General features: G+C 43.9%; 5 protein-coding genes and 1 non-coding gene across 6 annotated transcripts; 1 reads left to right on the plus strand and 5 right to left on the minus strand.

Annotated features, from left to right (window-relative positions):
• Positions 1 to 20,179: 20,179 nt before the first annotated feature.
• LOC127294148 (putative E3 ubiquitin-protein ligase SINA-like 6) lies at positions 20,180 to 21,723 on the plus strand. The gene is made up of 2 exons (XM_051323902.2): positions 20,180 to 20,420; positions 20,552 to 21,723. Exons 1-2 carry the CDS (start codon positions 20,271 to 20,273, stop codon positions 21,278 to 21,280), a joined length of 879 nt encoding a protein of 292 aa, XP_051179862.1. The 5' UTR covers positions 20,180 to 20,270; the 3' UTR covers positions 21,281 to 21,723.
• Positions 21,724 to 23,010: 1,287 nt separating this feature from the next.
• LOC127294149 (short-chain dehydrogenase TIC 32, chloroplastic) lies at positions 23,011 to 30,129 on the minus strand. The gene is made up of 8 exons (XM_051323903.2): positions 29,858 to 30,129; positions 24,617 to 24,848; positions 24,434 to 24,513; positions 24,055 to 24,208; positions 23,891 to 23,969; positions 23,598 to 23,679; positions 23,442 to 23,497; positions 23,011 to 23,310 (listed from the first exon to the last, which is right to left on the minus strand). Exons 1-8 carry the CDS (start codon positions 29,973 to 29,975, stop codon positions 23,140 to 23,142), a joined length of 972 nt encoding a protein of 323 aa, XP_051179863.1. The 5' UTR covers positions 29,976 to 30,129; the 3' UTR covers positions 23,011 to 23,139.
• On the minus strand, positions 25,971 to 26,808 carry LOC127294150 (SKP1-like protein 1). The gene has a single exon (XM_051323904.2). The coding sequence runs from the start codon at positions 26,709 to 26,711 to the stop codon at positions 26,184 to 26,186; it is 528 nt and encodes a 175-aa protein (XP_051179864.1). The 5' UTR covers positions 26,712 to 26,808; the 3' UTR covers positions 25,971 to 26,183.
• Positions 30,130 to 31,156: 1,027 nt separating the features above from the next.
• On the minus strand, positions 31,157 to 31,229 carry TRNAR-UCU (transfer RNA arginine (anticodon UCU)). Its single transcript has one exon. It is a non-coding gene; the product is annotated as a tRNA-Arg (tRNA).
• A 540-nt stretch (positions 31,230 to 31,769) lies between these two features.
• Positions 31,770 to 34,558, minus strand: LOC127294151 (nifU-like protein 2, chloroplastic). The gene is made up of 4 exons (XM_051323905.2): positions 34,341 to 34,558; positions 34,169 to 34,247; positions 33,138 to 33,448; positions 31,770 to 32,227 (listed from the first exon to the last, which is right to left on the minus strand). Exons 1-4 carry the CDS (start codon positions 34,422 to 34,424, stop codon positions 32,036 to 32,038), a joined length of 666 nt encoding a protein of 221 aa, XP_051179865.1. The 5' UTR covers positions 34,425 to 34,558; the 3' UTR covers positions 31,770 to 32,035.
• A 1,589-nt stretch (positions 34,559 to 36,147) lies between these two features.
• On the minus strand, positions 36,148 to 41,371 carry LOC127294152 (MLO-like protein 4). The gene is made up of 15 exons (XM_051323906.2): positions 40,789 to 41,371; positions 40,640 to 40,697; positions 40,208 to 40,422; positions 39,997 to 40,113; positions 39,854 to 39,914; positions 39,648 to 39,736; positions 39,174 to 39,248; positions 38,983 to 39,068; positions 38,102 to 38,151; positions 37,969 to 38,009; positions 37,697 to 37,867; positions 37,568 to 37,603; positions 37,178 to 37,245; positions 36,856 to 36,916; positions 36,148 to 36,664 (listed from the first exon to the last, which is right to left on the minus strand). Exons 1-15 carry the CDS (start codon positions 40,903 to 40,905, stop codon positions 36,362 to 36,364), a joined length of 1,548 nt encoding a protein of 515 aa, XP_051179866.1. The 5' UTR covers positions 40,906 to 41,371; the 3' UTR covers positions 36,148 to 36,361.
• Positions 41,372 to 71,192: the final 29,821 nt, after the last annotated feature.

Below are 71,192 nucleotides of genomic sequence, written 5' to 3' on the forward strand. Positions count from 1 at the left end.
AGTAACTTTTCTCGTATCGTGGCTCTCGATACTAGGGTTTTCGCGACGGAAGGATTATATAGGTGAAGGGGCAGAGTCGGGGGACGCCCGAGGGGCCCACCCCATATGGCGGCGTGGCCAGGGGTGGGGCCGCGCTCCCCTATGGTGTGGCCGCCTCGTGGCCCCTCTTCGTCTCCTCTTCGGTGTTCTGGAAGACTCCGTCGAAAATAAGACCGTGGGCTTTTGTTTCGTCCAATTCTGAGAATATTTCCTGTGTAGGATTTCTGAAACCAAAAACAGCAGAAAACAGGAACTGGCGCTTCGGCATCTTGTTAATAGGTTAGTGCCGGAAAATGCATAAAAGTGATATAAAGTGTATATAAAACATGTGAGTATTCTCATAAAACTAGCATGGAACATAAGAAATTATATATACGTTTGAGACGTATTAAGCATCCCCAAGCTTAGTTCCTACTCGCCCTCGAGTAGGTAAACGATAAAAAGGATAATTTCTGAAGTGACATGCTACCATCATAATCTTGATCAATATGAATGAAGTGATTCAAAGAAATGGTCTATAGTTTCTTAACAAATAGATAATGACTAAACAACTGAATCATATAGCAAAGACTTTTCATGAATAGTACTTTCAAGACGAGCATCAACAAGTCTTGCATAAGAGTTAACTCATAAAGCAATAGATTCTTAATAGAAGGTTTTGAAGCAACACAAAGGAAGATTTAAGTTTCAGCAGTTGCTTTCAACTTTCAACATGTATATCTCATGGATAATTGTCAACACAAAGTAATATGATGAGTGCAAATAAGCAAGTATGTAAGAATCAATGCACACAGTTGACACAAGTGTTTGCTTCTAAGATAGAAAGATGTAGGTAAACTGACTCAACATAAAGTAAAAGAAAGGCCCTTCGCAGAGGGAAGCAGGGATTACTCATGTGCTAAAGCTTTTTATTTTGAAAACATGGAAACAATTTTGTCAACGGTAGTAATAATTCATATGGGTTATGCATAAAACTTCCTATAAGTTGCTAGCCTCATGCATCGAATACTAATAGTGCCCGCTCCTTGTCCTAATTAGCTCGGATTTCCATGGATTATCATTGCATTACATATGTTTCAACCAAGTGTCACAAAGGGGTACCTCTATGCCACCTGTACAAAGGTTTGATAGATCTCAACTTGAGGACATCCATACCGGGACAACATAGAAAACAGATAATGGACTCCTCTTTTATGCTTTAAGCATTCAACAACATATAATATTCTCATAAGAGATTTGAGGATTAATGTCCAAGCTAAAACTTCCACCATGATACATGGCTTTGGTTGGCGGCCCAAAGTTCTTCTCTAACAATATGCATACTCAAACCATTTAACTCATGGAAAATCTCCCTTACTTCAGACAAGAAGAACATGCATAACAACTCACATGATATTCAACAAAGGTGTGACAGGTTGATGGCATCCCCAGATAACATGGTTACCACTCAACAAGCAACTTATAAGAACTAAGATACATAAGCGACATATTCATTACCACAATAGTTTTTTTTGGCTACTTTCCCATGAGCTATGTATTGCAAAGATAAGGAATGAATTTTTTTAAAGGTAGCACGCAAGCAATTTACTTTGGAATGGCATAAAAATACCACATAGTAGGTAGTTATGGTGGACACAAATGGCATAGGTTTTGGCTCAAGGTTTTGGATGCACGAGAAGCATTCCCTCTCAGTACAAGGCTTTGGCTAGCAAGGTTGTTTGAAGCAAACACAAGTATGAACCGGTACAGCAAAACTTACATAAGAACATATTGCAAGCATTATAAGACTCTACACTGTCTTCCTTGTTGTTCAAACACTTTACCGGAAAATATCTAGACTTTAGAGAGATCAATCATGCAAACCAAATTTCAACAAGCTCTATGGTAGTTCTTCACTAATAGGTGCGACCTACATGATGCAAGAGCTTAAACATGATCTATTTGAGAGCTCAAAACAATTGCCAAGTATCAAATTATTCAAGACAATATACCAATTACCACATGAAGCATTTTCTGTTTCCAACCAAATAGCAATGAACGGAGCAGTTTCAACCTTCGCCATGAACATTAAAAGTAAAGTTAAGAACACCAGTGTTCATATGAACGAGCGGAGCGTGTCTTTCTCCCACACAAAGAATGCTAGGATCCGATTTTATTCAAACACAAACAAAAATAAAAACATACAGACGCTCCAAGTAAAGCACATAAGATGTGACGGAATAAAAATATAGTTTCACTAGAGGTGACCTGATCAGTTGTCGATGAAGAATTGGATGCCTTGGGCATCCCCAAGCTTAGATGCTTGAGTCTTCTTGAAATATGTAGGGATGAACCACGGGGGCATCCCCAAGCTTAGACTTTTCACTCTTCTTGATCATATTGTATCATCCTCCTCTCTTGACCCTTGAAAACTTCCTCCACACCAAACTCAAAACAAACTCATTAGAGGGTTAGTGCATAATCAAAAATTCACATGTTCAGAGGTAACACAATCATTCTTAACACTTCTAGACATTGCCCAAAGCTACTGAAAGTTAATGGAACAAAGAAATCCATTCAACATAGCAAAAGAGGCAATGTGAAATAAAAGGCAGAACCTATCAAAACAGAACAGTCCGTAAATACGAATTTTTTAGAGGCACTTAACATGCTCAGATGAAGAAGCTCAAATTTAATTAAAGTTGCGTACATATCTGAGGATTACTCATGATTTTTCATATATTTTTCTGAGTTACTTACAGAGAGATCTACTCAAATTCGTGACAGCAAGAAATCTGTTTCTGCGCAGAAATCCAAATCTAGTATCAACCTTACTATCAAAGATTTTACTTGGCACAACAATGCAATAAAATAAAGATAAGGAGAGGTTGCTACAGTAGTAAAAACTTCCAAGACACAAATATAAAAAAAATTGCAGAAGTAAAATAATGGGTTGTCTCCCATAAGTGCGTTTCTTTAACGCCTTTCAGCTAGGCGCAGAAAGTGTATATCAAGTATTATCAAGAGATGAAGCATCAACATCATAATTTATTATAATAATAGAATCAAAAGGCAACTTCATTCTCTTTCTAGGGAAGTGTTCCATACCTTTCTTAAGAGGAAATTGATACTTAATATTCCCTTCCTTCATATCAATAATAGCACCAACAGTTCGAAGAAAGGGTCTTCCCAAAACAATAGGACAAGATGCATTGCATTCAATATCCAAGACAACAAAATCAACGGGGACAAGGTTATTGTTAACCGTAATGTGAACATTATCAATCCTCCCCAAAGGTTTCTTTATAGAATTATCAGCAAGATTAACATCCAAATAACAATTTTTCAATGGTGGCAAGTCAAGCATATCATAGAGTTTCTTAGGCATAAAAGAAATACTTGCACCAAGATCCCATAAAGCATTACAATCAAAATCATTGACCTTCATCTTAATGATGGGCTCCCAACCATCTTCCAACTTCCTAGGAATAGAAGTTTCAAGTTTTAATTTCTCTTCTCTAGCTTTAATGAGAGCATTTGTAATATGTTTTGTAAAGGCCAAATTTATAGCACTAGCATTAGGACTTCTAGCAAGTTTTTGCAAGAACTTAATAACTTCAGAGATATGACAATTATCAAAATCTAAACCATTATGATCTAAAGCAATGGGATCGTTGTCCCCAATATTCTGAAAAATTTCAGCACTTTTATCACAAACAGTTTCAGCAGTTTTAGCAGTTTCAGGTAGTTTTGCACGCTTTGCATTAGGAGTAGAAACATTGCTAACACCAATTATTTTACCATTGATAGTAGGAGGTTTAGCAACATGTGAATCATCAACATTACTAGTGGTGGTAATAGTCCAAACTTTAGCTACATTATTCTCTTTAGCAAGTTTTTCTTCTCTTTCCCACCTAGCATGCAATTCAGCCATCAATCTAATATTTTCATTAATTTGAACTTGGATAGCGTTTGCTGTAGTAAATGACTTAATATCTTTAGTTTCATTAGGCATAACTTTCAATTTTAAAAGATCAACATCAGCAGCAAGACTATCAACCTTAGAAGCAAGAACATCAATTTTACCAAGCTTTTCTTCAACAGATTTGTTTAAAGCAGTTTGTGTACTAATAAATTCTTTAAGCATGGTTTCAATACCAGAGGGTACACTCCTATTATTGTTGTAAGAATTACCATAAGAATTACCATAACCGTTACTATTATTAGAAGGATATGGCCTATAGTTGTTACCAAAATTATTCCTATAAGCATTGTTGTTGAAATTATTATTTTTAATGAAGTTCACATCAACATGCTCTTCTTGAGCAACCAATGAAGCTAAAGGAACATTATTAGGATCAACATTAGATCTACCATTAACAAGCATAGATATAATAACATCAATCTTATCACTCAAGGGGGAGGTTTCTTCAACAGAATTTACCTTCTTACCTTGTGGAGTCCTTTCAGTGTGCCATTCAGAGTAATTGATCATCATATTATCAAGAAGCTTTGTTGCGGCGCACAAGGTGATGGAAATAAAAGTACCTCCAGCAGCTGAATCCAATAGGTTCCGCGAAGAAAAAATCAATCCTGCATAAAAGGTTTGGATGATCATCCAAGTAGTCAGTCCATGGGTAGGGCAATTCTTTACCAAAGATTTCATTCTTTCCCATGCTTGGGCAACATGTTCATTATCCAATTGCTTAAAATTCATTATGCTACTTATCAAAGATATAATTTTAGCGGGAGGATAATATCTACCAATGAAAGCATCTTTACATTTAGTCCATGAATCAATACTATTCTTAGGCAAAGATAGCAACCAATCTTTAGCTCTTCCTCTTAAGTAGAAAGGAAACAATTTCAGTTTTATAATGTCACCATCTACATTCTTATACTTTTGCATTTCACAAAGTTCAACAAAATTATTAAGATGGGCGGCAGCATCATCAGAACTAACACCAGAAAATTGCTCTCTCATAACAAGATTTAGTAAAGCAGGTTTAATTTCATAAAATTCTGTTGTAGTAGCAGGTGGAGCAATAGGTGTGCATAGGAAATCATTATTATTTGTGCTAGTGAAGTCACACAACTTAGTGTTCTCAGGAGTACCCAGTTTAGCAGTAATAAAAATAAGTAAAGCAAACTAAATTAAGTAAAGTAAATGCAAGTAACTAGTTTTTTTTGTGTTTTTGTTATAAAGAAAGCAAACAAAACAGAAAATAAAATAAAATAAAGTAAAGCAAGACAATAAACAAAGTAAAGAGATTGGATGTGAGAGACTCCCCTTGCAGCGTGTCTTGATCTCCCCGGCAACGGCGCCAGAAAACAGTCTTGATGAAGCGTCAAGCACACGTCCGTTGGGAACCCCAAGAGGAAGGTGTGATGCGTACAGCAGCAAGTTTTCCCTCAGTAGAAACCAAGGTTATCGAACCAGTAGGAGATGAAGGCCACGTGAAGGTTGTTGGTGGAGGAGTGTAGTGCGGCGCAACACCAGGGATTCCGGCGCCAACGTGGAACCTGCACAACACAATCAAAATACTTTGCCCCAACTTAAAAGTGAGGTTGTCAATCTCACCGGCTTGCTGTAAAAAAAGGATTAAACGTATGGTGTGGAGAATAATGTTTGTTTGCAAAGAACAATAGAGAACAATGATTGCAGTAGATTGTATTCAGATGTAAAAGAATGGACCGGGGTCCACAGTTCACTAGTGGTGTCTCTCCAATAAGAAATAGCATGTTGGGTGAACAAATTACAGTTGGGCAATTAACAAATAGAGAGGGCATGACAATGCACATACATATCATGATGACTAATATGAGATTTACTTAGGGCATTACGACAAAGAACATAGGCCGCTATCGAGCATGCATCTATGCCTAAAAAGTGCACCTTCGGGTTAGCATCCGCACCCCTTCCAGTATTAAGTTGCAAACAACAGACAATTGCATTAAGTACTGTGCGTAATGTAAACAATGCAAATATCCTTAGACAAAGCATTGATGTTTTATCCCTAGTGGCAACAGCACATCCATAACCTTAGAACTTTCTGTCACTGTCCCAGATTCAATGGAGGCATGAACCCACTATCTTGCATAAATTCTCCCTCTTGGAGTCACAAGTATCAACTTGGCCAGAGCCTCTGATACGTCCAAAATGTATCTACTTTGCCGAAATCTTTTGCTATTGTTTTGCCTCTAATTTGTGTATTTTGGATGCAACTAACACGGACTAACGCTATTTTCAGCAGAATTGCCCTGGTGTCTCGTTTTTGTGCAGAAACTCAACTTTCAGGAAAATCCCCGGGGTTTATTCCAATGGGCCTATTTTCATAGAAGAGGGACAGAGCCAGATGACCAGAAGGAGGAGGGCCACGAGGCGGCCACCCCACTAGGCGGCGCGGTGGGCCCCTGGGCCGCGCCGCCCTATGGTGGCGGCGCCTCGGGAAGCCCCAGGTGCCTCCCCTTCGACTACTTAAGGTCTTCGACCTAAAAACGCACGGGGGTTAGACGAAATCGCCAGAAGACATCCAGAACAGCACCGCCATCGCGAAACTCCGTCTCGGGACCAGAAACTCCGTTCTGGCACTCCGTCGGGACGGGGAATTGGAGGAGATCATCGCCATCATCACCACCGACGCCTCTCCATCGACCAGCCATGTTTCCCCCATCCATGTGTGAGTAATTCCCCCGCTATAGGCTGAAGGGGATGGTAGGGATTGGATGAGATTGGTCATGTAATAGCATAAGATTGTTAGGGCATAGTGCCTAGTGTCCGTAATTGGTACTTTTATGATATTGTTGCAACTTGTTATGCTTAATGCTTGTCACTAGGGCCCGAGTGCCATGATCTCAGATCTGAACATGTTATTGTTTCATGACGATATTCATTGTTTTATGATCTTACCTGCAAGTTGTATACACATGTCGCTATCCGGAACCCGAGGCCCCAAAGTGACAGAAATTGGGACAACCGGAGGGGAAGGCGGTGATGTGAGGATCACATGTGTTCACGGAGTGTTAATGCTTTGCTCCGGTGCTCTATTAAAAGGAGTACCTTAATTTCCAGTAGATTCCCTAGAGGCCCGGCTGCCACCGGCTGGTAGGACAAAAGATGTTGTGCAAGTTTCTCATTGCGAGCACGTACGACTATATATGGAACACATGCCTATGGATTGATTAGTACTTGGATATTGTTTTATTACTATCTGCAAATGCCCTGCTTGATTATTACATGAGTTTCTCTCATCCATGCAACGCCCGTTCATCCATCCCTGTGCCTACAATATTTTAATTCTGCTGTTTACTATAATCACTACTGCTGTCTTTGTTACACTGCTGCTGATATTTCACTACTGTTACTGCTATAAAACTGTTACTACTGATAAACTCTTGCGAGCAAGTCTGTTTCCAGGTGCAGCTAAATTGATAACTCCGCTGTTAAGGCTTACAAATATTCTTTGGCTTCCCTTGTGTCGAATCAATAAATTGGGTTTTACTTCCCACGAAGACTGTTGCGATCCCCTATACTTGTGGGTCATCAAGACTATTTTCTGGTGCCGTTGCCGGGGAGCATAGCTTTATTTGCAAGTTCACTTGGATTGATATTGTTCGCTGCAAATTCTCCATCACGGGTAAATCTCGCGATCCTAAAGTCGCCATATTACCATCCACTACAAGAAAAGGTACAACTCTGAGTACCTCTGCTGCTCTTGATTCACCATCTGTGATAAGTCAACTTGTTTCACCACCACAAGCTTTACATGCTGGTACTTCTGCTGAATCTGAAAATTCTTATAATTTTGATGATGCTTCTACTGTGCTTGATGATAGTGGTTCATTGGGATCTTTTCAAGATGCTACAATTGCTAGGTCTACACAAATTGAAAATACTGAAACTCCTAATGAAAATGCTGCTACACCTGTTAATTCACCTGAGTCTGTCGAATACTCTAGTGATGATCCTGATGAGGATTATGTGGAACTTGATGATGATTTTATTGATAAATGCAATGCTACTACTGATGCAAGTAAAATTAAAAAGTTTCTTGCACAACATACTGTTAGATATAAGCTGTCTCCTGATCCTAAATTTGCCACATCTCCTATAAACATTAAGGATAAGGATTATGATTTTTCTCTTGATTTATCTCATATAGCTATTGTTGAGAAAACACCCTTTTGTGGTACTGAAAAAAAGTGTTGTAGAACACATGAATGAACTTTCAACCTTGAGTAGCTTGTTTTCTGATGATATCAAGAAGCGTACTTATTTTGTTGCTAAATTTTTTCCTTTCTCATTAAAGGATGATGCTAAAACTTGGTATAATAGTTTGCCTCCTGATTCTATTGATAGTCCAAGTGGTTTGCTTGATGTTTTCTTTCGGAAATACTTTCCTGCTAGTGCTCAACATGTTGCTTTGCAGAAAATTTATAGTTTTGACCAGGAAGATGGAGAGAAATTGCCTGAAGCTTGGGAAAGATTTTGCTCTCTTATCAGAGCTCGACCTGGACATGATCTGGAAAAGCATGATTTACTTGATATATTTTATAGTGGACTAACCATTGAGTATAGGGCATACCTGGATAGTTGTGCTGGTTGTGTTTTCAGGAAAAGAACTCCAGACGAAGCTGAAGAATTATTGGCTAAAATAGGCCGGCATCATGATGATTGGACCACACCTGAACCAGCCCCGACGCCAATATTGAAGAAGAGGGGTTTGATTAAATTAAATTATGAAGTTATGAGGGAAGCCAAGAAATCTCTTAAGGAGAAAGGTATTAAATCTGAAGATGTGAAGAATTTACCTCCCATAGAAGATTTATGCAAGATAACTCCCCCTTCATCCACGATTGAGGTAAACTCTCTTCAACGCTTTACTAGGGAAGATATTCCGTATTCAAAACCTCCTGCTCAATGCTTAGATGAGTTTGATAATTATATTGTTAAGCAAGAAAATTTTAATATGAGAGTAGAGAATCATCTAATGGAAAATTCTCAAGCTATTAGTAATTTGCATGATATTGTGGAGAGAACCTCCAATGATGTTAAGATGCTTGTTAAACATTTTCATATGGTTCAAACTCAAATTGATCAACTCACTAAAGTGCAAAATGACTTGTTAAAAAATAGTTCTAAAGAAAAACATGCTTATGAAGTAACAACTAGAGGCGGTGTTTCTACTCAGGATCCTCTATAACCTGAGGGGCTTCCCAAAAGAGTTGAACAAGATTCTCAACGCATTGAACCTAGTGATCCTTCTAAGAAAAATAAAAAGAAACATAAAAATGTTGTAGAATCCTCTGAGCCTATTAATGATCCTAATAGTATTTCTATTTCTGATGCTGAAACTGAAAGTGGTAATGAACATGATAAAGATAATGATAAGAATGATGCTTCTGATAAAGAAGAGGTTGAAGATGAACCTGAAAAGCATGCTAAAAATAAAAAGTATACTAAAGAAGATTTTATTGCTAAGAAACATGGTAATGAAAGGGAACCTTGGGTTCAAAAGCAAATGTCTTTTCCTGCTAAGAAACTAAAATCAAAGGAAGAAGAACACTATAATAAATTTTGTGATTGGATGAAACCTTTGTTCTTGCAAATCCCTTTGACTGATGCTATTAAATTGCCTCCTTATTCAAAGTATATGAAAGATATTGTCTCTAACAAAAGGAAAATTCCTAATGAGGAGATTTCCACTATGCTTGCTAATTACTCTTTCAATGGCAAAGTTCCAAAGAAGTTGGGCGACCTAGGTATACCGACTATTCCTTGTTCTATTAAGAATAATTATGTTAGAACTGCTCTATGTGATTTGGGAGCGGGTGTTAGTGTTATGCCCTTTTCTCTTTATAAGAGACTTCATTTAGATAAGTTGATACCGACTGATATATCTTTGCAAATTGCTGATAAATCTACTGCTATTCCTGTTGGTATATGTGAGGATGTTCCTGTTCAAGTTACTAATAACTGCTTGATATTAACTGATTTTGTTGTGTTGGAAATGCCTGAAGATGATAATATGTCTATTATTCTTGGGAGACCCTTTCTTAACACCGCAGGGGCTGTTATTGATTGCAATAAAGGAAAAGTTACTTTCCATGTCGATGACAAGGAACATACTGTTTATTTTCCCAAGAGGATTGATAAAGTATGTGGAGTTAATACAATTTCTAATGTGAGAACTATCAAAGTGGGAGTTATTGATTGTCCTATATATGAGCCTAAAGAAGGATATCAAAACATTATGATTGGATCCATATCAATACAATTCAAGGTAACATGATTGATTTGAGGTTTATTTCTTCTTATGCCATGTAAAATTTATTTGGTGGCAAGACTTGATCAACCTTGTTAACAAATACATTTTATATGCATAGAGGAACTAAACAACATTTCTTTCTTCCTCCACTTGTTCAACTTGCTGTAGCACTACTTGTTTTGCAAGGTTCTTTAGTTGTTTAGAGAATTCAAAATCTTTTTCTGCCCAGTAATAATAATTTTAACACCCAGAAATGTGCATTTTTCAAAGTTTTCAAAAATTCACAAAAATTATACCGTTGGTCTTATTTTTCGAAGAGGCATCTGGGAGCACCTGGGGATGACCAGTGGGGCACCCCAGGGCTGCACCCCACCAGCCGGCGCGGCCAAGGGGGGGCGCCACCCTGTGGTGTGGGCCCCTCCTTGCCCCACTTATTCATCTCTTCCTCCCATTCCACTCTCTCTCCCGAAAAAACTCGTACCAACTTTCTCTCACTCGCGTTTTTGCTCAAGAGCTCAGGATTTCTCGATCTCTTTGCTTAGCCCAGATTTCTGTCTGAAATTTGGCACATTTGCTCTCCGGTATGTAACTCCTTCGATTATCCAATTAGAATTTTGTTTGGTTGAGTATATCTTGAATATTTTGCTGCTGTAGGTAACATGTTTAGTGAGCTTGCATGCTTGTTCTAAGTTGTAAGAATTAGTTTTGATGCATGTTTACTACTCTAGCAAGTTCCTATAGTAGTTTCCCTCAATTATATGTCTCCAAATCAACTTTTATAATGTTTGTTGAAAAATTTCAGAAAATGGAGTGGAATAGGCACCAACTAAACCAACAAGAATTGGAGGTGCAAGAAGTTATGAGAGTTCACCGCGAAGAGGGAGTATACCTCTCTTACTACCCATGCGTTGATTTTATGAGGAGTGCAGGAATCTTGCGAGATGTTCAAAATCTGATTTCCAATGCAGGGTTGGAAAGTTTTGTTGTTGGTGAACCTTACCAATATGCAAAACTGACCATGTCAGTGGTGCAGGATTTTGAATTCAATTGGTCCCAAACTAACCCCATGGTTCGATACAAAATTTATAATACAACTATCAACTTGCCTTTTGATGATTTTTGTGCAGCAATTAGAGTGCCACAATGGGGATCATGCGAGAAGATAAGGGGACTACCGTAGGAGCTCTTAAACCTATACAAGATGATTTGTCAAGGGAGAAGCTTCTCAGATGATAGTGGTAAAATCAGTAGTATTCAACTCCCAGCCATTCGCTACTTTGCTTATTTCATCACCAAGTGCGTTCTTGCTAGAAAGAATGCAAGTAAGTTATCTATCCAGGATTTGGCTTTCCTAGCTGCTGCATTACAAGGTGATAGGACTTATAATTTGGGTGCTTTGATAGCCTATAGACTTGCTACTAACCGTGAGAAGGGAGGAATTTGTGGAGGTCTCATTGCCTCTCGTTTATTAGCTATGCACGGTGTAGAACCTCACCATCTTGATATTCAACTCTCCATAGAGAAACTTGACATAGTCTCCATGATTAAACATGAATTTGTTTCTGATTTGTCTAATTTGAGTAACCTGTCTTACAAGATAACATTTTACAAGAAAACTTGGAGAACAACTAAGTAAACTGAAAGACTAGTAGGATTGCCTGCACCTGTTTTGTTTAACCATGATTCTAGGAAGGATTGGTCAGTCACGAAAGGTGAACTGAATGCATACATAGAGGGGGATGGCCATCATGCAAGAGACGGCATGGAGGAGGCCGAGGAACACCTCGACTTGTCACGAACACATTTGTTCATATGATGCTTAGTTGGTTCATGTGAGGTATATGTCATTTAAGAAAGTCTAGTAGTTCATGATCTCTCATGTTTAGCTCCAGTTTATTAATATGAGTAGCATGTCATAGATATTTGCTTGCATTGTTTTATTCATAAATAGGTATGACATTGTGGTATCCTCCTTTGAATAATTCACTTGAATCGACTTGGCACATGCTCACGCATGCATATGACTGAACAAAAGTCAATTAAGCCTCGATGATTTACTTTGCCTCAGAGTTCTTGTATCACTTTTATGCCTCCGTTAATTTATTTTGCCGCAAGCATGATTATGACAGTTACTGCTCTCTTGATTGTCGCTCCCCAGTCTATTGCTAGCCTTCACTTGTATGGAGCGGGAATGCTGCTCGTGCTTCCAAATCCCCGAAAACCAAGTTATTCCAAAGTGTCCACCATAAATACCTATGCATGGCATTTCAAACCATTCCAAGTAAATTCTCATGCGCTACCTTTAAACCTTCAAAATGCTTCTCAATTTGTGTCGATGTTTTATAGCTCATGAGGAAGTATGTGGTGTTTATCTTTCAACCTTGTCATTTACTCTTGACAGACTTTCATAATGGACTAGTGGCACATCCGCTTATCCAATAATTTTGCAAAAAGAGCTGGCAACGGGGTTCCCAGCCCCAATTAATTAACTTTCATTAATAATTCTCTTCACATGTTTTGCCCTGATTCATCAGTAAGCAACTTAATTTTGCAAATAGACACTCCTCCATGGTATGAGATTGTTGGAAGGCACCCGAGGATTCGGTTAGCCATGGCTCGTGTAAGAAAAGGTTGGGGGGAGTGTCACCCATAATAAAACTAAAATACGTGTGTAAACAAAAGAGAAGAGGGATGATTTACCTTGCTGGTAAAGATAACGTCCTTCATGGGAGCCGCTCTTGAAAGTCTGGTTGACGAGGTAGTTGGAGTACCCATTACCATTCGTTGACAACAACAAACACCTCTCAAAATAATTTTACTCCTGTTTTAAAAATGAAAAGCTCTAGCGCATGTTAATCCCTGCTTCCCTCTGCGAAGGGTCAATCTTTTACTTTTACATTGAGTCGCCATCCTTTCTTTGAGCACTTTCTTGAGAGCACAACTGTCATTCTTAGTATAATATGCTTGTCCCAAAATGTGATTAATTGTGGTATAACTTTGATGCTTTTATCTTTGACAATATCTACTTCTAGTCTTTCCATGAACTTCAAAGGTGCCCGAGCATTTATGTTTTGCTGTACAAATACGGGCAAGCGAGATACCACTTTATCATATCCTTTTATGAACATTGCAATCCTGCTGATAGACATGATTCATGATGCTTATTATTAATTTGTTGGTACCTTTTCCATGATTGAGATAGCTACTAGATGACTTTATTTGCATGTATTTTATTATGAATTGCCCAAATACTTGTCCATATCATGAGAATATTTACATCATATGAACAAATGTGTTCGTGAAAGTTCTTTTATCGCACTCAGTTGTTAATTGAATTGCTTGAGGACAAGCAATAAGCTAAGTTTGGGGGAGTTGATACGTCCAAAACGTATCTACTTTCCCGAACACTTTTGCTATTGTTTTGCCTCTAATTTGTGTATTTTGGATGCAACTAACACGGACTAACGCTGTTTTCAGCAGAATTGCCCTGGTGTCTCGTTTTTGTGCAGAAACTCAACTTTCAGGAAAATCCCCGGGGTTTATTCCAATGGGCCTATTTTCATAGAAGAGGGACGGAGCCAGAAGACCAGAAGGAGGGGGGCCACGAGGCGGCCACCCCACCAGGCGGCGCGGTGGGCCCCTGGGCCGCGCCGCCCTATGGTGGCGGCGCCTCGGGCAGCCCCAGGTGCCTCCCCTTTGACTACTTAAGGTCTTCGACCTAAAAACGCACGGGGGTTAGACGAAATCGCCAGAAGACATCCAGAACAGCGCCGCCATCGCGAAACTCCGTCTCGGGACCAGAAACTCCGTTCTGGCACTCCACCGGGACGGGGAATTGGAGGAGATCATCGCCATCATCACCACCGACGCCTCTCCATCGACCAGCCATGTTTCCCCCATCCATGTGTGAGTAATTCCCCCGCTATAGGCTGAAGGGGATGGTAGGGATTGGATGAGATTGGTCATGTAATAGCATAAGATTGTTAGGGCATAGTGCCTAGTGTCCGTAATTGGTACTTTTATGATATTGTTGCAACTTGTTATGCTTAATGCTTGTCACTAGGGCCCGAGTGCCATGATCTCAGATCTGAACATGTTATTGTTTCATGATGATATTCATTGTTTTATGATCTTACCTGCAAGTTATATACACATGTCGCTGTCCGGAACCCGAGGCCCCAAAGTGATAGAAATTGGGACAACCGGAGGGGAAGGCGGTGATGTGAGGATCACTTGTGTTCACGGAGTGTTAATGCTTTGCTCCGGTGCTCCATTAAAAGGAGTACCTTAATTTCTAGTAGATTCCCTAGAGGCCCGGCTGCCACCGGCTGGTAGGACAAAAGATGTTGTGCAAGTTTCTCATTGCGAGCACGTACGACTATATATGGAACACATGCCTATGGATTGATTAGTACTTGGATACTGTTTTATTACTATCTGCAAATGCCCTGCTTGATTATTACATGAGTTTCTCTCATCCATGCAACGCCCGTTCATCCATCCCTGTGCCTACAGTATTTTAATTCTGTTGTTTACTATAATCACTACTGCTGTCTTTGTTACACTGCTGCTGATATTTCACTACTGCTACTGCTATAAAACTGTTACCACTGATAAACTCTTGCGAGCAAGTCTGTTTCCAGGTGCAGCTGAATTGACAACTCCGCTGTTAAGGCTTACAAATATTCTTTGGCTCCCCTTGTGTCGAATCAATAAATTGGGTTTTACTTCCCGCGAAGACTGTTGCGATCCCCTATACTTGTGGGTCATCAGCCTCTACTAGCAACGGAGAGCATGCAAGATCATAAACAACACATATATGATAGATCAATAATCAACTTGACATAGTATTCCATATTCATCGGATCCCAACAAACACAACATGTAGCATTACAAATAGATGATCTTGATCATGATAGGCAGCTCACAAGATCTAAACATGATAGCACAAGAGGAGAAGACAACCATCTAGCTACTGCTATGGACCCATCGTCCAAGGATGAACTACTCACACATCCGTCCGGAGGCGATCATGGTGATGTAGAGTCCTCCGGGTGTTGATTCCCCTCTCCGGCAAGGGTGCCGGAGGCGATCTCCTGAATCCCCCGAGATGGGATTGGCGGCGGCAGCGTCTCAGGAACTTTTCTCGTATCGTGGCTCCCGGTAATAGGGTTTTCGCGATGGAGAGTTTAAGTAGGCGGAGGGGCAGAGTCGGGAGGTGCACGAGGGGCCCACACCATAGGGCGGCGCGGGCCCCTTCCTGGCCGCGCCGCCTGGTGGTGTCGCCACCTCGTGGCCCCACTCCGTATCTCCTTCGGTCTTCTGGAAAGCTCCGTGGAAAATAAGACCATGGGCTTTTGTTTCGTCCAATTCCGAAAATATTTCCTGTGTAGGATTTCTAAAACCAAAAACAGCAGAAAACAGGAACTGGCGCTTCGGCATCTTGTTAATAGGTTAGTGCCGGAAAATGCATATAAATGATATAAAGTGTATATAAAAGATGTGAGTATTTTTATAAAACTAGCATGGAACATAAGAAATTATAGATACGTTTGAGACGTATCAGATGACAGCAACCCGCCAGACACGCACCCGTGCCCGCGCGAGAGCCATGGCCGTCGCCATCGTCGACACCTTCCACCACGGCCGCGCAGTACACCACTTGTCCCTGACGGAATTAGGCACCGTCCCGCCCCGCGGTTGCCGCCAGGAGGTCTGCCAGGAACCGCAGCACAGTGCCGCGCCATCGCCTACCTCCCTACGCCGCCGCAGCGCCCGCGCCATGGTCGACTTGCCGCAGTACCCTGCCCCCTCTTCCGCGCCTATAAAAGGAGACCACCCCTCGTCGATTTCTTCACAGCACCACACTCCCCTCTCCTCCCTCAACCTCCTCGACTACTTCCCCGCCTCGATTAGCCACTGGAGCCACCCAATTTCTTCACCACTGCCGTGAGCCGCCGCGGAAGCTCGCCGTCGATTGGAGCCCTCCCCGGAGACGCCGCCGGTACCTGGAGCTTCGCCGTCGACTACACCTTCAAAAAGCACACTGCCAGACCTCGTCGCACCGCCGGTGAGCCTCCCACCCCTACCTGCGCCACGCCAGTGAGCTCTGCTCGTCGGCGACGACGACGAATGGGATCCGTCGGATCTCGTTCTAATCCAACGTCCCAGAGTCACCCGTACCCCTTCGCGTTTAAACAGAGACTGACGGGTGGAGCCCACCCTATCAGCAGCCCACGCGTGCTGGACGCGTGGTGGGCTGGTTCGCCCGTTTAAACAGTTTCGGCCAAGTAGTTTTCCCGCGCAGCCCTTTTAATTCAAATTCAAATTTTGGTTTTAAATCCAGATTGCTTACAGATACTTTTTCAAATTTAAATAGAATTAGTTTGGCTCAACCAAATTTAATGAATTGCATATGGTTAGAAAGCTAGAGAAAAGATCTACACAACTACACTGGTCTCAGCATGAGATTCTATGTAGAATTAATGTGACAAAAATAATAAGGCAGGGACTTTTGCAACTTCAAACATTATTTAAAATTCAACCAAAAATGCTATTGAGTTGATTTCAACTCTCATAGATCACATTTCACAGACTCTAATTGATTATGTAAAAATATGGCATGGTTACTTTGTGTGATCATGGCCTAGTTGAAATAAAGGACTATATGGCTATTTCTAGTCAAGTGATATTGTCCAAAACTATATAATAAATCATATGAGGTGTTTTGCCCTCATTTAAATCTGGTCCCAAGTAACTTCATATGAGGTTGTGACCTTGGTCTACTTACTCTCACATTGAATTACTTGGAGATGTTAAATCATAAGTGTTATGGTTAAATGGTATGAGGTATTCTACCTCATTTAAATCATTTCCCAAATAAGGATTGTGAATGGTTGACCTTAGTCAACATGGGTTCATACATTACTCATTTAAGGAGATTAAATCTTAACAAGATTCAATGAGAGGAAATTATTCCCTCCAAGAACTAAATAGAAACTCTAATCTATATTGTAATGAGAGGAAATTATTTTTCTTAAAGAAAGAAAACCAATTCAACTAATATGTTAGGTGTGTAATGATGCTAGAATAGTTTGTGTGGATCCATTGTGTGCTTAGTCTATCTCTTGAACCTTGTTTGGTGATTGTTACCTCGTATCCGTTTTTAGACGCTAGTACTGAGGAGTACCAGGAGGAGGAGGTCTACTTCCAGGAAGAGGAAGACCACTTTAATCAGTACACCAACCAAGGCAAGCTAATATTCTTGCAAGTACAAAGCTCTATTGAGCAAGGCAACTCTACTTCTATTTTATGTGCAAGGATCCCATCCCAAGTTTTTACTTTACAAGCTTTTGCTTTGTTTATCAAAGATTACTTTTATAGTTAACTTTGGTCTAAGTATAGAATGCTACAAGAGTACTAAAGTTAGCCTCAAAGCTTGACAAGCTAGATAGCACCCCTCATGATTAGATGCTAGTGCTAACAAATAAAAGTTACTACTCTAGATGGGAACTTGTGATTTTGAAGTGAATTTGAAACCTTGGAATGATGATTCATTCTAGGGAGAGATCTTTGAAGGTGAATATGACTTGAATGATATGGTGAAGTTTTGGCAAAAACTGATGTTGGTTTGGATGCGATACCTTTCCAATTATTTAGTACCCCCACAATACCTGATTATGGGTAGGGCTTAACTGGAAGTTTATGCATCTTAGTATGGGTTCCCTCTGAACAAGCATCATAGGGGTTATGCCGAGGCTGCCTCCGTCGAAAGTGAAATGATGTGAAATGAGGTGAATTGTCCGGTCCAAGCCCTGTGCAGTTCCCAGGCTAACGGTTTGTCTTCACTGGGAGGCCAAGCTCATGGGGAGAGGTGCCTATACTAGGGTATGTAAGTGAAAGGTTATGGTTGATGATCCGCGTACTGAGTTACGATGATTCAGGGTTATCCCTGACGTATGTAATCAAATGTTGTGGCACAAGTGTGCAACCTCTGCAGAGTGTAAATCTATTCGAATAGCCGTGTCCACGGTTACGGACGGTTGGAAAGGTCATACTGTTTCTGGTGTCAGATGTTTTCTTGAAAAGAAAGGATTGATGAATTGAATGGTGACTTGATTGGAATCACAACTGAGTTGTGGGAATGACACTAATGTTTCTACTTGAGTTAGTTAGCACATGAAGAGTCTTTTATCAAATACTTGTGAACTAAAACTAGCTTTACGCAAAATGAACTAGAGCTTAGTACCCCCTTACTAAAATTAATAGTACTTACACTAGTATTAGTTTATGAGTACTTAAAGTACTCACGGCTGTGTCCCTGGCTATTCAAATGACCAGACTATGAAGAGGAGCAGCACTACCAAGGTGACGACCAGCAGGACGCCTACGACAACTAGGAGTTCTTCTAACGTCAAGTGTTGGCCTGTGGATTAGATAGTCCACTTCTATTACGCTTCCGCTATGTACTGTGTTCGTTGATCATTAGATCAACTATTTGTGTAATATTGGATCATGTGATCTGAAGTTGTAAGACAAGTATGGGTTGTAATAAATGATGACTTATGATATCGACTGTTATGTCTCGCAACAACAATCTTCCTGGGATTGCGATGTATGGCATAATAGGTATCTGGAATTAAAAATCCGGGTGTTGACAACGTGGCAGCCCCTTTGGACCCGGTGGACATTTGAACCGGGACTTTAGTCCCACATGGTTGGTCCCGGTTCGGAAACCGGGACTGAAGGTCCAAATGGACCAGGACTGAAGCCCCATTTTTCACTAGTGGTTATTTTCCCGAGAAAAAAAATGATGTCGATCACCAGCCCGAACGTAAAGTCGTACCACTCACCTAAGTCGAGCCAGGCCGAAATTTTGGTCATGAATGATGAGTTCATAATGTGGGACTTGGCATGTAGTACCTAGCGATCTTTTGTACTCTTTCCCTATCCTCCATGTAATGTGCACCCTGACATGCATGTAGTAGACCAACTTGTTGTACTCGCCATATCCTGCATATAATGTGCAACCTGGCAAGGAGTAGCTACTCGCAATCTCCGATGCGTATCCTCCGCATAATGTGCAACCATGCATGGAGTATATGACGAGATGGCGTGGTGTTGAGTAAAGTGAGAGTCCAGTCAGGGGCGGAACTACACCCCGGGCAACCAGGGCCGTGGCCCGGGGCGCAGCAAACATGTCGGCCTGCTATTTATAAGAATTTCTGACTTGGCCCAGGTTGCAACACAGTACTCAGTTGGCCCATCCTCTCATTTGGAAACGAAATAAGTGAGCAAACACAACGCCCGAACCAGGCTCCCATCGCTAGCTGCGACAGGAGGCGCGCCGCCACATGCCCACGACACTCCGCCTCGCCGGCAAGCCGGCTTTCCTCCCCAGCCCGCACCTTGGAGATGTTCCCTGGACGAGTTCCCGCCATCCCTAGCCTAGCTGGTGGCCTTTAGTGCTGCCAAGTGCTGCTGCTGGCCGGCGCGGGCCGAGTGCTGCTGTGTTGCAGCCCCACCACTCCTAGTCCACGGCTCAAGGCTCCACTGCTAGGTAAAATGTTTTTGTCTGTACAGCAAAGGAACATGTTCATTCATTTAACAACTTCCCTAATCGATTATATGATGTACTAGAATATGGTATGAAGAGGTTTTACCTCAGCACCCCACCAATGAGTGAATTAATTCCCAAACCGAAGAAAGTAGGCAAACTAGATGTAGTCTGTTGGATTGTTGACAATTGAGTTGAAATCCTCTAAAGAAACAAATGAGTAGAATTTATGTGTTCATCTTCACAATCGTACCCAAATTTCATGTGATATTCCATGAGATATTTTGATAGCTTTTGCGCTTAGTTTTTTTTTTTTTTTTTGGCCCGGGCCTTGTTCCAATCCTGGCTCCGCCACTGAGTCCAGTTGTGTGTTAGACATTGTTGTACTGAACCTAGCTTGCGCCTTACCAATAAGAGAAGGAGGAGAGATGAGCCAGGGTGGCGGCGGCAGTGGAGACGGAGCACTGTTGCCGGAGCCGCAGCCGCAGCAGGCGGTCCGCGCTAGGACGGAGCATATGGCGGCGGAGATGTTGGACTGCCATGCTTGCCACCTTCCCCTCAAACCCCCCATCTTCAAGGTGAGATCAACCAACCAACGCCCCAATCTTTCTTTCCTTGCAGAATAGTCATGTATAATTCCAAGTCTTGATCTTGCTTCGACATCTGCTTGGCTTGATCGATCCCTTTATCTTTGGGTCGCATGCTGCAGTGTGACGTGAATCATCTGATGTGCTCGTTCTGCCGCGGCGCCCACGGCGAGTCCTGCGGCCGCACCGTCGCCCACTCCACGCTCGCCGACGACTTCGCCGCCGCCGTCTTCGTGCCGTGCGACTACGAGAAGCACGGCTGCAAGGTCGGCGGGGTCGTCTACCACGAGGCCGCCTACCACCGCCGCGCGTGCCAGCACGCGCCCTGCGGCTGCCCGGAGCGCTGCGGCTTCTCTGGCTCCCTGCAGAACCTCCTCAAGCACGTCTCCGAGCACTCGCGCGCCATCTTCGTCATCCACTACGGCCAGCCCGGGGCCATCAGCCTGCCCCTTTCCTGGCGCTGGCAGGTCCTCGTTGGCGAGGATGACAACGACGCTGATCGGCGCCGGAGCGTGTTCCTGCTTTCCGCGAGCGAGCGCGGCGCGGAGGAGGTGGAGGTGTCGCTGGTTTGCATCCGGGCGGACGGCGGCGTGCCCCCGCAGTTCTCATGCAAAATCGCCGTGGAGCACTCGGACGACGGCACGAGGCAGACCCTGGAGTCGCCGGTGATGAAGAGCAGCTCACTGTCCAGCATTGCACCGGCGCCGGGGGAGATGAAGTGCTTGAGGGTGAAGAAAGATTACCTGACCGGCGACAACGTCCCCGTCACCGTCTACATCGACAGGCTCGCACATCCTCCTCCTTTTAGTCCCAAGTCTCCAGCTTTTAGCCCACAACCCTCCTCCATTTAGCCCTACAGATCCATTTAGTCCTAAGTCGCCCCCTTTTAGTCCTACCAATCCATTTAGTCCTAAGCTGAGTCCTAAGCGTCCTTTTAGTCCGATGTCTCCTGCGGCTGAAGGAAAAGGGTACAAGAAAAGCAGAAAATGAACTAGCTAGTAAGCGAAGGAAACCAGCTAAGTAATAGTAATACCTCCTATCCTTAGTTAAACAAAGGTGTGTTTGTGTGTGTGTCCTCACCTTCACTGTGCTGCTCCATCTTCATTTAGTCTGAATTATGTCTTGTGTTCCATATCATGGATCTCTCAGATGTGTAAACCGTATGACAATTTCGGTGTTGTTCCGTCTCCAGATGTGTTGAGCTATGACTTACATGTTGTTCTTTTTTTGTTGTTGTATATGTTGTGTGAGAGTACAATCTGAATTCAGTTTAAAAATAAAATAATTTGTAACATGACCCGGTTCAGCAGAAGGCTGTGGGTCGTTGGTTACTTTTTCTCCCGCAGAAAAAAAACACCATATTCTCCCGCCTTGCATAGTTGATATATCACTTTGTTCCATAATATAAGCTGTTTTGGCAAACTAGCGCTTCTGAAGTTTGCTATTCAAATACCTGTAATGGCTTTAAGAATCATGGTTGGAGGACCATCCATATGCCCCGGAGTACTGAAGTTTCCATGTTGTAAGGGACTTCTTCCACCTACGATGCATACTGTCAATGCAATCAAGCATGCCTGGGAACCCTCTTGCCTTGTTCATAGCCATCAGCATTATAGTGTCGTCAACGGTAGGACAGGCTTGGAGGAGATTGTGCGCACACGGACAGGGATAAGAATGGTGTGGATGTAGAACGAGTCATGTGTGATGTCCGGAGAAGAAACAAGGAGGCGACTGATTAAGATGGACCATTGTTCATTAGCCATGAAGCGTGTGTTACTCAAGTAATAGTAACCACACTACCAATGAACTGCCATCCAAGATTCTTTATCTGCCACTCGTTAGCATGTGCGGAGATTGGATTGACCGAATGGTAGTTATACATTCAGAAGAGAAAGAGTATCTTTTTTTTAGCTGAAAACAGTATCATATTCATGAAGAGGCATGATGATTTGACGAGCTGCTTCTTTTTATTGCTGGATATTTCTAAATAGATACCTCGCGGAGTTGAGCAAGAGAGACCATGTTATCATGTCGCTTGTACACACGTGTGTATGTCTTTTCAAGCCAATTAATTTAATTAAATGTAAAAGAATCAAAACTGAAGAGCACCTCAAGATAAGCTATATTTTTGTGTCAATGAAATACAAACATATAATTTGAAAAGCAGATGAGGATGGGGAGAAGAGAACTTTTCAAAGATAATAATAATAACAACAACAACAACAACAACAACAATAATAATAATAATAATAATAATAATAATAATAATAATAATAATAATAATAAGCTCTTATTCTGACCAAAATATAGTTTGGTAAATAAATTAGCTTACAACCTTGAATAATAGAAACGGATATATCTGTGAATATGGGATCTAACTACAAAATATGACATCTGCCGAAAACGTATGATACAACTCAACTTCCTGAATGCTAAAGAATAAAAGCTAGCCTACCAAGAGAAATAACTTGATAATAAGTCGGATGGAATTTCTTAATGTCTCACGTTTCAAAAAAAAAATTCGCTTGATATGAACAAATAGATGGGATTCATAAGTTTCTAGGAAAAATATAACTAACAATTGCAATCTAATCATATTTTCCTTGAAAAGATAGTAGATACATGAAACTAACGCATTTTACAATTAGAACACATACTCTGCTCAGTCGATATATTCATGTACAGACCACTCACAGCACACAAGATCACATCATTTTGATCTATTTTCCACGAGTTCTTCACTGAACGCCCAGAGTTTCTTGGCCAGCTCTGCATCTCTTGCGACGGGTGTTGGTGTTGCCTCGTTGCAACCAGCGAAGTATTTGCCGGATACACCCTTGGCATCAGGATGCAATGCCAGATAAACAGTAGTCGCAGCTCCCTGCATATCAATATCTTCTTACCATTTCGTTTTCGTGATACAGATCCTCTTGTGACGGATTGAGTGATTGAAACAGATTCTAGTGTAATATCAAGAGCAATACAGTTGAACAGCGCGAACGATTAGATTACCTGGGGCACATCCTTCAGGAAAGTCTTGGCCAGAGAGAAAATCGAGGTCAGCACACCTGCAGAACATTCGGTTTAAGGTTTGGTGTTACTGCTTAACTGAGCACTAAAGAACAGTTCTGTCCCAGAATCGATGCATTAAGTTCCTTGAAATATTACTGTTTGTCACTATGTAGCGAGCGATGTTAGTTCCGATGACTCCAGGGTGCAGAGAATTTGCAGTCAGATCACATCCTTGTTCCTGGGTTTCCACCAAACTACCATTAGTCAATTAGACCTTTAGAGCCTAAAATGATGTGTTACCTTATTGTGCAATATCTTATTTCAACAGCAGCATTTTGTTGCAGCATTGCTTAGACTACTTGAATGTATTGTGATGTTTCAGCTGACGTTTGCTCTAGGCTTAACTCATGATAAAATACCAGGGACGTAACATTTAAGGGATTGCAGACCTGAAAACGCCTGGACAGCTCATTCGCATGGAGAATATTGGCTAATTTGGAGTGCGAGTATGCACTGAATGCATTATACCTGTAATTTTTTTGATAGTTAGAAGGATTTCAGCTAGGTTTTATGCCGAGTTCATGCAACCAAAATCAGTAAATACATGACTCACTTGGACTTGTCTTTCAGCTTGTTCAGATCAAAGCCTGAGCCATTGCTTCTTCTATGAGCTGTTGAAGATACGTTCACGATCCTGCCCTGTACACCGGTCTCCTTGGCAGTCGATTTCATCTTGTCAAGTAGAAGATTTGTCAGCAAGAAATGGCCTGCTCGTAAGGTGAAAATTAAACAGGTGTTTATATAAGCCTGAATTACTGAACATCTCATCTAAACTCAGCATCAGCAACAGCATATCCCACAATGTTTGCATGATTTAGGATATATGGGTAAGAGCACTTAAACAAAAGACATCAAACCACAAAGACCTTTGCATTAGTGAGTAGAAAAATGACAGTCTTGTTTATGCCATAAATGTAAAGACACATACGTACCAAGATGATTGGTGGCAAATTGCAGCTCAATCCCATCTTTGGATAGCTGGAAAGGGCAGGCCATTATACCTGCATTGTTTCTTCAGAAGACAAGCACAAACAACACTTCAGTCAGTGTGTTCACCACAACTTGTGCTTTTTTCGAGTATTTGCAGTGTGTCAGATGATGCCAGATTTACATACATGAGGACATTAAGATGCTTGTGAGATGAGTTGAAGGAGCGCGCGAAGCTACGAACAGAATCAAGGGAGCTCAGATCCATCTCCATGACGTGGAGCTTCGAGCTCGGGACCTCCTCAGCAAGGCTCTCTTTCACCTTCATTCCACTTTCCAGCGTCCTTGCTGGTATGATCACATTTGCTCCCCTCAATGCGAGAACTCTGGCAGTCTCCTTCCCTATGCCATTTGTTGCTCCTGCATGTCAACAAGTAAAATCAACTGTTATGCCTCCTAGGTTCTGAACAGATTATACTACAGGTTGGCTTGTGAACCATGATAGCTCAATTATTTTATTCAGGAAGCTCTGCTCCAAAATGGAACAATTATGAAAACAGTACTGCTTTGCTCAGTTCATTGCATTAATAGAACCTGCTACTACATCCTCTTGGAAGATTGAACAATACAGTATGACATAGAAATATCTTATTGCAGTAATGGAACCTAGACTTGATACAGGTTTACGGTAAAACAACAAAATAGTAGTAATAATGCATCTTCTTAGAAGATTGAACAATAGTATTACAGTACATATTTCTTCTAATCTGCCAATGTAAAACTTTATTTTAGCTAGCAAAAGATCCACTTGATTGGGTTCACAAGTTATGACCGCTGACTAATGATAGATAGTTTTCGTTCCAGACATAACCAACCACTGAAGTAAAATGTTCAGAAACCAGGGTTTGCGGTAAAACAACAAAATAGTACTACTATTATTACATCTTCTTACAGATTGAACAATAGTGTTGTTACAGTACAGATTTCTTGTAATCTGCCAAAGCAAAATATCCACTTGACAATACCAATTTTGTTCACAAATTATGACCACTGATCAATGATAGATAGTTTTGTTCCAGACATGACCAACCACTGAAGATAGATGTTGACAAACTGGACCTAGACTTGATGCTTGTTTACGGTAAAACAACAAATAAATACTACAGTACTACTATTACATCTTGTTATAAGATTGAACAATAGTACTATTACAGTACATGTTTCTTGGAATCTGATAAATAAAATTTTATACTTACCAAGCAAAAGCTCCACTTGATTCAGTTCACAAGTTATGACCGCTGATCAATGATAGATAGTTTTCATTCCAGACATAACCAACCACTGAAGGTAGATGTAAACAAACCAGACAACAACAAAATAATACTACTACATCATCATTTAGAAGATTGAATAATAGTATTGCAGTACATATTTCTTCTAATCTGCCAAAGTTTTTAGCAAGCAAATAATCGATTTGATGATACCGATTCAGTTCACAAGTCATGACCGCTGACAAACGATAGATAGTTTTTGTTCCAGACATAACCAACTACTGAGGATAGATGTTCATAGATAAAACCGACTGAACATATAGTTTTTGTTCCAGACATAAACAACCACCGAAGATAGATAGATAGATGTTCATAAACCGGACCTCGACTCAAAGATAATTATTACATAAAAGGTAGTAGCAGCGTCGGAAATAGCGAGTTTCAGGATCCATCATCAACGCGGCCGCGGCAGGGTAGTGTGGCTCTACTCGAAAGCCCACTGGTTCTCCCTGCGGATCTCCTCCTCCTCCTCGGCGGTGAAGTCGTTCTTGATGTTGAAGGTCTTGCGGATCTCCTCGGGGGTCTTGCCCTTGATCATGTCGGCGACGGTCTGGCAGGTGAGGTCGAGCAGGCCCTTGATGTTGAGGTAGTTGGCGGCGAGGATGAGGTCGAAGAGGGTGGCCTGGTCGACCTTGACGAACTCGGCGTCCCAGTTCTTGAGGTCCTCGGCGGGCGCGGGCGGGGCGGCGGCGGAGGAGCTGTCGGCGGCGGCGGCGGCGGAGTCGGCGGAGGCGGGCTTGGCGGCCTGGACGTGCTTGTTGCAGTACTCGATGACCTTGGAGAGGATCTTGGAGTTGACGTTGGGGAGCGGGATCCCGTTGTCGGCGCAGTCGTCCTCGATCATGTGGCGGATGGTCTGCGACTCCATCGCCACCGCCTCCTCCACCTCGAACACCTCGCCGTCGGAGGACTTGAGGGTGATCATCTTCTTGGAGTCGTCGGCGGCCGCCATGGGGTTGGAGATCGGGAAATCGGGGACGAGAGGAAACCCTAGCTGCTAACGAGGGGAGGGGAGGGGCGGCTGAAGAGGGAGAGATAGATAGATTGGGCCTAGGTTGGGCACATAAATAAAGGGGAGCGCTAGCTGGGCGTACCCGGATCAAACCCTCCCATCCACACTCCGTGTTCGTTTAGCCTACAAAATCCAGACTCCGTGTTCGTTTAGCCTACATAATCCTGCTTTTGCTTTCCTTTCTTAAAATAAAACGTTTTATTCTATTTTTTACTCTATATCCATAAAATATATTTTTAATTTTTTTAAATTTAGATGTATCTATCCCAAAAGGGCATGTCTAGATCTCAGTCGACTTAAATTTAACTAAATCGCATTCACGTGACTCATCTAACTCTCAGTTACAATCTAAGTACAACTCATAGGCTAGCATGAATCTCGAGGTACATTCAACAGTCTAGATTACAACCGCAAACTTAAAATATATTAGCACGAAATCGTGAGGCAAATCGAATTGCTAAGAAGTCGACTGAGATTTATAAAATCCCAGGTGCGGAAATCCCGATAGCAAAATTAATCCTCAGATAAATCCCGCAAATGCTTCTATGTAGCAAACAACTTCCCGCTTTGGTTTTTTCTGTGAAAAAACGATTCGACAAAAAAAACGGCATGGACCTCGTCGGAGACCTCACTATAGACCTCTGGTGTGGAATCTCGGAGCTGCATTACGGCAATTAGGGTTGGCGACCTCACTGTTGTAGCATCATTGCAAAAAAAAAAGAGCCCGAGTGGGTTAAAACATGCAAAAACACATTGCAACATTTTAAAATGTAGGAAAAACAATATGACTATGTAGAAAATCCCAACTGGCTCGCAGCAAAACACCTCAATTGTCGCAGTAGATCTAAAAAACACACCTTGCAGCAACATTGCGCCAACACCGCCACCCCATTGTTGGTAGCATCACCGAAAATCGACAGTAGCATCATGGCCATCCCCTTGCAACAACATCAGCATTGTACTCTCAAAACAACATCAGCATTGACTGATGTAGCATTTCACTCTTCATTAGTATCACTGGTGAGTTTCCTTTGTAGATCCATGTAGCACTAGCGGTATCTAAGCACTTGGTGGAGCCAAGACGCGAGCGGGGTGTAGTGAGTGGCAGGGTTCACGGGGCAAGAAGGTACTCGGTGGCCTGTCGCCGGCGAACATGAAGTCTTGAGGAGGTTGTTGACGTCGAGTAAGAAGTTGGAAAGGCGTCCATGGAGCCGGAACACATGGGGCAACGACCTGGATGTGGGAGAATGCGGCACAGTTACCCCCGACATAGCTCGGGGGGAGGGGTGCGATGGTGGGCAGTAGGTAGGAATGACATGGTGAGAACAAAGAAGAAAGTCGAGGAAAAGATAAGGGATACGATATCAGGTGGGGAGATGCCCACGTCAGCATGATGGAGGCCATCCAACGACACCAGGTGCTAGGATAGGGGTGGATCTATAGGGTGACCAGGGTGGTGCATGGAGCACCCTGAAATTTCTACTTAGTTAATATACTATTGAATTTTAAAAAAAAAATATAATTAAATAAAAAATACATTGTTGGACCATGCTCGGAGGATGTGACGTGCGTGATCCCAAAGGGGCTCCTAAGAGCATCTCTACAAGACACCTTATATAGGACTGACGTGTAAAAAAAAATCAGACTGATAAAGGTATGAGTGCATTTTGCGACCCGAACAGACGTCGTAAACCTCTCAGCCCGCCCGTAAAGATTATATCGACCACATCAAACTGGACCCCATGGCTAGTATATCTACCGATCGGAGGTCGATTTGAGGGCTCAGACCCATCGCATTTCCCCACAGTCTCCAATGACATCCTTCGTCGTCGGCCAAATCTACCACCGCAACCCCCAAAGTTTGCACCCCCCGCGTCGCCATGAGTACCTGGCCTCTGCTCAATCGTGACGGGGTCGGGTTTGGCAGCTCCTGCATCGACGCGCGACCATGGAACTTCGACGAGAAGCACGCACAACTTCTCCGGTTGGAGGGCCCCGAGGAAGCGCGGTGCCAAACGCTGGACCAACATGGGTCCAGATCGTCGTCGGCCTTCCGCACAATGCCCATGATATGGAGGCAAGGAGCTCACACGGTGCCGCTCACTGGGCTCCCTCTCCTTCGTTGTTGTCTTCCTTTACCGAGTCGGAGATGGTCTTACCGACTCGATCGCTCGGTCCACCGACGAGGAGTCCGGGAGCAACACGTTCCCAAGGACTTCATCGTCTACTCATCGGACGAGGAGGAGGTCACCGCAAGGCTACTGCAGTGGTCTCACCGGACGGACGCCACAAGGACAAGAGCTCAACGAACTTCTCCTCATAAATGGTCTTGTTGCGGAGAAGGCGTGCCTCGCCCGCCGAGGGCCTTCAGCGGAAGGCTCAGGGGAAGAACTTTGTCAACCACGCCTCCGACGACTAGTAAACCCGTCGACCAAGTCAACGCCTCGTCATAGGCTCTGGTGAGGAATCTTAGAGCCGCATTACGGCAATTAGGGTTTACACGGTGATGAATTAGGGTTAAATTTTGTGTCCTCTAGTTGCAATCATCCATGTATGCATGTTTAAAATCATCAATGCATGAACTGTGGTCGTTGTGAATGTTCAGAATTCTGCCACGAGGCACATTTTAAAAAAAATCATACAGGTTCTAGTTAGGTTTCTATTCTAGCCAAGCTACTTTGAGACTAAACAATAATTTTTAGGCGGCCTTCATTAGAAAACCCGAAATGCAATTTTGATCTTTCATGCATATGCTCCTGCCACCACCGGAAAAATATTTTAAATATCAAAAAAATCCAAACAAAATTTCGAACGTATAATTCAATATTCTATGTATGTGCGTCATTAGCCCTCCCAAATGCGTAGTACAGATTACCAATTGCAAATAACCTCACTAATCATATTTTTTTAATCACTTAAATAATCAGCACACTGCCACTAGAAGCCAGACTCCGCATTCAGCAATGGCGCGATTAGATGAGGTGAGGATTGCTGCATAATTTCCTCGCTCTTTCTCGGCATCCATGGGATTCAGGTGTGACAGCAAGACACTACTAGCTCAGGCCACGGGGCAGACAGGCACGCACCTGTGACGATGGCCGTGAGATGGCTGGCGTCGACGCTGGCGGCAACATCCTCGGCGGTGGATGCCGAGCCGAAGCCCGACAGCCCTCGCCGCCCCCAGGGCCAGCCCCAGATCCCCATCGCCGCCGCCGTCACCAGCTTCGTTTCGCTGGTTAGTCGGTCTGCCTAGCCTCTCCTCGATCTAGAGCAGATAGAAGGATAGAGAAGCCAGGTGTTTGAAAGGGAAAAGAAGTGGCCACTGGGGAAGGATCGTCGACCGTGGCACATCGACATTGGCTCGTTGAGCAGGTGTCCTGTTCCCATCAAAGAAATACTGTAGAAGGATGCCTCGCTTGTTGCGAAAAATATCTTTGGCTCCCGAGCTATTTCCTTCGTTTTCAAATATTCAAAAATCAATGATTTAAATTTTTTAAAGGTTCTGAAAACAAATCTGGACAAAGTCAATGATATAACCTACAAGAAAAAAAATATCGCAATGCAAAAGTCTTTGTAGTGGGTTACACAAAAATAACAATATCTGATAAATTTGGAGATTTTAAAATATACATACTCAGATCCATCTTTTGTTATATTTTGTGTAGCTAAAAATACTCAGATTTTAAATCATTGCCTACATCCAAATTTTTCATATTTTTTGAAACTTGTATATGTATTTTCCAGTTTGGTTAAAACAACATGATCATTGGTGCTCAGAAGCCAAAAATCTCCACTCTGGTTGTATGATATATATACTCCCTCCTCGAAATGTGCGGGGATGTTTTTTCGGGGGGGTGTGTGTGGGTGGGAGGTACTCCCTACATTCTGAAATAAGTGACTCAACTTTTACGGAGGTATCTATACTAAAATGCATCTAGATATATCTGTATCAAGATAAAGTTGTGACACTTTTATCGTATAAGAGATAGTAAAATAGACATGAAACAAATTGTTTTTATTCATCCTTTCAGTCTATAATTTTGTGTTCCTTAATGTAATATAGGTGATTACGATTATAAAAACCTGCATAAAATCGAGAAAGACATGGCCACATATCAGAGCCTGCGTACACGTGTAGGTAGATATGTGTTCTATACAGACTCAAGCGTACTGCGTACTGCGTACATCCTGACAGCAAGCGCAAAAATAAAACAGGAGAAGTAGGTGCGTGATCTTGAAGATGTAAAATGTAGTGTGGTGAAAAACTAAGTAAAAGTATTGGATTTATATTCACAGATTCCTAATAAGAGCTCAAATGTAAATACTCCGTATAAAGGACTCATGAACAAATTGGTGCCATTTTCGCAAAAAGGAAAAAAAAGAAGCACGCCCGGTGGGACTCGAACCCACAATCGCTTGATTAGAAGTCAAACGCCTTATCCATTAGGCCACGGGCGCTGCTATGGTAACGTCTCCACTAGATATTATTTGTAGTCATTTCGCATTGCCTTCTGCACGTTGTGTCTGGTCAATAGACCCTCGAGATGAAGAAAAGAAAGCACCACGGACTGGTGATCGACAGCGTGGCTTGTTCGCTTGGTAGTTATTTTTTTCATGTTCTCCTTGCTAAGCAGCGGCAAAGAAATTGGGTTCGATCTGTCTCCCTCGTCTTCAGTATATGTTCTTCGCAGTCACACCCTCGGATTCTTTTTAATCGACGCGTACAGAACAGAATTTTCAAGGGAGCTAGCTATTGCATCGCGTTGATTAAATCGGATCTGAGTGAGTACATATTTGATCCCTCATGTAGCGACATGATCTTGGATAGAATACAACAGCCCAGCGCTGCTAATTTGAGTATTCACCGAGCAAAAATAAGTTCTGACCGAAGTAGATACTGTACAAGGCATGCCAAATCGCAACTGCGAAGCTAGATAGCAAACGATTTTGCAATATAAATTACTCTCCAAAATAACAGAAAACTTGCAAGGTATCACATCAGTAGTATCTAGTCCATTTTGCAAAATATTGCTACAGGCTGAAGTTGTATTCACAGATTGTACAGGTACAAACCAAAACTTTTGTGAATCCAGCAAGTGAACACCTTTTTGACATTCCGTATTGGCCATCCATCACTATTTGGAACTTATATTCGCACAGCTCTTTGGGTGGCTACATATACAAATGTTATTACAACTTCCTGACAATTATTGTAGCAACACATTCTCATTGTAAAGTATTGGCTTCTAAATGTGCTTTAGGGATTATGACAACAGCTGGACAGCTGCGATTTTAGGGATCTTCTCGCGTAGCTTCTGAGTGAGGGCCACCCGAACAGTCATCACACCAGCAGCTGGGCCTGTGAGCCTGACCTTAACAATAGGTTCCTCGATTGAAACAAACTCGAGTTCACCGCCACCTGTGCCTGAAAGGTACGGCCTGATCTCATCGAGCACCTGACATTCAGTAAAAAAAAAGAAACCAGTAGCTGGTCATTACAATACCTTGGCATATTATCCAAAACTAGTGAAAATACTCAAAGAATAATGTTATATATAAGGGGAGCCTGGATACTGTTGATGACAGAAAGAAGGTGGTACCAGTTAGCATGCCACTACTTCAGTCTACAAGGCACAACAACTATGGAATCAACAGAAGCTATTCATACAAGGTAAAATAAATACGGACAGGAGGAACTTATCTATGCTATACAGAGAAGTTTCACAACATGGCAAAGCATTAACAAGCAAATTAGTGCACCATGAACTGATACACCATTGTGGACCTCAAATGTGAATACTCCCTCTTCAATAAATCATCTTAGAACATGTACAGTCAAATATGAATCCATCCACTTAATAATATAAGACGTTCTAGAAAGCTAATTTAGAAATTGTCCTAGTTTTGATGATCAATGTGTAAAAATTGTAGTGACCATCCACAAGAATTTAATATTAGATTAAAGTAGAAAATAGTGGAGTCGTTAATGTAGTTACTGTGGAGGCCATGGCAAATTTCAAAAAGATCTACATTTATAAACTTGTAAGTAGATAAGAACAGCTCATAATCAAAAGTTCAAAACACAGCCCCTTAAACAGCTCCATCAATTTAAGTTTCCAGCTTAAAATATAATTAACTAAAACATATCATCAATTTCTGAATTTCAGTTGCTAAAGCATATTTTTTGCATGGCGCGAGAACACTTTTAGAAAAACTATAGGAGTACCTGAAATTGGGCAAAATTATCTAACTCAACTCAACCTACATCACAAACTTTTTCTCTTCCAAGTCTTCAAAATGTTATTGCCTATAGGTATCAATTCATCTACCCGCTAAAATTTACTTGAATACCATAAAAACCATTACCTTTTCTATGTTCTCTTGATTCAACTCAAGACCAGTCTCCTCATCAGCGATGGGTTCAACTGCGACAATCTCTGGTATTTTCTCCATCAAACGCCGCTCAATACCCATCTTCATTGTTGTCACTGAGGATGGGCATGATCCACAAGCTCCTTGCAGCTTCAGCCTCACCACATTTCCATCAATTTCGTGCAACACGACGTTGCCTCCATCAGCCATAAGGTAGGGACGCACTTCGTCCAACACCATCTCCACATTTTCAGCAGTCAATGGCAGCTCGACCGCTGGATCTGGGTTGGCAATAGCCTGCACCACTGCGAGAGAAGGATGCTCCATTTATGTCAACACTGACACACCATAGCTTCTTAAAGTTACAATAATACAAGCAAGTAGTACACTAATATGCCCAATATCTAAGCTCAAACAAAGCTAGGATATGTTCCTGCTTGGTTCAAACTCCCAACATGTTTATCGTTATAAGTTCGATCATCACATTTCAGAGATTAGAGAACATACAGTACAAAGCTCCCACTACGGACTATCTCAAAAGATAGTACTTGCGATAAACTGATATTTGCATGGTCCCGGTTGTACAACGTAAAAAAGAAACTATTCTGGATGGAGGGTCTACTCTAATGTGAAGTGCTGTTTCACTGATGTAACTACCATAGACAGCACATAATACCAAGCGTTTGCATCTCTAATTCATTGATCTATGACACCATCTGAAATCTGAACACCACCTAGGATAAAAGGGTCGGAGAAGGAGCTAATCCTAGCTAGAGAAACATAAGCAAACAATCTAATTTGGAGGAACAACAGGCAGAGTTGACAACGGAAAGATGGGGTTCACAGCAACACGATTTGGGGCCAAGAAATTGTTTATTTTAGCCGAAGTAATTGCCCGGATTTACAGCAACGAAATTCCATGGTACGTCTAAAAAGATTGCTCTGGTTTTATGCTCGGGACATCCACCAACCATTACCAAGCCGAAATGGTAAAGAAGGCAATAACCAAGGGGAAGAAGACGCACCTTGTCGCGGCCGCCGCCGGGGGCGAGCCACTTTGGCAAGCAGCCTCGGCGCGGAGGAGGTGCGGAGACCCGTCCCCACCTGCGAACGAAACCAAGAACACATCAGCTCGATGGAACCAACAAATCGCCTCCAGAGGGGAGGGGAGGGGCAAAGAGAGGCGCAAACCCTAACCTTGAAGGGGGTCGCAGAGGAGGAGGTGGACGGGGATGGGGTCGGCGTCCACGGCGCCGCCGCCGCGGCCGTTGCCGTCTGCATCTCTCCTCCGGAGCGAAGAAATTACGTGCGCGGGGGCGGGCCTTGGCTGGACTCTGGACGGGAGTTGGAATAGAGAAGCCAAAGCTGCGTTTGTGGTTCGGTGAAGACCTGTGCTTGTGCTCCGCCTTGTTCTACTCTCCTTTTTCTTCCCTCTCCAAATTTTAAGGAGACAAAATAAAAGGGCTGCTTGGAAGATTCGTTGTGCGTGCATAGTTTGCGTCATCGTTTACGTGTAAATTCCATCGTGTCATCGTGAGTTCTGAACAGTGTCTGTAAAAGTTCAAGCTTCTGTAGTTTTTGTTGTTCACATGATTATAAAACACACAAGTACGAAGAAAACATCCTCCAAAAATCCTAGGGCAATCCAGGACACAATATCATCATCAAGCACTAAGAAGTGAATGATATCCATGCGGCCCAACTCCCAAGTGGGGACATACCATCCCACTTTTACAAAAAAAAATTGTGAAAAAAATTCTTAAAAATATTTCGTCTTACATGTCCACATTCTATCTACTCACGCAAAGTTCTACAAAAAATAGACAATTTTTGTGCTATGTGTAAAAAAACAATATCTCTTGTAAACCCTTATTTTAGCATCAAATTGTGTCTTTTTTTTTTGCAAAGGCCACACAGAAAGGTCGGCTTTTTGTAAGACGACTTTGTGAGCACATAGTTTGTGAAGATGTCCTAGCATATATTATTTTGAATTTATTGACATTTCAATATGTGTTCAAAGAACATTTTAAAGGGAGAATTTACACCACAGAGCCAAAACGCAGGTCTCACATAAGTACCTAAGCCACTACAGCTTCTACAACAAAGTTCATCAATGTAAAATAAGGTGGCACATTAATCATGATTTTGTAACTAATTAATAGTTCAATCCCAATAAATCATTCTTTATTAATATGAACATAATAAATCTATCATTTGGTGGTTATGAGGGTTATTGAACCCCAAGCAACAATGATCAAATCTCAGGTTTAACGTATTATGTGTCTCGTTAAGTTAGAATATTCTTTCAGCGTGAGGTGGTGTTCCATAAATATTGTAGTTCTGCTACTCCAACCTTTAGTAGGCATGTGTAAGTGCATATTTGCGGTGGTGTTGTGTGTGCATGCCTCTATGTTTTTACCCGATGCTCTCAAAATTACTAGTACTAAAGAAATAGGGTAATTTGCAAGGTTCATAATAATGATTGCCAGGTCTCCAACAAAATCTTAAAACCTTGCTTCCTTCATCTATGCTTAGTGATGGTTGAACCAAAGAAAAATTAAAACCAAACAAGTCAAAACGATATATCTTGTGTTGGAATAATAGGCAATTTGCAGGACAATTTAACGCCATAAACCTCCTCCATTTGTCAATATGTTCTCAATTTGTCCAAAGCACCACCAAGGGGTTCCTTCCATTTATCCAATTATGTCAATAATTTCATTTTCAATTTTGTCCCTACATCTGCAACTTCAGGGTGATCTAGTCGAGCACATGTAGGCACAAAACTTGGTAATTTCATTTTCATGTGTTTGGTGCATATGTATTTGTAGGTTTTTTTTTTTTAATTTGAAGAGTTGTTGAATCTACATGTGTGACAATAGTTATGTTTGAAATCATACGTCTCATAAGAAAATGAGAAAATTAGGAAAATGGACAGATGAGGATGCCCTTGGTTTCCATGGCAGAAGTTTTCCACCCCATTTGTCTGAACATCTCCCCCATATGAACAAATGAAGCGTCCCACTGAGATTTTTTTCAATTTGCACAGAGTAATTCCATGGTTGCCATGAGGAGCAATCACTTGATACATATATATACCGTGTAATCGGCAGGTTATCGTGTGCAGTTACTACAGAGCATAGGCAGGAATGGGCACTCTCCGTTCTAGCCTAGCTGCTCATGCTTAGCTCGGCGGTGAACGGGGCTCACCGGAACAGCTAATGATGCAGACTAGTATCTTGCTCGATGTGAGCGATGTCATCGTCGTCGACAGTGACAACGGTCAGCTCCTCGTCCAGGGACGACGCCGAGACGGTCCTCGACAGCGTGCACACTGTGTTGGTCTCGTGGTCGGTCTCCTCGTAGATGGTCGTGTCGAGGGAGCAGACCGACCTCGACGTGAGCGTCCCGTTCCGAGAGAATAGCGGGTTGTGCCTCCTGTCTTTGATCCTCTTGCACCAGCTGTGCAGGGAGTCCCTGACGCCCTCGGAGACTAGTGACTTCTTGAACTTGGATCCCATCTGCAAGTTTCGTCGAAACAAGAAACGTGAACAAGGGAACAGCATATGACCTGCCTACCTAGTCTACTGCAACAGCTTAAGGAAACAGAATGCCCCCACGAGAAAACAATTCAATACTGCAATCCGTTGACAGTAATCTGATGTAATAGGTTGTTCAGAACTTCAAATTAGGTTTTGTCATTCTAGAATACCTGGGAAATAATCACGTTAAGGGGCAGCGTGCTGTAGCTGCACCAAACCTGAACTAGCAGCCTGCAATGCACAAAAGAAAAGCTGCATGAGTCCTGAGTCTGGACTAGTACACATATAAAAATGTTTCTACATACGAATTCCATTTGTCTATAGTTTATACCAAATTATGTAGACAGTACATTTGATTTTTAAAGTAGATTGTCATAAAAATTAATGCCAAACATGGATACGTGGCAGTTTCCTCATACAATATGTCAAATGAGTATATGGAGATGCTGACATTAGTCATGACTCACAACATATTCATTTTCTGGAACTTACCCAGAAACCAAGCGAACAACAACCATGTACTGGTTCTTCATGAAGCAAGAATTCGCACTCAGTTCCCACTGCACATGATGAATACAAATTAGTAAACAACCAACGATGCTGTAAGGATGCTATGTGAAATGCACCAAATAATCCATAGGAACTTCCATATATGAACTATGAAGTGATGACAGGTGATGATATTACTTTCTTTTCTCTTGGCCTATAGAGCTGTTTAGTTGGAAACTTTTGCAACCACTTATGTGCTTAGCACTAATAACCTAAGCTGTGATCCAGATTCAAAAAGATTCGGTGATCCAGCAGCTTCCTTACACCTCGTGCTAATGCATATTAATCCAAAACAGTATAACTGAGCACAGATTTTTTTTAAATGATTCTCACCAGAAACCATAAGAATGTTGCCATCTCAAATGCATTCTGAAAGCAAGAGTAAAAGTTAGGATGTGCAACATGTTCAAGCAGGACTTTGTTCAAGGCAGCACAACAATATCTACGATAGTAAGAGATCACCTGAAATGATATGAATTGTATAAGCCACCACAGGACCCGAGGTTTTCCAAACCAGAACAGATCATCGCGCAGTTTCAGTTGTGTCCCAACATTTGTGGCTGTTGCCTCAACTACCTCCAGCGCCAACTGAGCGACAACATGCTGCAGCTCAGTGCCCACAAGCAGGACGAGCTTTGAACATTTTGAAGTTGGGTAATTAGGCCAACACATAAAACGACAAAAACCATTAACTGGGTCTAGAACTTTGGTTAAGAAATTTGGGTAGTACTTACAATAACAGGGGCAAATGATAGCCAGAAATATATATTAAGACCTGCAATTAATGAAAAGTGGCAGACCTAAAATCAGGATTAAAGCTAACAAGAAGATATCTAGGTGTGTGATAAAGTGACAGGGAGGTAGTACCATGAACATTGACAAATATGCATATTATGGCATACGCCCAAAGTGGCCAACTGTACAACAAATAGAATGTTAGCTCATGTATAACATGTACCAAGTAAATCCTACACAACTGAAAGCAGGTATCATAGTTTAATCGAGATCCAAGAAGGATACATGTTCAGTAAATCCTGTGTTTTGCCTCCTAGGAGGATGTAATCCAAACTCTTCCTTTTCAATGAAATGAAACGCAAAGGTCCTTTGCGTTTTCTCGAAAAAAAAAAGAAGGATACATGTTCAGATTTCTTCATCTGATAATCTGTGTTGGCAATCACGATATTATTTTGTTATGTACGAACTATCACCTGGTACACACACATACACAAGTATTTGAAAGTTTAGGGAGAACAGAGAACGGATTTGAGGTTACAAGGGAGATGAGAGAGGATAAGGACTGGGATACGCCAAAGCAGAGGAGGTCAAAGCCTTTTTTTTCAGTTCACTCCCTTATCAAATTGTAGTTGTTGCTTTTCTACTGTAGTGGTTTCTCCTGGCTCCCGCTGTAACCAACAGCTACATGCATCACAACCCATTGTCACAACCTAACTAGCAAGTCTCTCATTGCTTCTCATGCTTGTCGTGAGGAGTTTGTCCAACATAAGCCTTGGTACCAATATGGTGTTCGACCCACACATAAGACCAGCGCATCGGAAAACGAACAAATATTCTATTCAGTGGAAAGAATCAGGATCACCTAAGCAAACACATTGCACGTTAAGCCTAATGGAAGAGACTTTTCATACCAGGATACATACTTTGAACTAAGCAATCCAGAAAAGATAAGTTTGTCTGATCTTGATGAAAAGCAGAGAAGCGCATAATGAGTGCAGGTTCAGTTTTATTACCTGATACCAACACTTCCATTGTAATCATCTTCCATGCTCCGTACCATGTATTTGTGGAAGTCGTATGAAGTCGGCAACTTATGATACTGAGAAAAAAAATTAGATAAGCAATCACAACACATTGCGGGAGTGATTTAGAATCAAGATTCTAGTAAACAAGAAGATCCCAAAGGGGGGTGAGGAGCACTTACTGTAATAAAGCCCAATCTTAATGCCATATAATCTGATTTTTTAATAGAACCCTTGAACTGACGCAGAAAGCACAGCTGCAACATTTCCAGATATACTAGAGCATATTAGAAATGTCAAAATTCAAATGCATTCACATATCACATAGGACATATCACATATCAACAAGCTATATCACAAAGCTTTTGACAGTTTACAAAAAATCTAAAAGTCATCACAGAGAGCAACGTGTAGTTGTGTATATACTACGTAGGATATATCCTATTTAAATAGCTGCAACAGTTCAATCACGTGAATCATTTGCCCTTTTATTACAACAATAATATTAGACTTTGTTTTCAATAAAAAAAAACCTAGCACACCCATAAGGTAAAATTCAAAATGATACAAACATTCAAGTTATTAGCATCTAACAGGGTCGCGCAGAACAAAATGCAGTAAGAATCAGTAAAACCTCAACACTGCCTCAAACTTACCATCCATAGAAGTATTTTACTTTTGCTCCATGGGTGAGATGCATGATGAAAGACAAAGGTCGATTGCCTCCGCATAATCTTTCTCTTAGCTGAGAGATAGAGAGAGAAACGTCTCAGGTAGAACAAGCAAATATTAGTAACCTAATGTATCACTAATACAGTACAACAATATGACGTAAGGAGCATCCCTTTTCACTTGACCTTACGTTGCAACTGCTCCCTGGAGAGTGTACATGCTTGGGTTTCCCACTTCCTCCAGCTATATATCTGTAAGAAATCGATGCAAAAATACAGTAAACAAGTAGAGACTGTCGCTATGTGTGATCAATACCGAATAATGGAAACATACCTTAATCATTGACAGAACCACTGTCACAAAACTGTAGAGCACATGAGTGAACCCAAGAATAAACAGAAAACGATGCAGCTGCTCAAGACCCTCATAGGAAACAAAAGGTTCATGGCCCTGCAAGCAGAGAAAAAGACAGCCAGATCACCAAAGGCGCCCTTCCGGCCAAAAAAAATTGATTCCTTGGAAGTCAGTCGATTCTACATTTTACCTCACTGCAAGTATCAGCCGATGGGCTGCCGGATAGGATTCTACCAATGTGGGTGTGGTTCGCGGTGTTGTCCCCTTGTTGCAAAAGGTCACCGAAATCGCTCTCCGTGCACATGTAGAATCTCTTGGTGAAGAGCGTGGATGGCACGCAGATCTCCGATATCCACCTGGCCGTCTGGCTCAGCAGCAGCGAGATCACGCCGAGCAGCATCATCTCTGCAAGTAAGACATGGTTCCCTTCTGTTCAGGCATTCATTCAAACACCTTACATGCAACAGCAGCAACAGCAGCAGCAGCAGTAGCAAATAAAGCGGGGTTTTTGGTTGTAAAAGTCCAGAGCTTCCATCATGACACTTGACAAGTGAACGTGACAGTAATATTCAAATCCAATGCAGCGACACGATATTGGTCAGAGTTCGTGTCCGTGGGTCACCTTCGCGGATCTTCTCGAGCGCGGCGAGCATGGCCTTCCGCTTCGTCTTCCGCAGCCACTGCGCATCAATCAAGCACAAGATCAGCTATGTACTAGCTTCCACTAACCAAGGAAGGCAAGCAGGCAAAGCTCAGTCGGCAATGAGTTACCTTGGCTAGGCGTGACAGCGCTCGCTCGAGGAGGAAGCACGCGGCGACCATGAGCGTGGTGACCGTTGCCACCGACCACGTCGGCGTCTCCGCCAGTGACCTCCCCTCATCCTCCATCCGCCTCTGCCACCACCGCGCCCCTCCTCCTTCTGCTCGTGCCGCGATCGATCTGCAGCTCGCTAGCTAGCTAGCTCTGGCGCCTCCACCGCATTGACGAGGAGGCGGGAGCAGGAGTAGTTAATGCGGATCGAGGGAGGGGGAGGTGGAGGCGGTCGGCGCCGGATCGGAGAGGAAGCAGCACGTGAGAGCCGAACCAAGAATCCGGGCTGCCAGCGGAGCTGCTAAGTTTGACTTGAAGAATGAATGAACTGAATGCCCAAATTCGGTAAAAGATTGCCCAACTTTTTGCTCGGATTGGCACGAAACCGAACGGATTGCCTTGCCTCTGTTGGTACGAGCTGGATTCGGCAGCAGCTACTGATTGAGAAACCGCTTTCGGGTTGAACGAATCCGCGGGGTAGCAGCTAGAGCTAGGTGGTGGTGAGTGAATGAGCAAGGTACAGTGAAGGGTGGTGAAGCAGAGCAGTGGCACATGGGCAGCACTATTGATGCGTTCCTTGAATTAATGGCTTCTAGAAGATTAGTGGTACTCCGTAATGCAGTTGAAGTTAACAAGATAGCACTGACAGTTGTTACTGGAACTCCAATGCCCAATTGGTTGCCAGGCTGCTCATAATAGAGAGTAACTTAGTCTAGTAACATATATCATGTTACTAATCGGGAGTGGTGTTTTGGGAGCATATGCTCCCTATATTTTAAAATGCATCTTACACATATTTTAAATTTCAAAAAAGTTGAAACAAAAAATCCGCACGTACATCTTCACGTGCTAAGCGCTCACAAAGTCGTTTCATAAAAAATAAACTTATCATGTGACGTGTGTAAAAAAGACAAAATTCAGTGCTAAAAACAATGCTTTTCACAGGATAAGTTTTCTCTTTTTTACATAGGCCACAAAAAATATTATTTTTTCGTGAAACTTGACGCACACACATATATTATGGAGATGTACATGTAGAATTTTTTGTCAAAATTTTTCCACACTTCAAAATATGTTTTCTTGGTAGAGGGAGCATACGCACCCGGGAGCCGAATTGAATTTCCGCTAATCTAGTTACTATCTTCATAGTGAGTAGTAACTTAGATGTGATTTCACGCAATATGTCATTAATTATGTTGTAGACTGATATTGCTTTGAGATATGTGATGTTATGGTAACATAGCTAGTTACCACCTCACTCACTTTCTTCTTTTATTGTTATGTCATGTCATCAAAATGCCTTGAGATGTGCGATGTTACCACCTATGTTACCCCCACTATGATCAGTCTAATGGCTTTTCTCGTAGGAGTTGGGCCAAAACGGTCTGCACACCACCGTTCTCAAAGTAGCTCAGATGCATGGAAAATATCGATTCGGTTGTTTTTCCGCGATCAAAGTAGCTCAGATGCATCTTAGATTTGATCTGCTTGCGACTATACTTGGGTCTTCTTTCTTGTCTAGCTACATTAGTGGCTTCCAATCGGTAGATCGGTGTTCTTCCACCTTGTTTTGGTAGCAACGATCTTGTCGTTATGGCCAAATCTAGATTTTAGGTTCATATTTTGGCAGCTTGGGGGGTTAGTGTCCATGCCGATGATTACGTGTTAGCGCTAAGCCACTGGATATATGCTTCTTAAGAACCTAGTGCCATGATCGAAGTATGTTATTTGATATTACATTAGGTTCTGATCAAACATCTCATCCACTTGCTCGTGCTACGATTTATGAGGACTGAATGTGCCCTAGTTTGTTCAAAACCAAGGCGGATATGACATGATCTCAATAACCTAGCCAAAGATGAACTAGAGGGTTTGAAGACCAAGGTAGTAATGCTGAAAAACGTGCAGAGAAAGCAAACACAAATCGTAAGGGCTATGAAGGAGGAGTGGGAGGGAGAAAGAGATGCATTGAGAGTAGAAAATGAAGCACTAAAAGAAGATAGGAAAAATTTAGAGTATGCCGTGTATGACCTGCTAAAAACAAGGTTTTGTTAACAAGGGTAAACTGAAGAGGATTAGGTTGTGATGAGTGATGTAAGATAACATGGCATGTAATGTACCATAATTAGCCTATGTTTGCACTGAGAACCTTGATGTGTTGTTCATGTGATGATCTATTCAATGATCCCAACTATTTTGTGTGATCTATTCAATGTTATGGCCTATGATATGATTTGTGAACTTAATGATGTAAGGGTATTTTACCCTTATCCATTATTTTGGTAACAATGACACCGTGCTAGAGTATTTGGTCTAATACATGTCTATAAGATTATTCCCAGGTATTAGCCAAAGAGGCATAATGGTGTATCAATAGAACAAGAAGGTAAAGGGAGACCCCCACTTCGACAAAAATCAAGAAAGGACCTTCAGCACGTGGCCGGCCATAGGCCCGGTCAGACCGGCCCTGGCACCGGCCAGCCCGGCACCGACCGGCCCCTGGACTGGTGCCAACCGGGGCCATGTACTGTAAGACACAGAGCCGCCCCGGTCAAGGCCCGGTCGCTGGCCCGGTTTGGAACGGCCTGGTCCGGTCAGGCGCCCGGTCGGACCGGGATGTGGACCGGGCGCCCCGGCTGTTATCACCAGAATTTGACCGAGTCAGAGGTGGGCCGCGGTCAAGATGGACTTGAAGAATATACATGGAAGAAATACGTGAATCGGCCTGTTATGCAAAGTTTGGGCTAGTTTGCCCGTGTATCTGTAATATAGTAGGATACGTGTCGGTTAGTTAGAGTTTGTCTCGTGCACGATGGGGATTATTCCCACGTTAGAAAGTCTACGGACTATAAATATGTATCTAGGGTTTATGAAATAAGCAACAATCACGTTCACCACAAATCAATCTAGGCGCATCGCCAACTCCTTCGTCTCGAGGGTTTCTTCCGGGTAAGCATCATGCTGCCTAGATCGCATCTTGCGATCTAGGCAGTACAAGTTTATTCGTCGTTCATGCGTTGCTTGTACTAAAGCCTTTTTGATGGCGAGCAACGTAGTTATCTTAGATGTGTTAGGGTTAGCATTGTTCTTCGTATCATATGCTGTCGTAGTGCAACCCTTAGACATCTAGCCGCCCTTACACCTATCTTAGGTGTAGGGGCGGCACCCCGCTTGATCATTATTTAGTAGATCCGATCCGTTATGGTTGCTCCTTGTTCTTCAAGGATTAGTTTAATATCTGCATAGTTAGGCCTTACAAAGGGTTGGAGGATCCAGCGACGCGTAGGGTGTAGTTTGCTAGCCCTAGACAGGATGTTCCGGGGATCAACCTCGTGTTGGTTTTTAGGCCTTGTCTAGGATCGGCTTACGATCACCGTGCGTTACCGCGAGGCCCAATCGTGAGTAGGATGATCCGATTATGCGGTGAAAACCCCAAATCGTCGTAGATCGTTTTAGCTTTATCTTGATCAAGCAGGACCACCATATATTCGTACACCTCGTGCGAATCATGGGTGGATCGGCTCTTTGAGCCGATTCACAGGATAACCTGAGAGCCGATCGAGGCTCGTATTTAATGTTTACGTGTATGCCATGCAGGAAACTAAGCGAGGCATCTCCATCACCTTCCTGACCAGGTATAGGTCAGGTGGCACGCCCTTGCATCAGCATCGGACGTGCGTGCCGAGTCTTTGCGGGCCGTCGCTCGGAGGGACCAGGGCCAGCCGCAGCCCTAAGTTGCTCCCGGCTCTCCTGTGTTGCCCGTCGCTGCTCGCCGGTGGGTTTCTGACCGCAACACATTCTGGCACGCCCGGTGGGACGATCTTCGACATCAACCACATCGCCATCTACATCTGAGATGGCGGACGGCACCCCAGTCACGTACGAGGATCTGACCGAGGAGCTCAAGAAGAAGTATGACGAGGTCAAAGCGATCCTCGAAGCCGGCCTCATCGGCTCTTTTCACAGAACCCGTTCACATGGCATCAGGTGGAAAGGGTTCTCGCCTGAAGGTGCGCTCGATGGAATAGACCTGTCCGCCCCATCAGAAGAACGCACCAGGTCCCTGCGTCAGGAGATTAACTACATGGTGGCTCACTCGCTACACCGCCACTCTGAGAACCTGGTGAACACTTTGGAGCGTGTTGCTCTTCGGGTGATCCAGGAGATCATGAGGCACCAGTACTCTCCGTCAGGACCAGCTCTCGGGACATACCAAGGAGAGATGCCACTCCAGTCCCGTCCACCGCTGCCATTTGCGTTGGCAGCACCAGAAGTGCCGAATTCACCGGCATTCGTCGTCTACAAGATCGGTGGTGACCCTAGTGACTGCCAGTTCTTGCATGAGGCGCCTAAGGAGATCCCTCACGGATACACGTGCACATACGTGCTGCATCGCAAAGAATCGGGCACTCACAAACCAGACTGCAACAGCAGGGACTTCTGGAAAAGCAGGAGGAACTTCAGCGACAGATCTTGAGAAGCAGACGTGGCTAGCTAAGTATGCCAATCCGACGAACCTCCAGAGCTCAGCTCCTGCAGTTGGCTCAGAGCTGGAAAAGCAAGCATGGCTGGCTAAGTACGCCACCCCGGCGAATCTTCAGAGTTCGACTCCTGCAGCCAGCACCGCGGATCAAATCGATACTATCTTGAGAGACCAGTTCGGCATGGTGCCGAAAAGGAGGACAATCGGCTATTCCAAGCCGTACCCCAACGAGTACGAGTTGATCCCACTACCACCCAAATATCGGCTCCCTGATTTCTCCAAGTTCAACGGATCAGATGGTTCCAGCTCCATCGAGCATGTGAGCCGATATTTGGCACAGCTGGGCACGATCTCAGCAGCTGATGAGCTACGTGTGAGGTTCTTCGCACAGTCCCTCACAGGATCGGCTTTCGGGTGGTACACTTCGTTGCCACCAGACTCGATCCGGACTTGGAAGCAGTTGGAAGAACAGTTCCACATGCAGTACCACTCAGAGGCTTCCGAGTCTGGCCTTGCCGATCTAGCTTAAATACGTCAGAAGCGTGGAGAAACCGTGGCAGAATACGTCCAGCGCTTCAGAAACCTTAGGAACCGATGTTATTCGGCTCGTGTGACTGAAAAGGAAGCAGTCGAGTTGGCAGTGGTGGGCCTTGCATCACAAATCAAGGATATGGCCTCCCAAGCAGACTACCCTTCACTAGCGCACATGGTTCGAAGCGTCGGCATATGAACGGCGCCACCCGGACTTGTACCAGGACAAATTCAAGCGTGCGGTAGTCCTGGTTGAGGCAGATGAAGACGAAGGCTCTGCGGGAGATCAAGAGGTAGCAGTGGCTGAATGGACTCGGGGGGCAACCCCCGTGTCCTGCAAATGGGTGAAGCCACCAGGTCCGCCCAGAGGGTTCGATTTTGACGTAACTAAAACTGAGCAAATCTTCGACCTCCTACTCAAGGAGAGGCAGTTGAAGTTACCCGAAGGCCTCAAAATCCCCACGGTACAGGAGCTGAACGGAAAGCCATACTGCAAATGGCATAACTCGTTCTCCCATACCACCAACGACTGCAGGGTGTGGCGTCAGCAGATCCAAATGGCGATAGAACAAGGACGTCTGATTTTCAACCAGTACGCCATGAAGGTCGACACCCACCCCTTCCCCGCCATTAACATGGTGGAGTGCACTTACCCTGAAGGTTGCCAGCCAGGATTCTCGTTCAGCATCAACATGGTAGGACCTGGGCACCACTCTGGCAAGGATGGAGACGAGGGCAGCTGCTCTCGTAGCAAGGACACAGAGGAGGCCGCTCCACGTGATCGGCTCCGGCACGACGGCAAGCGCTACATCACAGAGGGAGAAGTGAGGAATGTAAGATATCAGCGACCTCTCTCTGATCACCTCCTCAACAAGTACGTGAGTCAATATAGCCAACGCCGACGATCCAGCGACGATGATGATAGAGACCGTCTGGCTAGGGACGCCAGGAGACATCGTCGGCATGATCGCGATGAGGAGGAGTACGAGCGCCGTGCCAAGGAAAAATCGAGGGAGCAAGACGACGAGGATAGGCACTGGGACTGCCCCTTCTTCAAACACTGCTGGGATTCAGGAATGAGCCGATTGCCTACAATCGGCAACTGCCCAGAATGTAAGCAAAAGAGGAAGGATGCAGCTAACGTGTCCGTATTCAAACGTCTAGGGCCTCTCCCACTTCGGAACAAGCACGCTGAGTCCCCTCGGGTGGAAGATCTCGAGGATTTGGAAGACGATGAAGAAGAAGAAGAAGAAGAAGACAGGTACCACCGGCCAAGGTGGTGCCCTGATGGACTCAGCCGTTCCCAAAAGCGTAGGGGTCAGCGACTGCGCGGCTTGGAGGAAGCCGAAAGGTTATACCTGCAGACGCTAAGGAAAGCGCGGCCTGATCTGGCCGCGAAGGTCCAGCGAACCCTGGATGAAGAGGGTCGACCACGAAAAATGGAGTGGCGCCCCAAGCAAAGGAAAGCCGATGATGAAACATCGGCTGGCACTAACATGGTGTTCATCCTTCCTACGGAGTTCAGTGCTCCAGGATTAGACGAGGCACCTGTGGCACAACTTGACTGCGGCCCACGGCCGGTTATCTTTGAGAAGCCACGAGAAAGAAGCTACAGACATCTGAAGGCCCTGTACTTGCGAGGTTATATCGATGGGAGGCCTGTCAACAAGATGCTGGTGGACACCGGAGTGGCAGTCAACATTATGCCATACTCTATGCTACGTCGGTTGGGACGCTCTAGCTCGGATCTGATCAAGACCAACGTGACATTGAGCGATTTCAACGGCCAAGCGTCTGACGCACAAGTTGTTCTGAACGTGGATCTGACCGTAGGAAGGAAAACCATCCCTACGACATTCTTCATCGTCGATAGCAAGAGCACCTATGCTGTTCTGCTAGGAAGAGATTGGATCCACGCCAACTGTTGCATTCCCTCCACGATGCACCAATGCGTAATACAGTGGGATGGAGATGAGGTAGAGGTCGTCCAGGCTGATGACTCAGCCGAGATTTCAACGGCTGGCATGAACGCTTGGGAAACAGCAGGCCAAGAGCCACTCTCAGGTATCAATTTGGACGATTGTGAGCGCATCGATGTGACGAAGGGCAGGGTTAGGCTGGTCTTATCCACCGGCCTGACCGTGTAGCAAGAACAAACTGATGAGCAAACGTGGCGAGGCCGATCCTTGGGATCGGCCCCAAAGATCTATGAAGAAACATTACAAAACCTTCATTGAGCGATTCAATATGGAGGCCGATTCCAGCAATCGGCCAAAATTATCCTCACCACATGTTCTGCTTGTGTTCAACATCGATCTACTGGGCAGCGGTTTACGTCGGCTGATGAGTTAGGAAAAATCAACATTGGTCCTACCGGAGCCGACGTGCAAATACAGTGCCTTGGCTAAACTACAGAGCCGATATCTGCAGTTACCTGACAGATTCGGCTCGGGGGGCATCTCTAATCAGATGAACATGTGCAGATGAACATGTGTGCAGTGAAATGTTGGGGGCCGATAGAAAAAATCGGCCAGTAAAAAAAAAATTCTCATAATGGGTATACAGCCGATGCAAGGACATCGACTTTAGAGCTAAGAAACAAAGCCGATGCATAGCCATCGACTCTAGTTCAAGACGCGGCTACAATGATCTACTTGCGGCTTGTTCAAGACACGGATCTTCACCGAGTCCAGTTCAGCTGTGAGGCCTTCTGCGTCCTCGAGGGAGTGAACAATGAGAGCTTCCTCAGCTGCAATGAGCCGATGTTGGTGCCTGAGCCTTCTCGTCGAGGGCTTCCAAACCCTTTGCACCAGTTCAGCAGTACTAGCAGAAATGTCAGTTTTGGCACAAGGCAGCTCTTTGCTCATTAAGCTATTGGTACTTCATCTGCAATATCGGCTTTCAAAGGAAGAAGGGTGATCGGCTCTGATGCGTTTACCGTCGACCTGGCTAAGTTGGCCACTTTCCCAGCTGCGCTCGTAGGCGTGGTTAGGACCTCTGCATGGCGGCTGTCTCAATTTGCCTGAGTTCAGGGCCCTTGGACTGAACTGTGCATCCTCGCCACTGTTCTCACTTTAACTGAGGCTCGGGGGGCAGCTGATTTGGTAAACACTCTGTTTTTGGGAGCCGATTGGAGTTGTATCGGCTGACCCTCCATCATAACCTTCTCCAAAAGCGGTGAGTTGTTGCAGAAGAAGACTGCTAGAGCTACGGAGAGGAGCCGGAAAGGGAAGCCGTCGTCATTTACAGGGTTTGGACCGTCCTATTGCTGCAAGAAAATGAAGGAGACTGGATTCTCAAAATAGCCGATGAACAGCCATCGGCTATAGGATTGCGAAATATTATGGTCAGATATCAAATCACAGTCTGAATTTGAGAAGTGCTTGACTGACGGTCTAATCGGTATCTGAGTCTGGCTTCATGGGCGTCTAAAGAAAAATGCGATACGTTGCTATCGGTCTTGGTGTGGCGAGCGGAAGGCTTGAAATTGGATTAATTGAAAGTTAAATTGGAAGAACAATTCTTATTAATTCAAAGGAGCGGCTTTACAGGAAAGAGCCGATGGCTCTCAAAAGGGGGATCTGATGCCTAGTGCACTGCTACTACTAGTCCTACTCTACTAGTTGTCGCTGTCCTCATCGTCGCCGTTGTAGCTGCCGTCGGCGCTGCTCCCATGAAGTTCCTCGTCGCTGCTGCCCCAGCCCTCGGCCGGAGCTTCTTCTTCCTCCTCATCATCATCATCCTCGCTGTCCGCCCAAGAGCGGAAGCGCTTCGCCGGCGGATATCCGGCGGAGGAGGAGGATTCATCCTCCTCCTTTTCCTCTTCCTCCTCGTCATCATCATCGTCCTCGCTGTCCGCCCAAGCGCGGAATCGCTTTGCCGGCGGATGCTTAGCGGAGGAGGAGGAATCATCCTCCTCCTTTTCCTCTTCTTCCTCTACTTCTTCTTCTTCCTCCTTCCCGTCGGAGGAGGTGGGTTTCACCCAGGGATGGAGGTCGTCTTCGCTTTCGCTTATCAGCTCTCCTTCGATGAGGAACTTGAGGTCGTCTTCCCCATCGGTCAGAGGCAGGTCGCCATCTGACCCGACGAGTGCTTCGGGTGGGCCGTCTGGCACATGATCAAAGTTCCACTCCGGCTCGCTCGAGGAGGAAGACTGGAGGGAGAGGCCGGAGGAGACGGAGGAAGAGGAAGACATTGCTACAGGGGAAGAGGGTTTTTTGGTGCCGATAGCTAGAACAGAGGAAGGGGATGAAGAGGGCTAATCAATCGGCACAGTTAAATGAGGAGGAGCCTAGTGGAGATTTAATGCCATTGCAGTTTCCGAGGAAGTGATGCTAAAGCTATCAAATTTTGCAGAGAAGTTGAGAAGACAAGGCATCATGATGAAGGATACTGCGACGGTTCTGCTCTGCCACGACATGACCCGACGAAGAAAGAACAGAGTGATTTTGGAATTATCAATTCCAAAACCAGGGGGGCATGTGTTATCACCAGAATTTGACCGAGTCAGAGGTGGGCCGCGATCAAGATGGACTTGAAGAATATACATGGAAGAAATACGTGAATCGGCCTGTTATGCAAAGTTTGGGCTAGTTTGCCCGTGTATCTATAATATAGTAGGATACGTGTCGGTTAGTTAGAGTTTGTCTCGTGCACGATGGGGATTATTCCCACGTTAGAAAGTCTACGGACTATAAATATGTATCTAGGGTTTATGAAATAAGCAACAATCACGTTCACCACAAATCAATCTAGGCGCATCGCCAACTCCTTCGTCTCGAGGGTTTCTTCCGGGTAAGCATCATGCTGCCTAGATCGCATCTTGCGATCTAGGCAGTACAAGTTTATTCGTCGTTCATGCGTTGCTTGTACTAAAGCCTTTTTGATGGCGAGCAACGTAGTTATCTTAGATGTGTTAGGGTTAGCATTGTTCTTCGTATCATATGCTGTCGTAGTGCAACCCTTAGACATCTAGCCGCCCTTACACCTATCTTAGGTGTAGGGGCGGCACCCCGCTTGATCATTATTTAGTAGATCCGATCCGTTATGGTTGCTCCTTGTTCTTCAAGGATTAGTTTAATATCTGCATAGTTAGGCCTTACAAAGGGTTGGAGGATCCAGCGACGCGTAGGGTGTAGTTTGCTAGCCCTAGACAGGATGTTCCGGGGATCAACCTCGTGTTGGTTTTTAGGCCTTGTCTAGGATCGGCTTACGATCACCGTGCGTTACCGCGAGGCCCAATCGTGAGTAGGATGATCCGATTATGCGGTGAAAACCCCAAATCGTCGTAGATCGTTTTAGCTTTATCTTGATCAAGCAGGACCACCATATATTCGTACACCTCGTGCGAATCATGGGTGGATCGGCTCTTTGAGCCGATTCACAGGATAACCTGAGAGCCGATCGAGGCTCGTATTTAATGTTTACGTGTATGCCATGCAGGAAACTAAGCGAGGCATCTCCATCACCTTCCTGACCAGGTATAGGTCAGGTGGCACGCCCTTGCACCAGCATCGGACGTGCGTGCCGGAGTCTTTGCGGGCCGTCGCTCGGAGGGACCAGGGCCAGCCGCAGCCCTAAGTTGCTCCCGGCTCTCCTGTGTTGCCCGTCGCTGCTCGCCGGTGGGTTTCTGACCGCAACACCGGCGCCAACCGGGTTCTTCCCTGGTGACAACCGGAGGCATGTACTGCGCGACATTTTCCGTCCCCGGTCAAGGTCCGGCCTCAGCTCCACTTTAGACCGGATGGTCCGGTCCCAGGCCCGGTCTGACCGACCCCTGCACCGGACTGCCCGGTCCCAGGCCCGGTTGACCGGGTTCCTCGAGGAAAAAGCTGAGGTGGCAAGTTCCAATGGCCAGATTTCAAGTGGCACTGTAAAAACCCCTTCTCCTACCTCTGAATAGTTAGGCACTACACTACAAGTTGTTATTGAGCTCTCTCTCTCTCTCTCATACTCCATTGTTAGATTAACCAAAAGCCTCAGATCTCCCTCCTCCTCCACCCAAACTCAAATTCCTCCGAGGAAAAGATAGAGGAGGTCCCGATCTACCGTTGTACCAAGCCAAATCTTGTTCCCCCTTGTATTCATCAAGATACTTGCTCTCTAGGGTTCTTTGGAAACCCTAGTGGGCAAGAGAGGTTCGGAAGCATCCGGGCTGTGGATTTGCTCCTGACAAGATTGTGAAGGTTTGGAGGCTACCTCAAAGTCTACCACAAGTGAGTGAGCTATTCCTTCGTGGCATAGGCTCCGGAGATTAGGGTGAGCCTTCGTGGCGTTGGGGAATCCTTCGTGGGACCTCCACCCCTCCAAACGTGATGTACCTTGTTTGGATTTTACTCCAATGGGTATGCCTAGAAAACCTTGTGTTTCCTACCCCATGTCTATGCTCATCTCATCATACATCTATCTATCTATATGTACATGTCATCTTCTGAGCATACACACACAATTGCACAAAGAATAGGGGCAAAAAGAGGCTAAAAGAGGCAAAGCAGCACTTGGCGGGTCAGTGGTCCGGTCGGACCGGCCTCCGCGTCGGGCCGTCTGGTCACTGGCCCGGTCGACCGGGTGGTGCGCCAGTCCTACGTCCGTTAAGTGGGGAGGAGGCTACCCCTTGGGGGTCTTCTTCCTTACTTCCCCCCTCCACCATAGACTCCATGAGCGCCGCCTCCTTCATCCCCACCTCTCCCTAGGGCCTTCCCACCACTAGAATCCTCTCAAACATCACCCCATCATAGATCAGGCCCTTTGGATCATCTCCACCAAGGGATTTGGTCCCTCTCAAGCCACATTTGGAGATCTTGAGGATTTGGCCCTCAAGCCCTCTCTAGATGTTCTCTTTGTTCCTTTGAGCAAGGAGGACCATGTCTTCGGGTAAATCCCTCTTCCATTCCCTCTCCTTCTCGTTTTCCTCACACATTGCATATATTTTTGAGGTATTTTGAGAAATTTTAGGGTTAGGGTTAGGGTTTGTAAGTCCTCATGCCATTAGAGTGTCTCACACCACTTTGCACATGTTCCACTATATAATGTTATAGTATATGTTCAAGTTTATGAGTTTTTGCATGTTCTTGTGTTGAAATTCTGGGCAAACTTTAATAAATCGACTGCACCCGGCCCCAAGCCCGGTCAACTGGCCCTCACACCGGCCGGTCCGGTGCGTAGCCCGGTCGACCGGATGACAGACCGGCTAGTCCGGTCTCTCGTCCGGTTGGACCGGACCGTACGCCGGGTAGCCCAGTCTTTCGCATAAATTCATCGAAACACTTGAACATATGCTATACTCTTTGGCCTCCATATACCTGATGACATGTACACTTATCCCATTGCTATTCTCGCTCTATTTGCTCCTTCACAGGTAGTTCAAGTGATGATAGCCGTGGTACTGCTTCCAAGAGAGGTAGGTCTGTGAGGCCTCCAGGGTGCCGCACTAGCTCTCGCATGACTAGCAAAGCAGCTCAGGGCAGTGTTCCAGGTAGCTCAACTGGGGGTCGAAGCAAGTCAATTGCCAAGAGGAAGAAAGACAAACGTGCAGCTGACCATGATGATCTTATTGAGAGATTTCCAACATTCAATGTTGGCACATCGCATGTTGCTGATTGGAGAAGACTCAGGGAAGACAATCCTTACCGGTTTGAGGAACGGACTTACCTTCTTGGAGACATGCTGTTCTGGACCAACACCCAACAGGCCATGTGGAATGATTACTACAACTCTCAAGAGTGTACGAAGAATGGTGTTATTGTGATGCCCAAGGCCATCAACAAAGAAGTTCTTACTATGCATCAAGTCACCAAGTATCGCTTTGTGGTCGATACCTTGCAAAGGATGGGGCTGTTTGATCTCATGTGCTTAATGCCTGGTGATGGAAAAGGTGTTGGGTACTATTGTCCAATCCTTGTGAGGCAATTCCACTGCATTGTGTTCTTTCATGATGATCCCGCTTGCACAATGACTTGGATGACAGGACAAAACAAGTATACTTGCAACTACATTGACTTCTGTGAAGCCATGGGGTTTGGTGGTGGTCGTGCTCATGGGTTCAAGATTCACTCTCAGCGCAAGTTCACTCATGGGGACATTTCCTTTTGCTATCCTCAGGAACCCACAGCTGGTCCTCCCACTATCTCCGGAATGTATTACTCCTATCTTGTGCTTGCCAAGCTATTCCGTGAGAATCTCATCAGCAAGTCAGGAGATACAAGTGAATGTCGTGCCTACCATCTGAATTTGATGTACTACTGCCGTTCTGAAAATGTGAAGACCATTGATGGTTGTGATCTCCTCTACTGTGAACTGAGGCGCTATGTTCGCGAAAGGATGAATCCAAATTATGCTCAGTACATTCAATTTCTCATCAATAAGGTTGTGCCATCTCCTTGCAATAAGAAAGATCAAAGGATCAAGATGGAACCTTTCAAGATGCCTCAACAAGGAGATCGACCGGAAATCCCAGCCATGATGCCTTCTGAGCGCCAGTCCAAGGAAAGGCATGACCCTGCTACCTCCAGCTACTCTAGGCGCCCCAAGCGTGGTGCCTCACGCTTCTTGACTAGCTTGTGGCAGATGTGCAAAAATACCAATGATGTTGCTCATCAAAGCCTTGCCTTGAACCAGGAGACTAGGAGGCGCCAAAATGACTTCATGGCTACCAGAAACACCCTTGTTCCTCCTCCTGGACCTGAGATGGAGCATGTGTTTGCACCTACTTGGGAGATGCCTCCCATTGATGATGAGATGCTCCAGAACTTTGATCGCTCCATGTATGCTCACGGTGGTCTTCCTCCTCGATCTGCTCAGGACCCGATACTGCTGGAAATGGAGAAGATGATGATGAATACAATGAACAGTATGATGAGGATGATGATGATGACGAGGGTGTTGATGATGGTGGCTCTCCACCCCCAGGGACAGAGTTCTATTGATGGGAGCGTGATGCGTGCAGTTAACACACGTCCGTTGGGAACCCCAAGAGGAAGGTGTGATGCGTACAGTAGCAAGTTTTCCCTCAGTAAGAAACCAAGGTTATTGAACCAGTAGGAGTCAAGGAACACGTGAAGGTTGTTGGTGACGGAGTGTAGTGCGGCGCAACACCAGGGATTCTGGCGCCAACGTGGAACATGCACAACACAATCAAAGTACGTTGCCCCAACGTAACAGTGAGGTTGTCAATCTCACCGGCTTGCTGTAAACAAAGGATTAACCGTATAGTGTGGAAGATTATGTTTGTTTGCGAAGAACAGTAAAGAACAAGTATTGCAGTAGATTGTATTTCAGATGTAAAGAATGGACCGGGGTCCACAGTTCACTAGTGGTGTCTCTCCCATAAGATAAATAGCATGTTGGGTGAACAAATTACAGTTGGGCAATTGACAAATAGAGAGGGCATAACAATGCACATACATGTCACGATGACTACTATGAGATTTAATCAGGGCATTACGACAAAGTACATAGACCGCTATCCAGCATGCATCTATGCCTAAAAAGTCCACTTTCAGGTTATCATCTGAACCCCTTCCAGTATTAAGTTGCAAACAACAGACAATTGCATTAAGTATGGTGCGTAATGTAATCAACACAAATATCCTTAGACAAAGCATTGATGTTTTATCCCTAGTGGCAACAGCACATCCACAACCTTAGAACTTTCTGTCACTGTCCCAGATTCAATGGAGGCATGAACCCACTATCGAGCATAAATACTCCCTCTTGGAGTTACAAGTATCAACTTGGCCAGAGCCTCTACTAGCAACGGAGAGCATGCAAGAACATAAACAACACATATATGATAGATTGATAATCAACTTGACATAGTATTCCATATTCATCGGATCCCAACAAACACAACATGTAGCATTACAAATAGATGATCTTGATCATGATAGGCAGCTCACAAGATCTAACATGATAGCACAATGAGGAGAAGAAAACCATCTAGCTACTGCTATGGACCCATAGTCCAGGAGTGAACTACTCACACATCAATCCGGAGGCGATCATGGCGATGAAGAGCCCTCCGGGAGATGATTCCCCTCTCCGGCAGGGTGCCGGAGGCGATCTCCTGAATCCCCCGAGATGGGATTGGCGGCGGCTGCGTCTCTGGAAGGTTTTCCGTATCGTGGCTCTCGGTACAGGGGGTTTCGCGACGAAGACTTCAAGTAGGCGGAAGGGTAGGGTTGGAGGCGGCACGAGGGGCCCACACCATAGGGCGGCGCGGGCCCCCTCTGGCCGCGCGGCCCTATGGTGGTGGTGCCTCGTCGCCCCACTTCGTAAACCTTTCGGTCTTCTGGAAGCTTCGTGGAAATATAAGACCCTTGGCGTTGATTTCGTCCAATTCCGAGAATATTTCCTTTGTAGGATTTCTGAAACCAAAAACAGCAGAAACAAAGAATGGCTCTTCGGCATCTCGTCAATAGGTTAGTGCCGGAAAATGCATAATAATGACATAAAGTGTGTATAAAACATGTGAGTATCATCATAAAAGTAGCATGGAACATAAGAAATTATGGATACGTTTGAGACGTATCAAGCATCCCCAAGCTTAGTTCCTACTCGCCCTCGAGTAGGTAAACGATAACAAGGATAATTTCTGAAGTGACATGCTATCATAATCTTGATCAATACTATTGTAAAGCATATGAGATGAATGCAGCGATTCGAAGCAATGGTAAAGACAATGGTTAAACAACTGAACCATATAGCAAAGACTTTTCATGAATAGTACTTTCAAGACAAGCATCAATAAGACTTGCATAAGAGTTAACTCATAAAGCAATAAATTCTTAGTAGAAAGCTTTGAAGCAACACAAAGGAAGATAGAAGTTTCAGCGGTTGTTTTCGACTTCAACATGTATATCTCATGGATAGTTGTCAACATAAAGCAATATAACAAGTGCAATAGGTAAACATGTAAGAATTAATGCACACAGTTGACACAAGTGTTTGCTTCTAAGATAGAAAGAAGTAGGTAAACTGACTCAACATAAAGTAGAAGAATGGCCCTTCGCAGAGGGAAGCATGTATTACTATTTTTGTGCTAGAGCTTTTCATTTTGAAAACATAGAAACAATTTTGTCAACGGTAGTAATAATTCATATGTGTTATGTATAAGACATCCTATAAGTTGCAAGCCTCATGCATAGAATACTAATAGTGCTCGCACCTTGTCCTAATTAGCTTGGATTAACACGGATTATCATTGCATAACATATGTTTCAACCAAGTGTCACAAAGGGATACCTCTATGCCGCCTGTACAGAGGTCTAAGGAGAAAGTTCGCATTGGATTTCTCGCTTTTGATTATTCTCAACTTAGACATCCATACCGGAACAACATAGACAACAGATAATGGACTCCTCTTTTTTAATGCTTAAGCATTCAACAACAGATAATATTCTCATAAGAGATTGAGGATTTGTGTCCAAACTGAAACTTCCACCATGATTCATGGCTTTAGTTAGCGGCCCAATGTTCCTCTCTAACAATATGCATACTCAAACCATTTGATCATGAAAATCGCCCTTACTTCAGACAAGACGAACATGCATAGCAACTCACATGATATTCAACAAAGGTGTAAAAGTTGATGGCGTCCCCAGAAACATGGTTACCGCTCAACAAGCAACTTATAAGAAATAAGATACATAGCTACATATTCTTCACCACAATAGTTTTTAAGGCTATTTTCCCATGAGCTATGTATTGCAAAGACAAAGAATAGAATTTTAAAGGTAGCACTCAAGTAATGTACTTTGGAATGGCAGAGAAATACCATGTAGTAGGTAGGTATGGTGGACACAAATGGCATAGTTTTTGGCTCAAGGATTTGGATGCAAGAGAAGTAATCCCTCTCAATACAAGGCTTAGGCTAGCAAGGTTGTTTGAAGCAAACTCAAGTATAAACGGGTACAGCAAAACTTACATAAGAACACATTGCAAGCATTATAAGACTCTACACTGTCTTCCTTGTTGTTCAAACACCTTAACCAGAAAATATCTTGACTTAGAGAGACCAATCATGTAAACCAAATTTTAACAAGCTCTATGTAGTTCTTCATTAATAGGTGCAAAGTACAGGATGCAAGAGCTTAAACATGATCTATATGAGCACATCAATTGCCAAGTATCAAATTATTCAAGACATTATACCAATTACAACATGAAGTATTTTCCGTTTCCAACCATATAACAATGAACGAAGCAGTTTTCAACCTTCGCCATGAACATTAAAAGTAGCACTAAGAACACATGTGTTCATATGCAACAGCGGAGCGTGTCTCTCTCCCATACAAAGAATGCTAGGATCCGATTTTATTCAAACAAAAACAAAAACAAAAGCAAACAAACGCTCCAAGTAAAGCACATAAGATGTGACTAGATAAAAATATAGTTTCACTAGAGGTGACCTGATAAGTTGTCGATGAAGAAGGGGATGCCTTGGGCATCCCCAAGCTTAGATGCTTGAGTCTTCTTGAAATATGCAGGGATGAACCACGGGGGCATCCCCAAGCTTAGACTTTTCACTCTTCTTGATCATATTGTATCATCCTCCTCTCTTGACCCTTGAAAACTTCCTCCACACCAAACTCAAAACAAACTCATTAGAGGGTTAGTGCATAATTGAAAATTCATATATTCAGAGGTGACATAATCATTCTTAACACTTCTGGACATTGCACAAAGCTACTGAAAGTCAATGGAACAAAGAAATCCGTCAAACATAGCAAAACAGGCAATGCGAAATAAAAGGCAGAATCTGTCAAAACAGAACAGTCCGTAAAGACGAATTTTTCTGGGGCACTTAACTTGCTCAGATGAAAAAGCTCAAATTGAATGAAAGTTGCGTACATATCTGAGGATCACGCACGTAAATTGGCAGAATTTTCTGAGTTACCTACAGATGGGTCTACTCAATTTCGTGACAGTAAGAAATCTGTTTCTGCGCAGTAATCCAAATCTAGTATCAACATTACTATCAAAGACTTTACTTGGCACAACAATGCAATAAAATAAAGATAAAGAGAGGTTGCTACAGTAGTAACAACTTCCAAGACTCAAATATAAAACAAAAGTGCTGTAGTAAAATAATGGGTTGTCTCCCATAAGCGCTTTTCTTTAACGCCTTTCAGCTAGGCGCAGAAAGTGTGAATCAAGTAACATCAAGAGATGAAGCATCAACATCATAATTTGTTCTAATAATAGAATCATAAGGTAACTTTATTCTTTTTCTAGGGAAGTGTTCCATACCTTTCTTGAGAGGAAATTGATACTTAATATTACCTTCCTTCATATCAATAATAGCACCAACAGTTTGAAGAAAAGGTCTTCCCAGTATAATGGGACAAGATGCATTGCATTCAATATCCAAGATAACAAAATCAACGGGGACAAGGTTATTGTTAACCATAATGTGAACATTATCAATCCTCCCCAAAGGTTTCTTTATAGCATTATTAGCAAGATTAACATCCAAATAACAATTTTTCAATGCTGGCAAGTCAAGCATATCATAGATTTTCTTAGGCATAACAGAAATACTTGCACCAAGATCACATAAAGCATTACAATCAAAATCATTAACCCTCATCTTAATGATGGGCTCCCAACCATCTTCTAACTTCCTAGGAATAGAAGTTTCAAGTTTTAGTTTATCTTCTCTAGCTTTTATGAGAGCATTTGTAATATGTTTCGTAAAGGCCAAATTTATAGCACTAGCATTAGGACTTGTAGCAAGTTTTTGTAAGAACTTTATATCTTCAGAGATATGACAATCATCAAAATCTAAACCATTATGATGTACAACAATGGGATCATTGTCCCCAATATTTTGAAAAATTTCAGCAGTTTTATCACAAGCAGTTTCAGCAGAGGCAGTTTTGCACGCTTTGCACTAGGAGTAGAAACATTGCCAACACCAATTATTTTATCATTGATAGTAGGAGGTTTAGCAACACGTGAAGCATCAACATTACTAGTGGTGGTAATAGTCCAAACTTTAGCTACATTATTCTCTTTAGCAAGTTTTTCGTTTTCTTCTCTTTCCCACCTAGCATGCAATTCAACCATCAATCTAATATTTTCATTAATTCGAACTTGTATGGAGTTTGCTGTAGCAAATGACTTAATATCTTTATCTTCATTAGGCATAACTTTCAATTTTAAAAGATCAACATCAGCAGCAAGACTATCAACCTTAGAAGCAAGAATATCAATTTTACCAAGCTTTTCTTCAACAGATTTGTTAAAAGCAGTTTGTGTACTAATAAATTCTTTAAGCATGGCTTCAAGACCAGAGGGTACATTCCTATTATTGTTGTAAGAATTACCATAACCATTACCATTATTAGAAGGATATGGCCTATAGTTGTTACCAGAATTATTCCTATAAGCATTGTTGTTGAAATTATTACTTTTAATGAAGTTAACATCAACATTCTCTTCTTGAGCAACCAATGAAGCTAACGGAACATTATTTGGATCAACATTAGATCTACCATTCACAAGCATAGACATAATAGCATCAATCTTATCACTCAAGGAGGAGGTTTCTTCAACATAATTTACCTTCTTACCTTGTGGAGCCCTTTCAGTGTGCCATTCAGAGTAATTTATCATCATATCATCAAGAAGCTTTGTCGCTGCCCCCAAAGTAATGGACATAAATGTACCTCCAGCAGCTGAATCCAATAGGTTCCGCGAAGAAAAATTTAATCCTGCATAGAAGGTTTGGATGATCATCCAAGTAGTTAGTCCATGGGTTGGGCAATTCTTTACCAAAGATTTCATTCTTTCCCATGCTTGAGCAACATGTTCATTATCCAATTGCTTAAAATTCATTATGCTACTTCTCAAAGATATAATTTTAGTAGGAGGATAATATCTACCAATGAAAGCATCTTTACATTTAGTCCATGAATCAATACTATTCTTAGGCAAAGATAGCAACCAATCTTTAGCTCTTCCTCTTAAGGAGAAAGGAAACAATTTCAATTTGATAATATCACCACCTACATTCTTATACTTTTGCATTTGACAAAGTTCAACAAAATTATTAAGATGGGTAGCAGCATCATCAAAACTAACACCAGAAAATTGCTCTCTCATAACAAGATTTAGTAAAGCAGGTTTAATTTCAAAAAATTCTGCTGTAGTAGCAGGTGGAGCAATAGGTGTGCATAGGAAATCATTATTATTTGTGCTAGTGAAGTCACACAACTTAGTATTCTCAGGAGTACCCATTTTAGCAGTAGTAAATAAAGCAAACTAAATAAAGTAAATGCAAGTAACTAATTTTTTTGTGTTTTTAATATAGAGAACGCAAACAAGACAGTAAATAAAGTAAAACTAGCAACTAATTTTTTTGTATTTTTGATATAGAGAACAAACAAAGCAGTAAATAAAGTAAAGTAAAGCAAGACAAAAACAAAGTAAAGAGATTGGATGTGGGAGACTCCCCTTGCAGCGTGTCTTGATCTCCCCGGCAACGGCGCCAGAAAAAGAGCTTGATGCGTGCAGTTAACACACGTCCGTTGGGAACCCCAAGAGGAAGGTGTGATGCGTACAGTAGCAAGTTTTCCCTCAGTAAGAAACCAAGGTTATCGAACCAGTAGGAGTCAAGGAACACGTGAAGGTTGTTGGTGACGGAGTGTAGTGCGGCGCAACACCAGGGATTCCGGCGCCAACGTGGAACCTGCACAACACAATCAAAGTACTTTGCCCCAACGTAACAGTGAGGTTGTCAATCTCACCGGCTTGCTGTAAACAAAGGATTAACCGTATAGTGTGGAAGATGATGTTTGTTTGCGAAGAACAGTAAAGAACAAGTATTGCAGTAGATTGTATTTCAGATGTAAAGAATGGACCGGGGTCCACAGTTCACTAGTGGTGTCTCTCCCATAAGATAAATAGCTTGTTGGGTGAACAAATTACAGTTGGGCAATTGACAAATAGAGAGGGCATAACAATGCACATACATGTCACGATGACTACTATGAGATTTAATCAGGGCATTACGACAAAGTACATAGACCGCTATCCAGCATGCATCTATGCCTAAAAAGTCCACTTTCAGGTTATCATCCGAACCCCTTCCAGTATTAAGTTGCAAACAACAGACAATTGCATTAAGTATGGTGCGTAATGTAATCAACACAAATATCCTTAGACAAAGCATTGATGTTTTATCCCTAGTGGCAACAAAGACATCCACAACCTTAGAACTTTCTCATCACTGTCCCGCATTCAATGGAGGCATGAACCCACTATCGAGCATAAATACTCCCTCTTGGAGTTACAAGTATCAACTTGGCCAGAGCCTCTACTAGCAACGGAGAGCATGCAAGAACATAAACAACACATATATGATAGATTGATAATCAACTTGACATAGTATTCCATATTCATTGGATCCCAACAAACACAACATGTAGCATTACAAATAGATGATCTTGATCATGATAGGCAGCTCACAAGATCTAACATGATAGCACAATGAGGAGAAGACAACCATCTAGCTACTGCTATGGACCCATAGTCCAGAGGTGAACTACTCACACATCAATCTGGAGGCGATCATGGCGATGAAGAGCCCTCCGGGAGATGATCCCCCTCTCCGGCAGGGTACCGGAGGCGATCTCCTGAATCCCCCGAGATGGGATTGGAGGTGGCTGCGTCTCTGGAAGGTTTTCCGTATCGTGGCTCTCGGTACAGGGGGTTTCGCGACGAAGACTTTAAGTAGGCGGAAGGGTAGGGTTGGAGGCGGCGCGAGGGGCCCACACCATAGGGCGGCGCGGGCCCCCCTCTGGCCGCGCGGCCCTATGGTGGCGGCGCCTCGTCGCCCCACTTCGTAACCCTTTCGGTCTTCTGGAAGCTTCGTGAAAATATAAGACCCTGGGCGTTGATTTCGTCCAATTCCGAGAATATTTCCTTTGTAGGATTTCTGAAACCAAAAACAGCAGAAAACAGCAACTGGCTCTTCGGCATCTCGTCAATAGGTTAGTGCCAGAAAATGCATAATAATGACATAAAGTGTGTATAAAACATGTGAGTATCATCATAAAAGTAGCATGGAACATAAGAAATTATGGATACGTTTGAGACATATCAGAGCGCTAGCATCCCTACTCTTTTCTTCGCCTTTTTGGTGCTCCGATGCCAAAGGGGGAGAAGAGAGTAGAGTCTAGGATCACGAGGTTCCTTGGTTGCACAAGCCATGCTTGATACTTTATTTGCTTCTTATTTGGCTTGTGCTTATTTGCTTGCTTTTTCATTTCAAGAACCATTTGCTACTTTAAATAATTCATGTATGGACAAGTACTTGTATGCTTAATCTCTATGTTAGGGTGATTATGCTTTATGCTTATGTCTTGATATATACATGTCCATACCATTCTTGTTTCTTAAAGATATTGGGGGAGCTTCTCATATTCCACAAATGGTGCACTTTGCATTCAAACGCAAATTCTCCAAGTGCACACATTATGGGGGAGTTGTCTTAATATCTTATATGGAATCAAGGTTTAAAGCTTATCATAATATCTATATGTGACTCTAGCTCGGTTTGTCATCGTATACCAAAAAGGGGAGATTGTAAGGGTAATTTACCCTTATCCATTATTTTGGTAACAATGACACCGTGCTAGAGTATTTGGTCTAATACATGTATATAAGATTATTCCCAGGTATTAGCCAAAGAGGCATAATGGTGTATCACTGGAACAAGAAGGTAAAGGGAGACCCCCCCCCCCACTTCGACAAAAATCAAGAAAGGACCTTCAGCACCTGGCCGGCCAAAGGCCCGGTCAGACCGGCCCTGGCACCGGCCAGCTCGGCGCCGACCGGCCCCTGGACTGGTGCCAACCGGGGCCATGTACTGTAAGACACAGAGCCACCCCGGTCAAGGCCTGGTCGCTGGCCCGGTTTGGACCGGCCTGGTCCGGTCAGGCGCCCGGTCGGACCGGGCTGTGGACCGGGCGCCCCGGCGCCAACCGGGTCCTGCCCTGGTGACAACCGGAGGCATGTACTGCGCGACATTTTCCGTCCCTGGTCAAGGTCCGGCCTCAGCTCCGGTTTAGACCGGATGGTCCGGTCCCAGGCCCGGTCTGACCGGCCCCTGCGCCGGACTGCCCTGTCCCAGGCCCGGTTGACCGGGTTCCTCGAGGAAAAAGCTGAGGTGGCAAGTTCCAACGGCCAGATTTCAAGTGGCACTATAAAAAGCCCTTCTCCTAACTCTGAACAGTTAGGCACTACACTACAAGATGTTCTTGAGCTCTCTCTATCATACTCCATTGTTAGAAACACCAAAAGCCTCAGATCTCCCTCCTCCTCCACTCAAACTCAAATCCCTCCGAGGAAAAGATAGAGGAGGTCCCAGTCTACCGTTATAATAAGCCAAATCTTGTTCCCCCTTGTATTCATCAAGATACTTGCTCTCTAGGGTTCTTTGGGAACCCTAGGTGGACAAGAGAGGTCCAGAAGCATCCGGGCTGTGGATTTGCTCCTGACAAGATTGTGAAGGTTTGGAGGCTACCTCAAAGTCTACCACAAGTGAGTGAGCTATTCCTTCGTGGGATAGGCTTCGGAGATTAGGGTGAGCCTTCGTGGCGTTGGGGAATCCTTTGTGGGACCTCCACCCCTCCAAACGTGACGTACCTTCTTGCAAAGGAAGGGAACATGGGAATACATCCTCGTCTCCGCGTGCTATCGGTCATCTCTAACCGAACTCCTTGTGATATAACTGCATGTGAGAGCCTTCGTGCTTGAGTTACTTGTATCCTCATATAGGTTGCCTCACCTAGTTTTCATTAGGCTCACCTTTATATTCCGCAAAGCCTAATAGTGCAAAGAAAGAATTAAAATCTGTAGAAACCTATTCATCCCCCTCTAGGTTTACCATCTCTGAACTTTCAATTGGTATCAGAGCCTGGACTCTTTTTAAGGGCTTCACAGCCTTAAGAGTGAGATGGATAAACTATTCGAGGGTCTGGATGAATACTCTAACCTTTCGGTTAGGGAGATGAAATCCAGATTCTTGGCATACGATGCTGAGAAAAAGTTGAAGGAGGATGAATTCCAAAGCCAAATGGCACAAATGACTGCCATGCTTAAGAACCTGACTAGTGGGACTTCTAGTGGGGCTTCGGCCCCTCGGGAAAGTTTCCATGAAGTCAATCATGACTATCCCAAAAACACTTCACCCATGCCTCAATAAACCATTGTGGGAATGTTCCCCATTTTGATGGAACTCACTTTCCTTTTTGGAAATCTTCTATCGAGTCTCATATTCGCAGCTGCAGTGTGGAGTTGTGGGAGATCATTGTTGATGGATACCGGAAGCCGCAAGACCCCATTCGATTGACCTCCACCGAATTCTACAACCGTAAACTCAATGCTTCTGCACGTGACAAGATTAGGAGTGGCATCAACCGCAAACTCCTTGATCAAGTCAATGACATTGACTCCACTAAAGAGTTGTGGGATCGGATTGTAGTACTCCAAGAGGGAACCAATCTGATCCAATCAGCTCTTTATGAGTCCGCAAAGACGGATGCAACTATGTTCATGATTAGAGAAGGAGAATCCTTGGCCGATGCCTATGGAAGGCTTGGTGCTCTTAGAGTAAAGGTCAAGGGCCTTGGATGTGAAAAATACAACGATGGTTTTGAGATTAATGAAGAATTCATCAAGTCCAAGATCATTGCCATGATTGCAGTCAAGCAAAAGGATACCAACCTTGCACTCAACTTGCAAATCCTTACCAAGCAAGCTGATCTGAACGCAGATGATTTAATCTCCTATGTGGCAGCCAATGAAAATATGGCCAAGACAGGAGAAAGGCTCATGGCAATGAACCGTGTTGATGAATCCCCACACAACCTTGCCTTGAAGGCTAGAGCTGACTTTGAGAGGGAAGAATTCTATGAAATTGAAGAAGATGAAGAGATGACATCAACTAGTGACATCGCAATAGACTTTGCCTTCTTTGCCAAGAAATACAAGGTGAAGTTTCCAACGTTCCTCAATGAGAAGAAGAAGAGAACGTGCTACAACTGTGATGAAGATGGTCACTTTGCAAATGAGTGCCCTTATGAGAAAACGGTAGACAAGCCAAAGTTCGTCAAAGGAGTCAAGCCAAGATTGAAGCCAAACCCAATCAACGATCGATACAAGAAGAACAAGGGAAGAGCTTTTGTTGGGGCTGAGTACACTTCTGATGAAGAAGAAGAAGAAGATGAGGAGAAGGAGGCCGGAGTGGCTGGTTTGGCTTTCTCTAAACTCGGGTCACTCTTTACATATGATTACTCCAAGGATTACTCCACGGAGAATGATGTTGGTTCTTCCTTCATGGCTAGAACAACTCATGATGATGACTCTGATTTCTCTCCACCCTCTAGGATCGTTGGCTCTTGTCTAATGGCAAGAGAAACAAAGGTAATGGAACCCCCACCCTCTCTATCTAGTGTTCTTGATGATGAAACTGAAAATCAAGAAGAGTTAGCTATGCTTAAGCAACTTTACAAAGTAAGATGCACTCTTCGTGGTGATGCTCTTGTCAAGTTTGATTTCTTGATGGACTCCCTCAAAGAAAAGGATGAGTCCATTGAGGAATTAGAATATCATTTGAATGATAAGGAACGGAGATTCAATCTCCTAAGACAAGAGCTAAAAACTGAAAGGTGCATATCTCATGGCCTTAAGCAACAAATTGAAACTTTTGAACTAGATAAAGTTAAGAACCTTGAAACTATTGAAAGGGATCAATTATTGACCCAAGAGCTCAATGCTTCAAATAAGGAGCTTGAAGTTGCTCATGCTTCTCTCACTAGGGATCTTGACCATCTTGAAAAAGCTAGCAAGCTTGTTAAGGATGAGCTCAAGAAACTTGGAGAGAACCATGACCTACTCCAAGAAACCTACAAGAAGGCTCTTCAATCAATGAATGATCCCATTATTGTTGAAAAAGATGCTAGTTCCTCCACGTCATTTACTAGTGAACATGCTAAACTTGTTGCGGAACATGTTCGCCTACAAGAGGAACTATCTTTGCATGTTGAGACCAATACATATCTTGAATCCTTGGTGACCAAATATGGTCTCAACTATCATCCTAATGAATCAGCTTGTGAGCAAGCAACTATTCTTGAGGAAAATGCTAGGTTGACGAAGGAACTAGCCAAGTTCACCAACACCAAGAAGAAGATGGGATTGGTTGACCTTTTGAGTAAGCAAAGGTCAAACAATCAAAAGCATGGACTTGGGTATGCTCCCAAGCCCTACAAGAAGAAGAACTACAAGAAGGAGAAACCCGCTCAAGAGAAGAACAAGAAGGTCACTAATGTTGGCAAAGCCTCAAAGGGCAAAGCCACTAGTGGTGACCGCACGGGACCTAACAATCACTATGATCTATTTGTTGATTATTATGGTGATGTTTATGCTAACTATGTTGGCCCTCGTGATGGATATGCTTATAGAGGGTACTCAATTTGGGTACCAAAACATCTTGTTGCCATTACAAAGGAACCCATTAATCGATGGGTTCCTAAAACCTCTACTTGATTTTGTAGGGGTATTCCTCCGGTGGTCCAAAATGGGTGTTAGATAGTGGATGCACCAATCATATGACCGGAGGAAGAGGTGTGCTTGACCAATTCATTGAGGATATTAACACGAAGTCAAGCATCACTTTTGGTGACAACTCAAAGGGAAAGGTACTTGGGTATGGCAAGGTGGCAATCTCTAAGGACTTGTGCCTTGAGATGGTCATGCTTGTTGAATCCCCTGGCTATAACTTGCTTTCTATATATCATCTTGCAGATGCCGACTATAATTCATACTTTACTAATTATTGTGTGAAAGTCTTTACGAGTGACAATCTCAAATTGGTCCTTGTTGGATATGTGGAGAACAACCTTTACGTGGTTGACCTCTCGAAAGAGAGCCCCTCTCCCTCCACATGTCTAATGGCGGCCAAACATGACGAAGGTTGGTTGTGGCATCACCGCCTTGGTCATGTTAACATGAGAAATCTTAAACAACTCCTAAAGGGTGAGCACATTGTTGGACTAACCGGCATTTCTTTTGAGAAAGATCGTGTATGCAGTGCATGTGTAGCTGGAAAGCAACTCAAGAAGAAACATCCTATCAAGAGCATCGTCACCACATCTAGGCCTTTGGAGCTCCTTCGTTTGGATCTCTTTGGGCCATCACATTATGATACTCTTGGTGGGAGCAAGTACGGACTTGTCATTGTTGATGATTACTCAAGATACTCTTGGGTCTTTCTTCTCAAGTCTAAGGATGAGACCCATAGAGAGTTCATCATCTTTGCCAAGAAGGCTCAACATATGTATGAATCTGAGATCAAGGCAATAAGGACCGATGTCGAGGGTACTCCTCGGCAATGCCCTCTGATAGGGGATTAGGGTTGATGGAATCCTGTAAGCTGACACGAGACATCGGTTCACAGACAAGCGGGGAGAGCGATTTACCCAGGTTCGGGGCCCTCGATGAGGTAAAACCCTTACGTCCTGCCTGTCTGATCTTGATTATGAGAATATTGGGTTACAATGGGGTGCCGAAGGGTTCGGCTAAGATCTCGTCGAGAGGCTAAGTGCTACGGCGACCTAGCTCTAAACTTCTGGTGGCTAAGATTGCTAAGATTGATCGTGTCCCTCGGCAGCCCCTCTCCTGGCCTTTATATAGGAGGCCAGGTCTCAAGAGATCTAACCGAGTACGACTAGGTTTACAGTAGTTCTATCTCTAAACTTTCCTTGTTCGGCTCCTTCCTTGTCTTGCCCGCCAAGGAATCTTCCGCTGCGCCATCCAAGTGGCCCATCTTGTCATTGAGTACCTTCATGGGCCTCCAGCTAGATCGTATAGGGTAGGGCAATGTCGGTTACCCGAAGGGTAATGCCCACGTCAGTAGCCCCCGAGTGTCTAGCCGAAGATAGTTCGGGTAGAGACTAAAGCATGCCTCCACCTAATGTTCTTTTCCTTGATTGTTTTTGTCCATCTTGTATCAGCATCATCTTCTTCTATCGGGTGCGCGTCAAGCGCTCCCGATGGGAGTAGCCCCCGAGTCTAGGTACGGATGCTTGCAATCCGTGCGTAGACTCAAGTTGTACCACTCGAACGTTTTCCTCTGTCGAAGTTTTACTGCAAGTCTTCATGGGTCATCCAATATATTTGTACCAAGGCTTGTTTTCTTCGATAAGTTTTCAACGCGTAAGGGATAATGAGTAACGTGCCCAACTTTTGCTGGTTAACTGCCGATGGCAAAACAACGTCACCCTACACAGAATCAAGTCCCCGGGCATGATCCTGGAGTGCAAAAAAGTTATGTCGGGTGCGCATCCAGTGCTCCCGATGGGAGTAGCCCCCGAGTCTGGACACGAGCACTTGTAACCGGGTGCAGACTCGAGCTGAGCATTCCACCCTTTTTCTACAAATATTTCTTCACAAGAATATCTTCGAGTGCTCATTTTATCGGGTGCGCGTCCAGCGCTCCCGATGGGAGTAGCCCCCGAGTCTAGGTGCGGATGCTCACGATCCGTACATAGACTCAAGATCACCATCCGATACCTTTTACATTTGTTCTAATGCTTCAAGCGTTCCTCACGACGTCACTGATGACGTTATTGTTTCTTTGATTTTGACTGACAGGACGCGGCCCGCTGGGCCCATCCTACCTCTGCCTGGCTCTATTTTTAAGTAATATCTGCCTTCCTCGTACAGTTACCAAGGTGCCTCCTCCATTCCCGCGATCAACGATGGAGAAAAGGTCCTCTTAATGAACTGGCAGCAACGACACGTGCCCACGCAATCCTCAAGTTTTCCTCTTCTTAAAATCTCTTAGGAAAAAAATCCTTAGCATTCTCTCATATTCATCGTAGCATCCTCTGTTCTTCTTCTACCTTTCTCTTTCACAACCGCCGCGTCGCCGCCACCGTTTTTAGATCTTCTCCAGATCTTGCGATGGTGAAGAAGAAGAACCTCGCCGCCACCGCCAGCTCCACGAGCGGTGGTGCCGCCGCCAAGACCTCCTCAAACCTTCCGAAGAGAAGCGCGCCAGATGCTCCTCCCCCAGCTCCGACGCCGTCGGCGCCGCCAAGCTCGGTAGCCGCAGCCAAACCCGGAGACTGGCTAGCGTCCTCCATCACAAAGTGTGACGAGAAGAGGGCCCGAAGCCTTGGGCTAATCTCCTCCAATGAGGAGGATGTGATTCTCCCAGGTGCGATCTCTCGGCCCAATCCTCCTGCTGGTTTTATCGTGATGTTCCTGTCGTTCTTGTATCTAGGTCTTTCGCTTCCTGCTCACGAGTTCCTCCGTCGTCTTCTACGGACTTACGAAATCCAACTGTGGCAACTCACTCCTAACTCAATCCTCCACGTTGCTGTGTTCATCACCCTTTGTGAAGCGTTCTTGGGCATCGAGCCTCACTTTGGGTTGTGGAAGAAAATATTCTTCGTAAAGAGATACAGTAGTAGCAATGGACCCTTTGTCATTGGGGGAGTGGGGTTTGTTGTTCGTTCAGAGGTCAACTATTTCAGTTTCCCAATATGAGAATTCGTGCAAGGATGGAGATTGAAATGGTTTTATGTTAAGGATTCCTCAACAACCGAGTCCCAGCTTCCTCGCTTTGCCGACGTCCTTGAAGCCAAGCCTAGGCATTCCTGGAAGAATATTCTTTCTCCCGACGAAAAGTCAACAGCCGACGAATTATTCGCCAAATTTCTTCGGATCAAAGAGACCGACGGCCAAACCATGATTGGTACAGAGGTGGCTGCAGTGTTCTTGAAATGTCGAGTCCAGCCAATCATGGCCAGGGTTCGTCCAATGTGGTTATATTCAGGTCCAAAGGATGAAACCAGGATAAACATTGCTGAACTATCGGAAAAGGAGCTGCTTGATGAAGTTCGTCGCCTCACTCTCTTTAGCCAGGAAGACTCGATCCTGTTGATATCTTCCTATTCTCCTCTTGATGCCGATCATCCGTTGACAGAGGTAAATTTTTCTTCCCATATTCTTATTACCCTGTTCCACTTTGCTGACACAACTACTATTGTTCTCATTTACTTTTTTCTTTGACAGATTCCCATAGTTTCTGAAAACTTGCATGATTTACCAAACGACACTTCCGAGGGAAGAGGTTACTCAACTCCTATTGATTTGTGTACTGCTGATCATGATGATCCGATAGATTCTGAAGCTGTCTTCGCCGATCCTCCTCCCCCAGCCAACGATACTTGCGACACAGCGGGATCAGTGCGTGATGATGACGCTGATCATGATGCCTTTATTAATGCAGCTGTGGAGGAGGCCAGAGCTCCGCGTGTGAAGAGGTCAACCGGC

The sequence above is a fragment of the Lolium perenne genome, chromosome 4 (assembly GCF_019359855.2).
Source record: "Lolium perenne isolate Kyuss_39 chromosome 4, Kyuss_2.0, whole genome shotgun sequence".
Lineage (NCBI taxonomy): Eukaryota > Viridiplantae > Streptophyta > Magnoliopsida > Poales > Poaceae > Lolium > Lolium perenne.

Bases quoted from the DNA above. Each gene is read 5' to 3' on its own strand.
- LOC127294151 (XM_051323905.2), bottom strand. From the start codon at position 34,424: ATGCAGACGGCAACGGCCGCGGCGGCGGCGCCGTGGACGCCGACCCCA. The intron at 33,449-34,168 runs GTGCGTCTTCTT...CTTCTCTCGCAG, and splicing joins CCGGCGGCGGCCGCGACAAG to TGGTGCAGGCTATTGCCAAC. The intron at 32,228-33,137 runs GTAATGGTTTTT...ACTGAATGTCAG, and splicing joins ATCAAGAGAACATAGAAAAG to GTGCTCGATGAGATCAGGCC.
- LOC127294149 (XM_051323903.2), bottom strand. From the start codon at position 29,975: ATGGGGATCTGGGGCTGGCCCTGGGGGCGGCGAGGGCTGTCGGGCTTC. The intron at 24,514-24,616 runs GTATGTAAATCT...TGTCTTCTGAAG, and splicing joins AAGCATCTTAATGTCCTCAT to AAACAATGCAGGTATAATGG. The intron at 23,680-23,890 runs GTCTGCAATCCC...GTGGAAACCCAG, and splicing joins AGCTGTCCAGGCGTTTTCAG to GAACAAGGATGTGATCTGAC.
- LOC127294148 (XM_051323902.2), top strand. From the start codon at position 20,271: ATGAGCCAGGGTGGCGGCGGCAGTGGAGACGGAGCACTGTTGCCGGAG. The intron at 20,421-20,551 runs GTGAGATCAACC...CGCATGCTGCAG, and splicing joins TCAAACCCCCCATCTTCAAG to TGTGACGTGAATCATCTGAT.
- LOC127294152 (XM_051323906.2), bottom strand. From the start codon at position 40,905: ATGGAGGATGAGGGGAGGTCACTGGCGGAGACGCCGACGTGGTCGGTG. The intron at 38,152-38,982 runs GTAATAAAACTG...TTTGTTGTACAG, and splicing joins AATGGAAGTGTTGGTATCAG to TTGGCCACTTTGGGCGTATG. The intron at 36,917-37,177 runs GTAAGTTCCAGA...TGTGCATTGCAG, and splicing joins GTTGTTCGCTTGGTTTCTGG to GCTGCTAGTTCAGGTTTGGT.
- LOC127294150 (XM_051323904.2), bottom strand. From the start codon at position 26,711: ATGGCGGCCGCCGACGACTCCAAGAAGATGATCACCCTCAAGTCCTCC.